General features: G+C 48.3%; 2 protein-coding genes across 2 annotated transcripts in view; both read left to right on the forward strand.

Moving 5' to 3' along the window:
* The window catches only part of DNAJC28 (DnaJ heat shock protein family (Hsp40) member C28), a 19037-nt gene extending 10668 nt beyond the window's left edge, over window positions 1-8369 (forward strand). Inside the window, exon 2 of the mRNA XM_075332976.1 lies at window positions 7192-8369. Within this exon, the coding sequence (XP_075189091.1) occupies window positions 7227-8360 (1134 nt within the window). The 5' untranslated portion in view covers window positions 7192-7226 and the 3' untranslated portion in view covers window positions 8361-8369. The remainder of the gene's footprint in view (window positions 1-7191) is intronic.
* Window positions 8370-14470: 6101 nt separating this feature from the next.
* On the forward strand, window positions 14471-55847 carry TMEM50B (transmembrane protein 50B). The gene is made up of 7 exons (XM_075335014.1): window positions 14471-14627; window positions 27710-27843; window positions 38321-38433; window positions 45302-45369; window positions 46723-46815; window positions 47174-47231; window positions 49514-55847. The coding sequence occupies exons 2-7, from the start codon at window positions 27745-27747 to the stop codon at window positions 49557-49559; spliced, it is 477 nt and encodes a 158-aa protein (XP_075191129.1). The 5' UTR covers window positions 14471-14627; window positions 27710-27744; the 3' UTR covers window positions 49560-55847.
* Window positions 55848-60948: the final 5101 nt, after the last annotated feature.

Raw genomic sequence — 60948 nt, forward strand, 5'->3', positions numbered from 1 at the left:
TATCGTTACCGATGTCGCAACGTGTAAAGACCGCTTTAGTGTCTGTAGAAGCCAGAACTCTAAGGCCCTGTGCGCACTTACCGTTTTTTCCCGTGGATTTTCTGCGGATTTGCTGCATGTTTCGCTGCAGAAAATGTTCATAACATCTCTGCAGTGAATCACCAGCAAAACCTATGGGAAAAAAAAATCCTGTGCGCACTATGCAGAATTTGACAGCTGCATGTTTTCCTGCGGGATTCCCGCAGCAAAAACAATTGCATGTCAATTCTTTTCCGCACGTCGCTGCGGGATTTCACTCCATTGACTGCAATGTAATCGTGAAATCCCACAGGGAATAACGCAGGCAGCAAATTCTGTGTGGTTCACTGCGTTTTCCTGCGTTATTCCCTGCGGTATTTCGCGGTTTACCTGCGGTAATGTACATCGCTGCCTGCGGTTTGCAGGGAAGTGATGTCATTATGAGAGGAAGAGGAAGCGGAGCAGAGAGTAAACACACACAGATCACAGACACACAGACAGAACACAGACCCAGACATATAGAACACACATAGAAATCAAACGGAAATATAGAAAACAAAGCACGTGGGCTCCGCTGTATATTTACCTTCCAGCCGAGGTAAGCAGACAGCGGCGGCCCGGTATTCTCAGGCTGGGGAGGGCGAGGGGCAGGGTTAATATCCCCCGCCTCCCTCCCACCTCCCGCAGTCGAGAATATCAGCCGCAGCTGCCCTGGGGACTGTCGCATGCATTATGCAGCAGTACCGGAGTGTCCTCAGCTCTTCTAGATGCCGTGATGCAGTGGCGATCCAGGTAATAAGGAGTTAATGGCGGCGGATCGCCGCCACTAAGTCCAGGCTTGATCATGGCAGTGTCTATGAGACAGCTGACATGATCAACCCGTAAGTAAAGTGAAAAAACACACACACACCGAAAAATCCTTTATTTTAAATAAAATACAAACAAGCCTCGTTCACCATTTTATTAACCCCTCCCGAAACAAAGCTCCGACGTAATCCACAGCTCCGGCGTAATCCACAGGTCCTGCGCTGCTTACATCCAGCCGCGACTGACACACAGCGCTGAATGAATGCAGCCTCGCAGCGAGACAGCAGAGGTAATTACTGGTCATTTCCCATGGCCGGTAATGTGAACTCACTACCGACCGTGAGAAATGCAGCGATCTGTCCTCTATCTATTCTTCTATCTGTCTATTTATTTATCTGTCTACTATCTATCTCAGAAGGAAATGATTTTTGTTTTCAATGTGCTTTATTGCATTCAATGCAATAAAGCACATGTACCAACCCGCACGCGGCAATACCGTGAACAATACCGTGGTAAAACCGCAGCAAACCGCATGCGGTTTTCGGGTGTGGTTTGCCGCGGTTTTTTACTGCGGGTGCGGTAATCTTTCAATGCCTGCGGAATTTTCTTGAGAAAATTCAATTTTCCATTGCGCACAGGGCCTTAATGGTTGGTAGGGGATCAAATACTTATTACTCTGTGGCAAATGCAAATTTCTATAATTTATACAATGTGATTTTCTGGATTTTATTTTGGATATTCTCTCACTGTTAAAATTAACCTACCCTTAAAATTATAGACTGTTCATGTCTTTGCCTGTGGGCAAACTTATAAAAACAGCAAGGGATCAAATACCTATTTCCCCCATTGTATATGACTTGTACTCTGCATTATTCACCGGTTTTCCCCTTTGCAGGCTCGATTTCTTATTTTCAGTTGTTTCCGAGCTAGTGGTTGAAGCCTAGGTGCCATGATGTCTCCCATACACAGCACACACAGACATGAGGTGTGACGGGGGTGTACAATAGAGCAAAGGATGGACGAGGCCGAGGGACGATCCAACAGGTTTATTAACAGGAATACAAGAACAGCACACGATAAGTCCACGTAAAACAGATTCGGGGGCCCTTCCCGACAATCCTCGGACCGGATAACAAAGCAATCGTCCTTACAGTAGTCCAAAGAGTTCCACACAATCCCACGGGCCGCCACACAGGCCTAGCTCCGTCCGTGTCCACAGCCACCCAGGCTGGGGGCTCCTGCTCTCTTCAAGTTTCAGCTCACTCTGAAGTTACAAAAAGGGAAATGCATTGTCTGTGCTCCTTGACCAGCCCACCATGTTTGTTCAGGGGGTAGGGGTCACACATCCTATCATCAATGGTTTGATCCATCACAGGGCTCTGATATGTCTGCCAGCCACAGTAGATGAAGGGATCCCCTGCTGTGCAGAACAATGACTATTCCTTCACTGGCCAATGCAATTACAGACTAGATACACAACTCTGGAAAGAAGAGGACAGGCTATTTACATAATCACATTAGATGCCAAGACTACAATTGTATGAGAGAGACACATTGAGACCAGTAGCTCCCCCAAGGAAATACATGAATTACAACTAATACAACCAGGGAAATATACATATCATGACATAGTATCACAGCATATACAGTGAGAGGGTAAATTACATCTTCACAATCCCTCCCCCTCCCAACTTGTGTACGTACTAGGGACCTCTACAGGTCACTGGTTAAGTACACACAGGCAGAGCGTTACTTACATGTGGCTTCATGCAGCCACGAATTGGCATCGTAGCTCTCCCACATCATTGCCCAGGAGAACAGCTGCAGGCAGACCACCCATCACCCCAACCACACATCGCCTGACCCCAAAACCAAAGTTCAGATCCACAGTGGCTGTGGGAATAGTCCTCCATTGTCCACCAGCCAGTTCAATAACAATCCCAGGTCCTCTATGGATTGCCTCAGGCCGAACCACTCGGGGATCAGCCAGTGTGAGGAAAGCACCCGAGTCACAAAATCCAACAAGTCTCTGTCCATCCAGCACAACCTCCTGCAAGTGCTTACCTCGATGAGCAGAAGTCGTCATAACTGCGGGTCGCACCCCGTAAACTCCTGGTGGTGCAACATGGGGGGCTGAGTCACTAGGCCAGTCCTCACATAGCGGTGCCACATCTTCCTCCATGGCACTGGGCTGTAAATAATTAACAATCCGATTGGGTGCAGGATCAGTCCTCATTTGAACAGCTGGGCAGGAGACTTGCCGATGCCCTGGCTGTCCACATTGATAGCATCTGAGCTGGGTCTCCCTCCATCCAAGGCGTCCTCTTGGGTAAGGGGTAGGGGAACTTGGAGGCCGGCTCCCACCTGAAGGTGCTGTAGGGGTTTGAGGATGATTCCTCCATGGCCTGGCTGGGCATGAGGCCTGCAAATGCCCGGGATGCCTACAAACATAACACCTGCGCTCTGTTACTTCCTCTCCCCGGCGTATTCCAGAAAGTGCAGTAGAAGCAACTGGAGGCACATTAACACGGGTATCAACATGTGGTGGCTTAGAGGAACGGGGAACAATGGGGACAGAATAACTGGGGGCATCCGGTGTTGTGGAGCTGTTAGGCGTCTCTCCATCCTCCAACAGAACCCTCCACTGAAGCTTGATGGTGAGAGCCTCATCAGCGAGAGCAGCAGCTTCCTCCACTGTCGCTGGTTTTCTCTCACGCACCCATTCCCGGATCTCAGCGGGGCACTGGGCAAAGAATTGTTCTTTTAGGATGACCTGCAGGAAGGTCTCCCAAGATAAGGCCTCCTCTGCCTCCAGCCAGCGATTACATATTTGTTTGAGTCTATGAGCATATATCTTAAAAGACACTTCCCCATCACAGGCTAAAGCACGGAACTGAGTCCTGTAAGTGTCTGGGGTCACAGCATAATGTTTTAGAATAGTCTGTTTAATCTCCGCATACTCACAGTTCCACCGAGGATCCATAGCTCTATAGGCTTCAGCAGCTCCCCCCTCTAGGAGCCCAACCAGATGCCGAACACGCTCCCTGTCCGGGACTTCCATTAATCGACACTGATGCTCAAAGTCCTGGAAGAAGCCCTCCATGTCGCCTGCAGCCTCATTAAACGGCTTAAAGTCTTTGCGGGACACCCTGGGAAGTTCCCTCATGATGGGTGCTGGGGTTACAGTCTGTCTGGAACCTCTCGCGGCTTCCACAGCGAGCTCCTTATCCAGCAGTGCCATCTCCTCCATCCTGCGCTCCTTCTCTTTAGCTCCACGCATGGCCTCCCTCTTATCTTCTATGGTGGTCTCCTCTCCCAGCAAGGCCATCTCCTCCTCGTACCACACAACCCACTGACTTTTTTGGGTATTTACCTCCGGCTGCCGTCTTTCTTCCGTTTGCTGTGAGGATCCTTCCTCCACGTCATTTTGCGAGCAGACTCCTTCTAGCGCCTCAATCAGCTGCTCCTTGGAGAGTCCTTTGAAACGAACTCCTACTTCACGGGCCTTTGATTGCAGGCTCCCCAAAGTCCAGGTCTTGTACTCTGCAGTGCTGGTTCCTGATGTTGAGCCATTGTCCTCCATTCCTTCTGCTCTGATCCCACCGCTGCCAACCAGTTTGTGACGGGGGTGTACAATAGAGCAAAGGATGGACGAGGCCGAGGGACGATCCAACAGGTTTATTAACAGGAATACAAGAACAGCACACGATAAGTCCACGTAAAACAGATTCGGGGGCCCTTCCCGACAATCCTCGGACCGGATAACAAAGCAATCGTCCTTACAGTAGTCCAAAGAGTTCCACACAATCCCACGGGCCGCCACACAGGCCTAGCTCCGTCCGTGTCCACAGCCACCCAGGCTGGGGGCTCCTGCTCTCTTCAAGTTTCAGCTCACTCTGAAGTTACAAAAAGGGAAATGCATTGTCTGTGCTCCTTGACCAGCCCACCATGTTTGTTCAGGGGGTAGGGGTCACACATCCTATCATCAATGGTTTGATCCATCACAGGGCTCTGATATGTCTGCCAGCCACAGTAGATGAAGGGATCCCCTGCTGTGCAAAACAATGACTATTCCTTCACTGGCCAATGCAATTACAGATTAGATACACAACTCTGGAAAGAAGAGGACAGGCTATTTACATAATCACATTAGATGCCAAGACTACAATTGTATGAGAGAGACACATTGAGACCAGTAGCTCCCCCAAGGAAATACATGAATTACAACTAATACAACCAGGGAAATATACATATCATGACATAGTATCACAGCATATACAGTGAGAGGGTAAATTACATCTTCACATGAGGTATTCCCTCTCTCCTATCTCAATGTAGCACTTCTTCAGAAGCAGCAGCATGGAGGACATTATACCCAAGTATTGAGCAGTATAGCTGTGATATCATCACTGGAGTGAGATAAAACACTTAATAGAAAGTGCCTTAAGGTGGCTTTACACACTGCAACATCGCAAACGACATCGCTGTAACGTCACAAAACCGGTGACCTCCCCAGCGACATTGCAGTGTGTGAAACACATCAGTGACCTGGCCCCCGCTGTGAAGGTGTGATCGCTACAAATCGTTCAGGACCATTCCTAGGTCCTTTGTTTCCCGCTGTGCAGCATGCATCGCTAGAAAGTTTCAGTGTGTAAAGGGGACTTTAAAAAAAGCAGCTTCATTAGCTGCGTGGAGGTGACAGGAGCGGCTGCGTCTTCTGCTGCTCCTGTCACCTGCATGCAGCAGAGCTGGATGCGACGCTGGAGGACCGTGGATTACGCCGGACATGGAGGGCTTTGTTGTGGGTAATAAATTGGTAATGAGGGAATTTGTTAGTGTTTTTTATTTCTAATAAAGGATTTTTCGGGTGTGTGTGTTTATTTACTGTAATTTACAGATTAATCATGGAAGGAATCTCGGGGAGACGCCTGACATGATTAATCTAGGACTTATTGGCAGCTATGGGCTGCCAATAACTCCTTATTACCCCGATTTGCCAACGCACCAGGGCAAATCGGGAAGAGCCGGGTAGAGTCCCAGAACTGTCGCATATAATGTATGCGGCAATTCTGGGCGGCTGCTGACTGATATTGTTAGGCTGGGGGGCTCCCCATAACGTGGGGCTCCCCATCCTGAGAATACCAGCCTGCAGCCGTATGGCTTTATCTGGCTGGTATTAAAATAGGGGGGGACCGCACGCCGGATTTTTTAATTATTTATTTATTTACACGGCACACAGACAGAGCCGCGCGGCATTAAATGAAGTCGGGTGAAGTTCACTTGCTTTTTTTTACACGTCCCCAACGACCAGCTAGTCGCTCTGCAGGTCCGGATCGCTGTTTGGTCGTTGGCCAGGTCTGCCTGTTTGACAGCTCACCAGAGACTTTGTAGCGATCCCGGCTAGGTTGAGATCGCAGGTTGGATCGCTAGAAAGTCTCAGTGTGTAAACCCAGCTTTAGAGTTCCCTGTAATCTAATCCTTCAGTGAGTTGCAAATCTGTCGTGGGACTTTAGTTGTTTTTTGGAGTGAATGATTAATCCAGGAGGCAGAGAAGGAGAAGAGAATAAAGTGATTGCAACTAGAAAGAGATATATTAAAAAATGTCATATTTGTCACAATATGACTGCAGAATAGTGTGGGACAGGAGCTCCTAGACTGTCCCTCACGCTAGGGAACTCTAGGCTTTGTCTAACAGCTAAATTACCCCTGATGGTGGAGATGCCTGAGTCCCATGTCTGGCTATTCCCCTGACGAGAACTAAACTGTAGCCCACCCCAGGGATGGAAGTAGGATGAAAGGCAACAGAGATAAAGACAGACAGGTAAAAAAACAAAACTCAGACACACTGCAAACTCACAGGAACAAACAGAGACTAAGGAGAAAAGCAAGAGAAGGAAGACAACAACAAAAGAACAACAAGGGTTAACACTGCAACTGCTCACAGCAACAAACTACTACAACCACCAGTAAGTCTGAATCACAACACCTCACCAGACCAGTATAGAGAAGCTATAGCTGTCATTAAAGAACATGTCTAGCCAGCATATATAGGAGGTGAGTGAATGTGACTGGCTCCTCCACAGCATGTGATCAAAGGAGACTAACAAGCAAACCAGCAGGGATTAAATCTTGCTAGCCCATCTGTGAATCGCGGCCCGAGTTTGCCTGTGTTAATCACAGACATCAGAGACGTTAGCAGGCAGAGTGCCAGAATCTGTAGTCTTAACAGATCCTGATGCCGCCATGACAGTAGGTGATGTTTGTAAAAACCTCTTTGTGATGATATTCTCTTGTACTATAAATGACAGTGACTGTGTAATCAATATACTACTTTATGCCTTTTTGTTGTTTTTTCCCCCCTCCCAGGTTTCTTTTATGTTCACTTTCATCAGTATATCAAAATGAAATTTATTAGTGTACTCCTAACTCAGAATACAAGAAATCCCCTGTGTATTTTGGCCACTGCAAGTAAATTTCCCAGCTGTGAAGTCTTGAACTTCTGCGGTTTTTCCACCTACAAGCATAAAAGAAACATCAAGGATTGTTACCGGATTCTAAATGTGCCCGATGGATGTTCTGCTGATGAAGTGAGAGATTCCTATAAAACCTTAGCCAAAAAATACCATCCAGATAGTGGCACAACCACTGCAAATGCCACCACGTTCATGCAGATAGATGAAGCCTATAGGGAATTATTGACCCACTTGTCCAACGAGTCGAAAAAAGCACAAATTCTGGAAGAGGACGAAGAAAAGATGTCAGAATATAAAATACCACAGCATAGACAATACTTGAATTACGAAGGTGTTGGTTTCGGAACGCCAAGTCAAAGACAGCGGCAGTATGTGCAGTTTCGTGTTGACCGCGCTACTGATCAGGTTCTAGATTTTCGGAAGCAGAAGCTAGAACGACAGTATGCTGAAAACTCAATGATAGCCAAAGACGTAAAACACAGCAAAAAGGTAAAAATCACTCAAGCCATTGAGCGTCTAGTAGAAGACCTCATCCAGGAGTCCATGGCAAAAGGGGATTTTGATAATCTTAGTGGAAAAGGAAAGCCCATCACCAAGTTCTCCTCATGCCCACATATTGACCCCATGACCCATAATCTCAACAGAATATTGATAGAGAACGGTTATCAACCCGAGTGGATCGTGTTGCAAAAAGAAATCCGGGAGACAATAGATAAACTGAGACAAGATTTGGTGGCTTCTCGGAAAAAACTTGGAGATCCAATGACCTCTAGGCAGGAAACCCAGTGGACGGAGATTCGGGAGACGTTCAGGGAAGACATAACCAAACTGAACAAGAGAATCAATGACTTTAATCTGGTTGTTCCTCTCATGAGCAGACAGATGGTCCATTTCAAGGTGGAAAAAGAAATATCGCGAGCGGAGCAGGCCTTTCTCACCTTCAAGGAGGAAATGAAGGCAGCAAATAACTCTAAAGTTGCCGAAAAAATGGACAGTGATCGGGCCAACCCCACCGAGATCTTCTTAAATTGGATAAACCGGTTAAAGAATTTCAGAAATTAAAAAATAAAAACTAATGTAATATTTAATATATAAAGCTTAGTGTATGTATGTATGTATGTATGTATGTGTGTGTGTGTGTGTGTGTGTGTGTGTGTGTGTGTGTGTGTGTGTGTGTGTCCGCTAAAGGAATCCACACCGTCGCATTTACAATCACGAAATTTTGCACAGACACTCCATGTGACTCAGGGAACGTCATAAGACTATGTTTGGGCGGGAAAATTTAACCCCGCGCTTTCCAGTTACTCTACAAAAATCCTGCAGCCATTAAACTGAATGGAGCTTGGAGCTGCAGGCTATAAATAGCAACTGTCAGTGGTTGCTATAGGAACAAAATAAACTGTTAGTATAACAAGTTTATGTGTGAGGTAAAAAGATGTCGGTGGTGAGACGGATAAAGACAGACACGGGGAAAGAGACAGATGCCCAAATAGACAGACCTGGAAAGAGACAGACGGGCAAAGAGACAGACGGGCAAAGAGACAGACCTGGAAATAGACAGACCTGGAAATAGACAGACCTGGAAAGAGACAGACGGGCAAAGAGACAGACGGGCAAAGAGACAGCCCTGGAAAGAGACAAACCAGGAAAGAGACAGCCCTGGAGAGAGACAGCCCTGGAGAGAGACAGCCCTGGAGAGAGACAGCCCTGGAGAGAGACAGCCCTGGAAAGAGAAAGCCCTGGAAAGAGACAGAGGGGGAAAGAGACAGCCCTGGAGAGAGACAGACGGGCAAAGAGACAGACCTGAAATGAGACAGTCCAGGAAAGAGACAGACCGGGAAAGAGACGGACCGGGCAAAGAGACAGACCGGGCAAAGAAACAGACCGGGCAAAGAAACAGACCGGGCAAAAAGACAGCCCTGGAAAGAGACAGCCCTGGAAAGAGGCAGCCGGGCAAAGAGACAGCCGGGCAAAGAGACAGCCGGGCAAAGAGACAAATGACCAAAGAGACAGACCTGGAAAGAGACAGAGAAAAAAAAAAAAAAAAAAGAGTTTTTTTTATTGTAGTACAGTTGGAATAAATCTGTGAATTTTCACTTTTTATATGATGCATGCCAATTTCAGATCGTGCTGGCTCCCCTCTCTCTCTGTTTGGTCGTAGTTATGCTACAAATTTTGGTGGCCGGTCACCACCATGCCATGCACGCCTGATTTTGGTTTGCTTTGTATTCCTCCTGTTGGTAGCTGTTCAGATTCAGTTACCTCACCCCTTTCCACAGGCAATGCTAATTAAGCACCATCTTGGATCTGGTCCGCCTTTATCAATGGTTGCTGTTTGGCACTGGGAGGATCAGTTCTGATATAGTCCTGGTATGGTGCAGAGCTTGCTCCACATGCTGGGACCTGGGCTGGTCTCTATCCACAAGTGCCTTTTTTGCAACATAGAAGCGGTTATATACAGGTTACAGGTATGTGTGCTGTATTATGGTTCTGCTTTTAACTTTATCTAGGAGGCCGCATGGCACATGAAATACAGAATGTAGAGTAGGACCCCCCTATTGAGATTTGCCGTGACGTTGGCAGGGGTGGCTCAAAAAATTGATCAATTATTTGCTAAAAATCTCATTTTTTTTATTGTAGTACAGTTGGAATAAATCTGTGAATTTTCACTTTTTATATGATGCATGCCAATTTCAGATCGTGCTGGCTCCCCTCTCTCTCTGGAAAGAGACAGACCTGGAAAGAGACAGAGAGGGAAAGAGACAGAGAGGGAAAGAGACAGCCCTGCAAAGAGACAGCCCTAGAAAGAGACAGCCCTAGAAAGAGACAGCCCTAGAAAGAGACAGCCCTAGAAAGAGACAGACCGGGAAAGAGACAGACCGGGAAAGAGACAGACCGGGAAAGAGACAGACCGGGAAAGAGACAGACCAGGAAAGAGACAGACCAGGAAAGAGACAGCCGGGCAAAGAGACAGCCGGGCAAAGAGACAGCCGGACAAAGAGACAGCCGGGCAAAAAGAGACAGCCGGGCAAAAAGAGACAGCCGGGCAAAAAGAGACAGCCGGGCAAAAAGAGACAGCCGGGCAAAAAGAGACAGCCGGGCAAAAAGACAGCCGGGCAAAAAGACAGCCGGAAAAAGAGACAGACGGGCAAAGAGACAGAGAGAGACAAACCAGATACAGAGATTGAGACAGACTGATGCAAATACAGACCGAGAGATAGAAACAGACAGACAAGGAAAGAGACAGACAGCGAGACACACACATAGACTGGGAAAGAGACAGAGAGACAGTTACTATCCCGGGCAACACCGGGTACTACAGCTAGTTATATAATAAATCTATTGTTTCAGTTGATGAATTATACAGGGCTGAGCACAGGGATGTAGTTGAATAGTGATATTGTCTTACATTACTGAGGCCGTGGGTTTGAATCCAATTTGGGCAATTGTGTAATTTTTCCCCTATTCTTTGTTTGCGTTCCTTAAATGGAACCTGGTTTTGTCCCCAAACGCTATTAACGTGCAGATGTAGAGTAAGTCTGCAGGTTAATATCGTTACAATGCTGTCGGGCGGCCAACTTACTGAAAACGCGGCTACTGGAAAAAATTTAACTTAATTCTTCCCTGGAGCCGCCGGCTCAGCTGGAGCAGGTACTGTCATTGTGAGCTGCGGTAGTATGTCCCAGCACTTTGATAGCTCCCTCTGCACAGATGCGCTGCATTGCAAGCTGTCAATCAAAGTGCCAGGATGTGATAACAAACGCCGCTCACTGTGTACTGAGCAGTGATTGAAGCTGTACTGGAATACCTCTGTGACTAAAAGGAGGAATAAAATTAATTTACTCCCAGTAGCTGTGCTTACAGTAAGTTGGCTGGAGAGCATTAACCTGCAGATTACTCCTATATCTGCAGGTTAAGAGTGTTTGGGAACCTGACAGATTGCCTTTAAATCTCATCACCAGATCAAAAATAGCCATTTTTGCTTTTATTTTATTCCGTCTTTTCCCCTGAGTGTTCTGGTTTTTGTATTTTTCAAATCTGCCATACGGTTCAAGAGATATGGCCTTTTTTTATGTAGAGCTAATTTTTATGATCTATACGAGGGGGCGGTGCTCACAGGTTAATTATGCAGAGCTGCCTAAACACACGCCCCCAAGGATCCTATGAGACACGCCCCCGAGGAAATACCATAAGATTAGCATTAAATAAAAAACAAAACAAATCATCTGTAACTTTGCAATTAAAAAACAAAGCAAAATCTGTAAATTAGAAATAAAAAAACACCAAAAACAACATCTGTAATAATAATAATAATAATAATCTTTATTTCTATAGCGCCAACATATTCCGCAGCGCTTTACAATTCAGGAGGATCATATACAAACAAGTAACAGTTATAGAAAATACAATATTTAGAGGGAAAAAAGACAACCCTGCTCGTGAGAGCTTACAATCTACAATGAGATGGAGGAGGGGGGAGGGGGGGGGGGCGCAATGTACAAGTGCTTATTTACAATGACAACACAGCCATCTCAAGGAAATGGGGGATAGATAATGGCTTCCTGGACCAATTGGCCTGAACCTTGAGATGCATTTGGGTGCCATGGCGTTTGACGTAGGGTTATGTTGTGAGAAGTTGTAGAGAGACTGTGTGAATTGGATTTGATTAGGGAGTGTGATAGGCCAACCTAAAAAGATGCGTTTTTAGGGTGCGTCTGAAATTGAGTAAGTTGTGATTCATCCTAACTTCTTGGAGTAGAGCGTTCCAGAGGGTTGGTGCAGCTCGGACGAAGTCTTGGATCCAGGAGTGGGAAATAAAAATAAACAAAATGAAATAAAGAAAAAAAATCATCTGTACCTTTTGAAATAAAAAAACAAAACAAAAAATCATCTGTACCTTTTGAAATAAAAAACAAACAAACAAAAAATCATCTGTACCTTTTGAAATAAAAATCATCTGTACCTTTTGAAATAAAAAAAATTATCTGTATCTTTGAAATTAAAAAAAGTAAAATAATCATCTGTACCCTTGAAATAAAAAAAACAAAAAAGCATTATCTCAAAGTACCTTTGAAATAAAAAAAACAAAAAAAATCATCTGTACCATTGAAATAACAAAAAAACAAAAAAAAAATCATCTGTATCATTGAAATAACAAAAAAACAAAACAAAAAAATCATCTGTACCTTTTGAAATAAAAAAGAAAAAGACATCTTCTGTAACTTTTCAACTAAAAAAACCATCATCTGTACCTTTGAAATGAAAAAAATATATCATCTGTACCATACCTCCCAACCGTCCCGGATACAGCGGGACAGTCCCTCTTTTGAGCCTTTGATCCCGAGTCCCGCCCGTGGGCCTGAGTGTCCCGTGGCTCCACCCACCCACTGTAGCCCCGCCTCGCTGTTTCTCCCTTCTATTCATTACAGAGTCGAGCGCGCACCTTGAAACTCCTGTGACTGCTGCTGAGGTATGAATCACCCCCTGCAGCAGAGCGACCCCCCCCCTGCAGCAGAGCCGAGCCCCCCCCTCCCCCAGAGCGGACATCCCCAGCCCTGGAGTGGATCCCCTGCACCAGAGCGGACATCCGCAGCCCCGGAGTGGATCCCCTGCACCAGAGCCGACCCCCCCTCCCCCAGAGCCGACATCCCCCTCCCCCAGAGCCGACATCCCCAGCCCCGGAGCTTCCCTGCAGCTGTTTTCTCTGATTCCCCGTGTGCGGCTTCTCACTGCTGCAGACACACGGGGAATCAGGAAGCTGAGGAGAAAGTGCAATCAGCACTTATCTCTCCTGCAGATAGCACTGGCCAGTAATAACCTATGCAGAGTGACATCTGCAGACTTCTATTAGCTTACCGATCAGTGGTCTCCTGCCTGTGGAGCTGCTGGGTCCTAGCTGCCCAACAGCTTCAGCTCTGCTTTATCCTGGCTCCCCTACCAGTTAAAGGGAACATGTCAGCAGAAATTTCACAATAAAAGTAAAAGATTCCCCTCTGCAGCTCCTGGGCTGCTTCTAGAAAGGTTCCTGTTGTTATTGTGCCCCCTTTGAGACCTACAAAAATACTTTATGAAGTCTTACCTTTTTGTATGCAAATGTTTTTTATGGTCACGGGGGCGGGCTGTCTGGCGTCCGTTATTCCCCCTCCTGCCGCTTTACGCAGTCCCCCATTGCTCATTTACATACACAAGGACGCCTTCCTCATGTAACTGTCCTCTCGAAGTTTTGCGCATGTGAACGCTTTTTCAGGTGATTGCGCAGGCGCGAGATTATGGGCGGCGCTGTGATTGTCATCAGCAGCGTTATCCAAGTACCCGCCCATAATCTCGTGCCCGCACTTTTCCCTCTGACTCCACTGTTATGCGCAAGTGCTGGCCATATGAACCATGTTACCTATTACCGCTTGCACGAGATTATGGGTGGGTATTTGGATGACTTTGCTGATGACAATCACAGCGCCGCCCATAATCTCGCGCCCGCCGGCTGCCTGCGTGTCCGTGCTGGAGGCCCGCCGGCTGCCTGCGTGTCCGTGCTGGAGGCCCGCCGGCTGCCTGCGTGTCCGTGCTGGAGGCCCGCCGGCTGCCTGCGTGTCCGTGCTGGAGGCCCGCCGGCTGCCTGCGTGTCCGTGCTGGAGGCCCGCCGGCTGCCTGCGTGTCCATGCTGAATGGGTGTGGATGGGGAGTGGATATGGGCGTGACTGTGAAATGGGTGTGGTTAGGGGGCGTGGCCTAAAAATTTGCGGACCGCAAACTTTGTCCCTCTTTTCCTTCTTTAAAAGTTGGGAGGTATGTCTGTACCTTTGATAAAAACTACAGCTCGTCACCCAAAACAGTCAAATAAAAAAGTTACAGGTCTTACAAAATGGCAATACAAATCAATTTTTTTTTTTTTTTATAACCACTAAAATATCTAAAAAAAACAAAAAAAAAAACTAAAAACCCAGAAGTTTGTGGCAGAATATTTTTTTTAACCATTGCACCACACTATTGAATTTTCTTTAATAAATTAATAAGGGAAAATTAATTAATTACTAATACTGATCAAAGAAAGCCATTTAGAACCTTGCGTATTGTGCGTTTCCGTTTGTTGTCCATAACAAATAAAGTTTGAAGATTTAAAAAAAAAAAAAAAAAAAAAAGTGTTCTTCCTGTTAGTGTTGAGTGAGCGTGTGCCAATCACAAGATGGCCGCCGCTCGCTGCCGTATTACGCAGGTAATGATTGATCGGGCGTGAGGCACGCCCCCCCTTGACGTTGTGACGTATAGGAGCAGAATCTATCCTTGCCCCTGATGGAAGTAGTGTAGTGTGAGCCGAGCGGCCGGACTGCGGAGGTAAGTGTCACACCCCTTCACTGCCGGCCGTGACCGCTGCGCCCGTCCTCACTGCTGGAGGACCATAGTGGAAGTATTTTGGTGCCAGTTGCTGGCTCTGTGCCTAGCAGTGCCCTGTCATTGCGGGGGTTGTTATACCGTGACCTCTTCTCATGATATGGATGCACTTTACTAAGTCTGGGCACAGATGCGCAATAGGAAACCGTCAGCAGGTTGCTCAGCTGCATTCTGACTGTGCAGAGGTCAGGCTGCAAAACCTTACCCCACTGTAATCTGATTCCCCTCAGAAGTGAATGGGGAGAGCCATATCAGAGGGACCGGTTACCTCCATGAATGTGGGCCCCAAAGGTGCAACGTTTCGGGGGCCTTTTGTAACGTTGAGATGAGGTGGATCAGCCGTGTGGTGATGCCGTGTCAGATCTGATGTGATGGCGCCCCCCGCAGTGTGTGGAGTCCCCATGTAGTGGCTGCTCCCTGGTACTGCAGCTCGGCTCCTACTCACTACAATAAGAGCTGAGAATGTGTCCACTACACAGGGCTCTGCTCCAAACACTCTGCACTCCGGCCCCTAAGAACTGCTGATCAGCGGGGGCTGGATCCCCACGCATCCGATATTGATGACCTATCCTAAAGACAGAGCATCAATATCATTACACTCACCCTTTAAAAGGAACCTGTCAGCTATAAAAAAGAAAGTCTATACCTGCAGCCAAAACATTAAATCATGTCTGACTTCCTTACTGGGTCTGCGGCCACAGGGAGAAGATGAATTATGTCCTCCCTGCAGCTGCTTGCTTCCGGTCATCAAGTCTGTGCAGGGAACTGTTATAGTCACTACTACTGATGAGCGGGCACTACCATGCTCGGGTGCTCAGTACTGGTAACTATTGATGAGCAGGCACTACCATGCTCGGGTGCTCTGTACTCGTAACTAGTGATGAGCGGGCACTACCATGCTCGGGTGCTCTGTACTCGTAACTAGTGATGAGCGGGCACTACCGTGCTCAATACTCGTAACTAGTGATGAGCGGGCACTACCATGCTCGGGTGCTCAATACTCGTAACTAGTGATGAGCGGGCACTACCATGCTCGGGTGCTCAGTACTCGTAACTAGTGATGAGCGAGCACTATCATGCTCGGATGCTCAGTACTGGTAACTAGTGATGAGCGGGCACTACTGTCACAAACCACCGGGGGGTCACTCAAAAATCCCCCGCGCTGGCTACCAGTACGTCACAATCGGGGGGTAGCAAGGGGGGGTCACCCCTCCTTTATACCTCCCGACCGACAGACAGAGCACGTGACGCGCTCTCTAGCGCCCCTCTTATAGTCAGGCCAATTATGGAATTGCCCGACAATAAGCAAGGAGGCCGCTATACTACTTATGCCGATTATGGAAGGGTCCCCGGTGAGAGGAGGGTATATATTCCCCCGACCTCCGCGGGCGGAATATATAATATCTTCCCGAATCTCACTGGCCTCCCCACAATAATCCTTGGCACAACTCGCTGCCACCAACCGCTTCACGGTAACTATTAGCCGAACACACAGACGTGGGATTCAAGATCGAGATAACAGAACAGCCCAAGATTAATTATATAATTTAATCGCCTAAAGCACACTAGAACTACAATATATACAATAGGGAATCTACAGAATATACATATGTCAGAGTACAGTTACAGATAAAGCATGGGTTACAAACAGGTATACAATTACATCAGTTACCTTGTGCGTCTGGCCACAGGGGGGCGCTGTAGACCAGGTTTCCAGGAACTCCCTCTCCAGGTCTTTCCCAACCAGGCCCCCGAGCAGAAGAACACTGGAAAATGGCCGAAGTAGGGTTATCAACCTGGGCAGATCCAGGTCCCCTCCTACCTTAGTGACCTCACAGGGAAGCACTGCCACTCCCCCTGCATGGATCAGAATTATCCAGCAAAGGGGATTTTGGCTATAACTTTGCCTGGGAGCGTCGTAGGCGGACGCCAATGCTCTCATTGTGACAGTTATGAATTTAGCTACAGAACGAGGGGACTCATGACCTGTCTGCCAGTTCCCCATTGGCTGATATCACGCCTGGGGCATTTCCCAATGTCCTGCTCCCATAAAAAGGGGGTGCCGGCATCGTCCACATGCGGAGACACCATTTTTATGGTTGCCATATTTATCGGAAATATGGCTTGCGAGATATGAACCATTTTTTACTGGAGTCGTTCTGTCTGGCTATTTCCATAGCCTTGCTAACTAGCTAGCAGCTCCTACTACAGGGTGACGGCAGGGAGTCATCCTGTGTCCATTGTCCTGAAGCCACCTAATTTCCATATCACAGGACATGGCCATGGAGTTTGTTGCTAAACCAGTTGTGTGAAGGAAAGGGGGGTTGACACCAGGAGAGGGCTTCCTGACATACTTGAATATCATGATTTATCGTCATCTCTCCGGATTTACCTCACACCTCCCCCCTTTTGAGGGCGCTAGGGGGCAGCACACTCCGGTGTTCCCCCGTGCGCCCGTCCGCGACCTCTCCTTGTCGGGACAGCCCGTCTGCGTTACCGTGGTCACGGCCCCTTTTGTGGCGAATGGTGAAGTTGTATTGCTGGAGCGCAAGGCTCCATCGCAACAATCGCCCATTCGTCCCAGAGACGGTGTGCAACCAGCTGAGGGGATTGTGGTCCGTCTCCACGATGAAGTGGCGCCCGTATAGATAGGGTTGCAGACGCTGCAGGGCCCACACTATGGCCAGGCACTCCTTCTCCATCGTGGAATAGGCAACTTCCCTTGGTAACAGCTTCCTGCTCAGGTACAAGACCGGGTGCTCTTGGCTCGCAGAGTCCACCTGGCTGAGCACCGCACCGAGGCCGAAGTCACTGGCGTCGGTCTGTACTACAAACGGACGCGTGAAGTCGGCTGCCTGTAGCACGGGCGGGCTGGACAGGGCGTCCTTTAGGGCCCGGAAGGCTGTCTCGCAGTCCATTGTCCAATCGACTGCAGAGGGCAGCTTCTTCTTGGTGAGGTCCGTCAAGGGCTTTGCCAGGCTACTATAGCATGGAACAAACCTCCTATAGTACCCAGCGGTCCCCAAGAAGGACATCACCTGCTTCTTGGTCCTGGGGGTGGGCCAGGATGCGATGGCTTCCACCTTCTCAGGCTCGGGCTTCAGTGTTCTCCCACCTACCCGGTGACCGAGGTACTGGACCTCGCTCATGGCCAGCTGACACTTTCCCGGCTTGATGGTCAAACCTGCCCGGTGGATCCGCCTGAGCACCTGTGCTAGATGCTCTAGGTGATCTTCCCAGGTGGGACTGAAGACGGCAATGTCATCCAGGTACGCGGCCGCGTACCCTTCAAGTCCCTTGAGCAGGGTGTTGACCATCCGCTGGAAAGTGGCAGGGGCATTCCTCATCCCGAATGGCATCACCGTGGACTCGTACAGTCCAAATGGGGTAATAAAGGCAGAGCGTTCCCTGGCCTTGCGAGTCAGGGGGATCTGCCAATATCCCCGGCTCAGATCCATGATGGTCAGGTACTGAGCCCCGGCCAACTGATCGAGCAGGTCATCGATGCGTGGCATTGGGTACGCATCGGCGACCGTGACAGCATTGAGCCCCCTGTAGTCCACGCAGAACCGAGTGGTTCGGTCCTTCTTAGGGACGAGGACTACAGGCGAGGCCCAAGCGCTGTTGGATGCCTGGATCACCCCCAGCTTCAGCATCTCGTCAATCTCCTGGCGCATGTGTTGCTGCACCTCCAGGGAGACCCGATATGCTGAACGCCGGATCGGGGGATGATCCCCAGTGTCCACGTGATGGACAGCCAAGTCAGTCCTTCCGGGCTGGTTGCACACGGGGAGCGCACATGCCTCCCGCTCATGATGTGCTTTCATCATGTTCACATGGAAGGGCTTCCGCCTTCCACGGGCAGGGTCCAGGGTGACCAGGTACGTCACAGGGTTGAGCTGCTGGTACACGAGGTATGGGCCTTCCCAGGCTGCCTGAAGCTTGTCCTGTGGTACGGGGACCAGTACCCACACCTCTTGACCCACTTGGTAGGTCCTCTCACAAGCGTTCTGGTCGTACCAACGCTTCTGATCAGCCTGGGCTTGAGCCATATTGTCGTGTACCAGTTGCGTCAAGGCCTGCATTTTGTCCCGGAAGCGCATGACATACTCGATAACCGACACTCCAGGGGTGGCCAAATCCCCTTCCCAAGCCTCTTTCACCAGAGCCAGGGGGCCCCGCACACGTCGCCCGTACAGGAGCTCAAACGGTGAGAATCCTGTTGAGGCCTGTGGAACCTCCCGGTAAGCAAATAACAGGTGTGGGAGATACCGCTCCCAGTCACGCCCATGGGAGTCGACCAACATCTTAAGCATCTGCTTTAAGGTGCCATTGAACCGCTCGCACAGGCCATTAGTCTGTGGATGGTACGGGCTGGCCACCAGATGTCGCACCTGGACTTGCTTACAGAGGGTCTCCATCAGCTGGGACATGAATTGGGTCCCCCGGTCGGTGAGCATTTCCTGGGGAAAACCCACTCGGGAGAAAATCTCCAGCAATGCGGTGGCCACCTTGTCAGCCCGAATGGACGACAAGGCCACTGCTTCTGGGTACCGGGTGGCATAGTCAACTACCGTCAGTATGAAGCGTTTCCCGGAGCTGCTGGGGATGGCCAGCGGGCCGACCAGATCCACAGCCACCCTCCTGAAAGGCTCATCGATGATTGGCAGAGATACTAGTGGGGCTTTGGGGCGTGGCCCCGCCTTCCCCACTCTCTGACAGGTTTCACACGAACGGCAGTAGGCAGCCACATCGGCCCCCATTTTTGGCCAGTAGAAATGCTGGTTTAACCTGGCCTTGGTCTTAGCGATCCCTAGGTGTCCGGCCATCGGAATCTCATGTGCGATCCGCAACAACTCCGTCCGGAACGGATAGGGTACCACCAACTGTCGGTCCCTGGGCCACGCCTCCGGTGAACCCTGCTGGACCGTGGCCCGGTACAGCCGTCCTTGGTCCCAGACCACTCGCTCCGGGTCCGAGTCCGAGGGAGGCTGTGCCGCCTGCTCCTTAAGAGCTTTCAGGCTGTCGTCAGCTTCTAACGCTGCCTGAAACCCCTGACTAGATGTGGCCAGAATCGACGAGACTGTCACATCTTCAGTCAGTACCCCGGGACCTGTGTCCTGGCCTCCACCTGACTCGGCTGCCACTTGGTCAGAAGGGGAAGAGCTATCGGACCTCCGGGAGGCCCCTTGGCTTCCAGCACTCCCACTGCGGGTGACAGCGGCCACAGCCGCTGCGACCGTGGGTCGTGCCTGCTCCTCCTCCGTTCCTGACCAAGTCGCCGGTTCAGGCAGACCTACCTGGCTTCCTGACACCCCGGTTGTGGGGGAACCATGCACCGAGATCTTACCTGGGAGCACTTCCGCTCCTGGACCGGCCCCAATCTCACCTGCCTGTTCCCCTCCTGCAGCAACAGAACCCCGCTGTGAAATCTCTGGGGACCCCACATTTGCTGTGGTAGCCCCCACCCCACACACTGGTCCTCCCCCTGCAGCACCCTGCTCTCTGCTTATCCCTGCAGAGGGCAACAGATCCCAGCTCACAGGCTGATTACTTGTAGAGGCATGGTCACACCTTTCTCTGACCCCCTCCCCTGTCACAGCTGCAGCTGTGTGTGTGTCTATGGTGTCTGTGCAAGCAGAAATATCAGAGTTCACTCCCTCCTCCCTTACATCATTCATAGATAACACATTAACATTGTCAGGAGTCATGTCAGCACTGGCTGAAGGTTCAGCCTTTGGGGCGGGGCCAAACTGGGAGGTTATTTGCCCCAAATCTGTCCCAAGTAGCACGTTTGCAGGGATCCGATCAGTTACCCCCACCTCCCTCACCCCTCGCCCTGCGCCCCAGTCCACATAAATGTCAGCAACAGGCAGCGCCGGGTCAATGCCTCCAATCCCGGAGACAGCGAGGGTTTTTCCAGGGATCAAGTCTTGGGGGGACACCATCTCAGGCCGCACCAGAGTCACCTCCGAGGCGCTGTCTCGCAGTCCTATGGTCACAGACTGGCCGACGGTGACAGGTTGGAAGCTGTCCAGGGACCTACCACCACCCCCACCCACACAATACACCTTGGGCGGCCCTTGGGACGGGGACGGAGCCGGGGCCTTGGGACGCTGAGGGCACATGGCCTTGAAGTGTCCAGGTAGGTTGCACTGGTGGCACCGTCTTGGCTCTGCCACGGGCCTGGAGAGGGGAGTTGAGGGGGACACCCCCTGCAGTCTAGGGGCAGGTGGGGCAGTCGCAGAGTTCATCTTACCCCCTCTCCAGGTGCTGCTGGTGGCTGCTCTCCTGGCTTCAGGAGCCCGATTGTTGGTGTAGTCATCTGCCAGGGCAGCTGTAGCCGTGGATCCCTTTGGCTTCTGGTCTCGGATGAACTGGCGGAGATCCTCAGGGCAGTTCCACAAGAGTTGCTCCGTGATGAACAAGTCCAGGATCTCCGGTCCGGTGGAAAGCTGCAGGCCTTGGGTCCAGTGGTCGGCAGCTCGGGCAAGTGCCCGCCGGTGGTCAGCCCAGGAGTCCTTTGGTCCCTTCTGTAGGCTCCGGAACTTCTTGCGGTAGGACTCTGGAGTGAGGTTGTACTGTTGGATCAGGGCCCGCTTGATGGTGTCGTAGCCCTGATCTGCCTCAGCAGGCAAGTCCCCAAGGACATCCAGGGCCTTACCCCTTAAACGGGGGGTCAGGTATTTGGCCCACTGGTCCTTGTTCAGATGATGCTGCAAGCAAGTCCGTTCAAAAGCAGTCAAGAAAGAGTCCAAGTCTCCATCCTTCTCCAGCACTGGGAAGTCCTCAACACGGACCTTTGGAAGTTTGGTGTCTGGAAGGTCACGGGTGGCTGATGAGGGCCGGAGCTGAGCTAGCTGCAGCTGGTAGTTACGCTCTGCCTGGCGCTCTTCACGCGCTGCTTGCCGCTCACGCTCGGCCATGAGTTCCTTGTAGCCCTCCCGGTCTCCAGCCTGGCGTAGGGCCATAGCCATTTGAAGAAGGCTATCCGAGCCTCCCAGGCTCGGTGGAATGGCACGTGGTGATCTGCGGCCCGCTGCGGAGCCTGGTGCTTCACTGTCCATTGCAGAGCGGAGGGCTGGCGTCTGGCTCGTTGAGGACCCTTGGGCGAGCTGCTCCTCATCTTGTCCAGCAGTGCCCGGTTGTGCAATGTCCTCTGCAGAGCTGTTTTCTGGCGTCGAGCTCCTGGAGGACTCGTGGACAACCTCCTCATCGTCTCTGGCCTGAGCATCGGCCATTCCTTTGGCTTTGCTCCTGGTGCTCTCAGCCATTCTTGCAGACTTTTGGTCACTGACACAGAACTGACACCTGATGCCTCCACACACCTTACAGTATCTGCACTCTGACACTCTAGTGTTGAGCTAGTCTGAAGACCCCAGCAGCCACAGCTGCTGCAGGCAGTCTTTAGTGTCTGGGAGTATGGGTCTCACACTCACACACACTATTATCTCGATCCCACCGCTTGCCACCAATATGTCACAAACCACCGGGGGGGTCACTCAAAAATCCCCCGCGCTGGCTACCAGTACGTCACAATCGGGGGGTAGCAAGGGGGGGTCACCCCTCCTTTATACCTCCCGACCGACAGACAGAGCACGTGACGCGCTCTCTAGCGCCCCTCTTATAGTCAGGCCAATTATGGAATTGCCCGACAATAAGCAAGGAGGCCGCTATACTACTTATGCCGATTATGGAAGGGTCCCCGGTGAGAGGAGGGTATATATTCCCCCGACCTCCGCGGGCGGAATATATAATATCTTCCCGAATCTCACTGGCCTCCCCACAATAATCCTTGGCACAACTCGCTGCCACCAACCGCTTCACGGTAACTATTAGCCGAACACACAGACGTGGGATTCAAGATCGAGATAACAGAACAGCCCAAGATTAATTATATAATTTAATCGCCTAAAGCACACTAGAAACTACAATATATACAATAGGGAATCTACAGAATATACATATGTCAGAGTACAGTTACAGATAAAGCATGGGTTACAAACAGGTATACAATTACATCAGTTACCTTGTGTGTCTGGCCACAGGGGGGCGCTGTAGACCAGGTTTCCAGGAACTCCCTCTCCAGGTCTTTCCCAACCAGGCCCCCGAGCAGAAGAACACTGGAAAATGGCCGAAGTAGGGTTATCAACCTGGGCAGATCCAGGTCCCCTCCTACCTTAGTGACCTCACAGGGAAGCACTGCCACTCCCCCTGCATGGATCAGAATTATCCAGCAAAGGGGATTTTGGCTATAACTTTGCCTGGGAGCGTCGTAGGCGGACGCCAATGCTCTCATTGTGACAGTTATGAATTTAGCTACAGAACGAGGGGACTCATGACCTGTCTGCCAGTTCCCCATTGGCTGATATCACGCCTGGGGCATTTCCCAATGTCCTGCTCCCATAAAAAGGGGGTGCCGGCATCGTCCACATGCGGAGACACCATTTTTATGGTTGCCATATTTATCGGAAATATGGCTTGCGAGATATGAACCATTTTTTACTGGAGTCGTTCTGTCTGGCTATTTCCATAGCCTTGCTAACTAGCTAGCAGCTCCTACTACAGGGTGACGGCAGGGAGTCATCCTGTGTCCATTGTCCTGAAGCCACCTAATTTCCATATCACAGGACATGGCCATGGAGTTTGTTGCTAAACCAGTTGTGTGAAGGAAAGGGGGGGTGACACCAGGAGAGGGCTTCCTGACATACTTGAGTATCATGATTTATCGTCATCTCTCCGGATTTACCTCACAACTACCATGCTCGGGTGCTCTGTACTGGTAACTAGTGATGAGCGGGCACTACCATGCTCAGGTGCTCTGTACTCGTAACTAGTGATGAACGAGCACTACCATGCTCGGGTGCTCTGTACTGGTAACTAGTGATGAGCGGGCACTACCATGCTCGGGTGCTCAGTACTCATAACTAGTGATGAGTGGGCACTACCATGCTCGGGTGCTCAGTACTGGTAACTAGTGATGAGCGGGCACTACCATGCTCTGGTGCTTAGTACTCGTAACTAGTGATGAGCGGGCACTACCATGCTCAGGTGCTCTGTACTCGTAACTAGTGATGAACGAGCACTACCATGCTCGGGTGCTCAGTACTCGTAACTAGTGATGAGCGGGCACTACCATGCTCGGGTGCTCAGTACTCGTAACTAGTGATGAGCGGGCACTACCATGCTCCGGTGCTCAGTACTCGTAACTAGTGATGAGCGGGCACTACCATGCTCAGGTGCTCTGTACTCGTAACTAGTGATGAGTGAGCACTACCATGCTCGGGTGCTCTGTACTCGTAACTAGTGATGAGCGAGCACTATCATGCTCGGATGCTCAGTACTGGTAACTAGTGATGAGCGGGCACTACCATGCTCGGGTGCTCAGTACTCGTAACTAGTGATGAGCGGGCACAACCGTGCTCAGTACTCGTAACTAGTGATGAGTGGGCACTACCATGCTCCGGTGCTCAGTACTCGTAACTAGTGATGAGCGGGCACTACCATGCTCGGGTGCTCAGTACTCATAACTAGTGATGAGCGGGCACTACCATGCTCGGGTGCTCTGTACTCGTAACTAGTGATGAGCGGGCACTATCATGCTCGGATGCTCAGTACTGGTAACTAGTGATGAGCGGGCACTACCATGCTCGGGTGCTCAGTACTGGTAACTAGTGATGAGTGGGCACTACCATGCTCAGGTGCTTAGTACTCGTAACTAGTGATGAGCGAGCACTATCATGCTCGGATGCTCAGTACTGGTAACTAGTGATGAGTGAGCACTACCATGCTCGGGTGCTCAGTACTCGTAACTAGTGATGAGCGAGCACTATCATGCTCGGGTGCTCAATACTCGTAACTAGTGATGAGCGGGCACTACCATGCTCGGGTGCTCAATACTCGTAACTAGTGATGAGCAGGCACTACCATGCTCAGGTGCTCAGTACTCGTAACTAGTGATGAGCGAGCACTATCATGCTCGGATGCTCAGTACTGGTAACTAGTGATGAGCGGGCACTACCATGCTCAGGTGCTCTGTACTCGTAACTAGTGATGAACGAGCACTACCATGCTCGGATGCTCAGTACTGATAACTAGTGATGAGAGGGCACTACCATGCTCGGGTGCTCAGTACTCGTAACTAGTGATGAGCGGGCACTACCATGCTCAGGTGCTCAGTACTCGTAACTAGTGATGAGTGGGCACTACCATGCTCCGGTGCTCAGTACTCGTAACTAGTGATGAGCGGGCACTACCATGCTCGGGTGCTCAGTACTCATAACTAGTGATGAGCGGGCACTACCATGCTCGGGTGCTCGAAATGAACAGTTGTACAGACGTGACTTGTGTACCAAGTATAATAGAAGGCAATAGGGAACTTTTGCATTTTTCCCGATGATCTTATCAATTGACTTCCATTATACTCAGGTATTCGATTCACGCCCATCCGAGAGTTCAACCTCTCATTTCGAGTACTGAGCACCCGAGCATGATAGTGCCCGCTCATCACTAGTTACGAGTACTGAGCACCCGAGCATGGTAGTGCCCGCTCATCACTAGTTAAGAGTACAGAGCACCCGAGCATGGTAGTGCCCGCTCATCACTAGTTACTAGTACTGAGCACCCGAGCATGGTAGTGCCCGCTCATCACTAGTTATGAGTACTGAGCACCTGAGCATGGTAGTGCCCGCTCATCACTAGTTACCAGTACTGAGCACCCGAGCATGGTAGTGCCTGCTCATCACTAGTTACCAGTACTGAGCACCTGAGCATGGTAGTGCCCGCTCATCACTAGTTACCAGTACTGAGCACCTGAGCATGGTAGTGCCCGCTCATCACTAGTTACCAGTACTGAGCACCTGAGCATGGTAGTGCCTGCTCATCACTAGTTACCAGTACCGAGCATGGTAGTGCCCGCTTATCACTATTCAGTGAGCACGCTGTAAGGCCCTGTGCCCACGCTGCATATTTTGACGCAGATTTTCAGAAATCTACAGCAAAATCTGCATGTCCATTGTGAAGCCAGCAAAGTCTATGAGAATTCAGAAGTGCTGTGCCCACGTTGAGTATTTTTCTCTTGTGTATTTGGTGCAGAGTTCTTTTGTTCTGCACCAAATACGCAAGGGAAAAATAAGCAACGTGGGCACAGCACTTCTGAATTCTCATAAACTTTGCTGGCTTCACAATGGACATGCAGATTTTGCTGCAGATTTCTGAAAATACGCATCAAAACTACACCGCGTGGGCACCGGGCCTATTTACTCCCCAGCACATTGATTGTGTGAGCAGCGCCGGCTGTTAATCACAGAGCCAGCTGTCAATGTGCCAGGGAGAAATTACCCTGTATAGTAAGTGGTGATTGTAACTGTTCCGATGACTGGGAACGAGCAGCTGCAGGGAGGATATAAATTCATTTTCTGCAGTAGCCGCTGCCCAAGATAGACATTTCCCTGCAGATTACCACTACGGCTGCAGGTATGAGCGGTGGTGGTGGCGGTGGTTAACTATGATATATGATTGTTATGTGCCTAAATATGAACAGGCAAGTAGCTGCTAACAAAGGCAATCACTTGCGGATTCAGCTGATCCATGTTGACACCGCTCCTCTTCCGCTCTGCCGACAGGGTGTGATTGCTGGAGCCATCTTGATTGACAGCTGGATCCCTGCAGTTAAGCAGTGTGGAGCCGGGTGTCAATCAGGCGCCGTCAAATCGGACAGAACACGCAGGTAGTTTGCTGATATTTGCCTGTTAGTTCTTAGGCACATAGTAAAAAAAAAAAAAAGTAAAATTCCAAGACAACCCCTTTAATGGGAAGGCGCCTGCACATTCACCTGTAGCCGAGCCCTGGCCTCAGGCATCACTCAGTCTGTGGATCACGTATGTGGTGTGCAGCCCACAATGATCGTTATTATGGAGAGGAGAAGCTTTACTAGTTTTTTTTTGTTTTTTTTTTTCTCCTATGAGAAAAACTGATCTAATGCTGATGGTAAAATTCGACACCCAGACCAAACACTGATGAAACCCGTACATTTAGAAATCCTTGAGGTCTGAATGAAGCCTTATAATACTGACGTCTGTGCACGGACTGCAGCATAGGAGGAGCGGAGCCGGCTGTCACATTGCTCTCCCCTTTTTAGCCTTCGCCATTTCTCTATGACATCTGCAGATGTCAGATTTTCTGCCATTCAAAAAGTGAATGGAGACATTAAGGGGTTGGAAAGTGCTAAGTGTCTAATCGGTGGGGTCTGACCACAAGACCCACTTATTTGGAGAAACGGGCTGGGAGCTATGGCTGCTCACGTACAACTTTATTCCGCGTAGTCTTTGGGTATATGCATACGTTTAGGATTTGGTGCAGAAATATCTCCACCATTTCTGCATCTCTTTGGCAGGCTGCGCTTTTTTGGTGCAGATTTTTCCCAATTATTAAAAGCGTGAAATCTGCAGCAAAAACGCTGAAAGAATTGATGCACCAGATTATTTCTGCACCAAATCTGCAAGGAGAAAATGCTCAACATGAGCACAAAACGGCAGGATGACTTTGCTGGCATCAATATACTTTTCAGGTTTTGTGACAAATCTGCATTCAAAAATGCATCAAAAAACGCAGTGTGCGCAAACACGGCGTTTTTGGTGCTTTTTTTTTGGTGCAGATTTGTCACATATCTCTGGTGTCTCCTCCCAGCAAAGCTAGGAGAGTTCTGCAGTTTTCTGCACGTTGCTTTTTTCCTTGCAGATTTGGTGCAGAAAATATTCTGCAGCATGTCAATTCTTTCAGCGCTTTTGCAGCATTTCAGCTTTTCCACCCAGTGACTTCAATATGAAAAACGCATGCAAAAAACGTACCAAAGAAGCACTGCGGTTTTCAGCCAGAAGATGCAGATTTGGTGCAGAAAATTCTGCAGACACAGCCTTAATTTAGATTTTATGCATAATTTTTTTTTTTTTTTTTACTGCGTGTGAACATACCCCATTAGTAACAGATATAAGCCTCATCCATTACTGTCGCTCTTCTCTTTACAGTGGATGACGCAGCCTCTCACGGACAGCTGGTGAACATGGCCGGGTTTCTGGACAATTTCCGATGGCCGCAGTGTGAGTGCATCGACTGGGGCGAGAAGAGGAACACAATCGCGTCCGTGGTGGCCGGCGTTCTGGTAGGTGATGTGTTATCTCTCGAGATTGCAGACGAGTCACGTTTCATCACAGGCCGCTTTCACACTGCGTTCCTCTTCCCCCATTAGAGGATTCTGAGCTATAGAGGAGGCTCCAGCAGCTTCATGTCTTGATCACAGGGTAAAGATGGTCCCTCACTTTGGAGGACCTGCCCTGTCCTGCACTATACAGATGGGCCATTGATATGAATGACCATTATGTAATACTTAATTTCACCAGTGGTGGTGCTATAAAGAAACTGAACACTTCTTTCCAGGCTGATCGCTGAGACACAGCCAGACTCCACACTGAATTGCAATAAGGCCGCTTTTGCACTGCATTCCTTTCCCCGTTTCGTGGTCCCATCGGGATGTTCATCTGAACCCACACTGAATTGCAATAAGACTCCATAAGGCAGTTTTACACTGCGTTCCTCTTCCCCATTAGAGGATTCTGAGTTATAGAGGAGGCTCCTCTGTTCAGCAGCCTCATGTCTTGATCACTGGGTAAAGATTGTCCCTCCCTCGCTCTGGAGGACCCGCCCTGTCCTGCACTACACAGATGGGTCATTAATATGAATAGACATTGTATAATACTACTTTTCACCAGTGCTGGTGCTATAAGGAAACTGAACACTTCATTCCAGGGGGATTGTTGAGACACAGCCAGACTCCACACTGAATTGCAATAAGGCCGCTTTCGCACTGCATTCCTCTCCCCGTTCAGTGGTCACATTGGGACTTTCGTATAAACCCAAGGCAAAACGGGATTCAGATGTATGTGCTGACGGGGCCACTGACTATAATGGGGCAGACAGTCACTGTGTGCTCTGTTGTGCCCCATTTTCGGGGGTATATGCCTATTGGAGGCAGACACAGTAGACTGAGTCTGGGAGTCTGCCTCCACTTAGCATATACCCCTGAAAATGGTGCATGACAGAGCACACAGTGACACAGTCTTTACCATTAGTCAGTGGCCCCATCGGCACATACTTCCAAATCCCGTTTTGCCTTGGGATCACTGAACGGGGAAAGGAACGCAGTGCGAAAGCGGCCTAATTGCGATTCAGTGTGGAGTCTGGCTGTGTCTCAGCGATCAGCCTGGAAAGAAGTGTTCAGTTTCCTTATAGCACCACCACTGGTGAAATGAAGTATTACACAATGTCCATTCAGATCAATAAGCCCGTCTCTGTAGTGCAGGACAGGGCAGGTCCTCCAGAGCGAGGCACCATCGTTACACTGTGATCAATACATGAGGCTGCTGAACAGAGGAGCCCCCTCTATAACTGAGAATCCTCTAATGGGGTATATGAAAGTGGATTCCCAGAACTGCAGACATCTTCAAATAGTCCTATTATTTGATATTGGAGATGCCAGAAGGTTCTTCCATTATGAATAATGAGACTTCAGTTTCTCAGTCTTGAGGACAGATCTTATGTCTTGGCTGCACTGACTTTACGGTTTCGGAAAATCCATGTCCCAGGCCACGTTTTTGTTTTTTTAACACCCCCCCCCCCCCCCCCCCCCCCAACCTGTGCTCTACCCCTTCTTTCCCAGGTGTGGGATAGGCTGTGGTCTGCACAAGGACCGGAAGCGAAGACGTCACATGCTGTGACCGGTCAGGGGACTGAATAGCCATCATTGGATGTTATTCGAATACGCGCTGCTGATATTCACCTGACCGCTGCAGCCAATCATAGGCCACAGTGGTCCGGTAGCTGGTTGATCAGTGACGTCTCTGCTTCTTGTCCCTGCGCTCAGGATCTAGGTGGCTGTCAGTTGATTATTGCTGAGTTTATTTTTTACACGGTTTCCTTGTGCGAGGTTCACTTTACCCAGACGAGTCCCTTTAGTCAGTGTATAATGTAAAGTTCTGCGTCTTTCTGATTTACTTTTAAGGGAAAGTTTTAAGGGTTGTCCATCAGAATCGTGGAAATAAAAAAAAAAGTTGCAAATGTGCACAAATTGTCTTTTTCTAAAAAGTGGGTGGGGATTAATATAAGGGGCGGGGCCTCTTCAGATATACAATTTTACAAAAATTGGATTATTAAATCTGCGCCCGCTCATAACGGCCAGTCGTATTTTTACTTTTTGGTGCACGGACGGATTTTGTGAAATCTGCTTGCTGTCACTGAACGAGAACATACCTCTTTATATACGTATAGTATTTGTGTGAAATATGAAAAACCTTTTAAATCCCTTCACATGTCCTGCTGTACATGTACATCAGACTAGCACTGACAGGCTGGGGTGATGAACTGTACAACAGAGGTAGTGGAGTGTAAGATCTGAGCAATCAAATGTTTACATGTTCAAGTCTCCTGCTGGGACTAAGTAGTTTTAAAGAAAATAATAAAAAAAAAAAATGTTAAAGATGTCCCAGCTTGGGGTCAAAGTCTGCAGTCACGCTCTGCTTGTTGTGAGGATTCTCCATCTCGGGGAAAGGGCAGTCACGTAACCTCAAGCATGCGATTTGCATACATGCGGTCACATGCAGACTAGACTTGAGCAGCCTCCCTCAATACAAGTGAATTAAGCAAGGTTGGACACGACTAGTTGGAATGTGGCCGGAAGTATGCAGATTCCATTGCAGTTATGCGTTAAAAAAAAAAAAAAAATGCTACATCCATTAGGTCTAAAATTAATCACTTCTGAAATATAACTTCAATGTAAATAATACATTTCTTTTTCGCTCCAATTGGGAGACCCAGCCAATTGGGTGTATAGCTACTGCCTCCGGAGGCCACACAAAGTATTACACTTAAAAGTGTAAGGCCCCTCCCCTTCTGGCTATACACCCTCCCGTGGGATCACTGGCTCCTCAGTTTTCATGCTTTGTGCGAAGGAGGCACACATACACGCATAGCTCCACTGTTTAGTCAGCAGCAGCTGCTGACTATGTCGGATGGAAGAAAAGAGGGCCCATATGGGGCCCCCAGCATGCTCCCTTCTCACCCCACTTTTGTCGGCGGTGTTTGTTAAGGTTGAGGTACCCATTGCGGGTACAGAGGCTGGAGCCCACATGCTGCATCCTTCCCCATCCCCCTTAGGGCTCTGGGTGAAGTGGGATTTACCGGTCTCCAGGCACAGAGACCGTGCTCCGTCCACAGCCCCTGGGGAATCTGCTGGATATGGAGCGGAGTATCGTCAGGGACAGGGCCCTGCTACGACAAGGTACTCTGTGTCCCCGTACAGTCCGCGCACACACTGCAGCATTGCTGGGTGTGTTAGTGCGCCGGGGACAACAGCGCTGCGCGCTGGTGCCATTCCTATCTACAGCTTTGCTGAGAGGGGACATGTATTTGAAACTGCCGCGCGGCCACTGTTGTCAGCGCTGCGGCGCGGCTGGGACTTGTGGTGCGCCGGGGACTTCCGCGCTGGCCGTGCATATATCACGGCCGCGCTTATTACTCGAGTCCCCGGCTTTCTGCGGCCTAGTTTCGTTTCGTTCCCGCCCCCAGGCCTGCCAGTCAGGGGGAAGGGCGGGACGCTGTATAGCATGTCAGCGCAGAGGGCTGGAGTCTGCTTTGCAGACTCCAGCCCTCACACTGGGCACAGTGGGACGCCAGTTTCCCGCACTTTGTTTGAGGCACGCCCACGATCCCTCTCTTCACAGGACGTCGGCAGCCATTCCTGTGTGCAGTCTGAGCTGGAGAGAGGAGACTGGGAGACCCAGACACGGGATTCTGGTGCCCACACACCCGCTTTTCAGCGGGCGGTAAGCTGCCCTCAAGGGCTGACCCCACTGGTGCTGAAGTGTATATTGGCTTGCAGCTTTACATTGCACTGTACGGTCGCTGGGGATCCTCTGCTATATACTCTCCTAGATTACTCAGAGGACACAACAGCATGTCGACCGCAAAAAGCAAAGGTGCCAAGGCACAGGCTTTCTATGCTGCTTGTACCGCTTGTGGGGCTGTTCTACCGGCAGGTTCCACTGACCCCCACTGTGTGCAGTGCTCGGCCCCTGTGGCACTTGCTCGGCCGGGGCCTCTGCTGGAGGTGACCCAGGCAGAACCTCCTGTAAATACTGTCCAGGTGACAGGGACGGAGTTTGCAGTCTTTGCTGACAGATTGTCTGTGACTATGACTAAAATTCTTGAAACATTGCAGTCTAGACCAGTACCTCAGGCCATGGACACTGTTAACTCATTGCTCCCTGGTCCCCCTCAGTCGGAACAGCTCCGGGATCCGGGGGTGTCTCTTGCATCCCAGGGTGATGGCTCTGACACGGACGACAGTCCCAGACAGCCTAAACGAGCTCGCTATGAGCGGCCCTCGACTTCGTCACACTGGTCAGGGTCCCAGCAGGACTCTCTGTATGATGAGGCGGAGATAGCTGATCAGGATTCTGATCCTGACACCGCTCTCAATTTGGATACACCAGATGGTGACGTCATAGTGAATGATCTTATAGCGTCCATCAATAAAATGTTGGACATTTCTCCCCCTGCTCCTCCTGTGGAGGAGTCAGCTTCACAGCAGGAGAAATTCCATTTCAGGTATCCCAAGCGTAAATTAAGTGTATTTCTGGACCACTCTGACTTTAGAGAAGCAATCCAGAAACACCACGCTTATCCGGATAAGCGTTTTTCCAAGCGGCTTAAGGATACACGTTATCCTTTTCCCCCAGACGTGGTCAAGGGCTGGACCCAGTGTCCCAAGGTGGATCCTCCAATCTCCAGGCTTGCAGCTAGATCCTTAGTTGCAGTGGAAGATGGGGCGGCACTTAAAGATGCCACTGACAGGCAGATGGAGCTCTGGTTGAAATCCATCTATGAAGCTATCGGCGCGTCGTTTGCTCCAGCATTCGCAGCCGTATGGGCACTCCAAGCTATTTCAGCTGGTCTTACACAGATGGACACGGTCACACGTACATCTGCTCCGCAGGTGGCACCCTTAACCTCTCAAATGTCTGCATTTGCGTCTTACGCGATCAATGCTGTCCTAGACTCTACGAGCCATACGGCAGTGGCGTCCGCCAACTCCGTAGTTTTACGCAGAGCCTTGTGGTTAAGAGAATGGAAGGCAGATTCTGCTTCCAAAAAGTGTTTAACCAGTTTGCCATTTTCTCGTGACCGACTGTTTGGGGAGCGCTTAGATGAAATCATTAAACACTCCAAGGGTAAAGATTCATCTTTACCTCAGCCCAGACAAAATAAACCCCAACAGAGGAGAGGACAGTCGGGGTTTCGGTCCTTTCGAGGCTCAGGCAGGTCCCAATTCTCCTCGTCCAAAAGGACTCAAAAGGATCAGAGGAGCTCAGATTCTTGGCGAACTCAGTCACGGCCAAAAAAGACAGCCGGAAGACCCGCTACCAAGGCGGCTTCCACATGACTTTCGGCCTCCTCTCTCCGCATCCTCTGTCGGTGGCAGGCTCTCCCGCTTTGGCGACATTTGGCTGCCACAGGTCACAGACCGTTGGGTGAGAGACATTCTGTCTCACGGGTACAGGATAGAGTTCAGCTCTCGTCCTCCAACTCGCTTCTTCAGAACTTCTCCACCTCCCGACCGAGCCGATGCTCTGCGGCTAGCTGTGTCCACTCTAAAAGCGGAAGGAGTGGTGACCCCCGTTCCTCTTCTGGAACAAGGTCACGGTTTTTACTCCAATTTGTTTGTGGTGCCAAAAAAGGACGGGTCTTTCCGTCCTGTTCTGGACCTAAAACTGCTCAACAAGCATGTGAACACCAGGCGGTTCCGGATGGAATCCCTCCGTTCCGTCATCGCCTCAATGTCTCAAGGAGATTTCCTAGCATCAATAGACATCAAAGATGCTTATCTCCACGTGCCGATTGCTCCAGAGCACCAGCGTTTTCTACGCTTCGTTATAGGAGACGAACACCTTCAGTTCGTAGCCCTGCCTTTCGGTTTGGCGACAGCTCCAAGGGTCTTCACCAAGGTCATGGCAGCAGTAGTAGCAGTCCTGCACTCTCAGGGTCACTCGGTGATCCCTTATTTGGACGATCTACTTGTCAAGGCACCCTCTCAAGAGGCATGCCAAAACAGCCTGAACGTTGCGCTGGAGACTCTCCAGAGTTTCGGGTGGATCATCAACTTTTCAAAGTCAAATCTCACCCCGACCCAATCGATAACATACCTTGGCATGGAGTTTCATACTCTCTCAGCGACAGTGATGCTTCCGCTGGACAAACAGCGTTCACTACAGACAGGGGTGCAATCTCTCCTTCAAGGCCAGTCACACCCCTTGAGACGCCTCATGCACTTCCTAGGGAAGATGGTTGCAGCAATGGAGGCAGTCCCTTTCGCGCAGTTTCATCTGCGTCCACTACAATGGGACATTCTCCGTCAATGGGACGGGAAGTCGACGTCCCTCGACAGGAACGTCTCCCTTTCTCAGGCGGCCAAGGAATCTCTTCAGTGGTGGCTTCTTCCCACCTCATTGTCAAAGGGAAAGTCCTTCCTACCCCCATCCTGGGCGGTGGTCACGACGGACGCGAGCCTGTCGGGGTGGGGAGCGGTTTTTCTCCACCACAGGGCTCAGGGTACGTGGACTCAGCAAGAGTCCACCCTTCAGATCAATGTTCCAGAAATCAGAGCAGTGTATCTTGCCCTACAAGCCTTCCAGCAGTGGCTGGAAGGCAAGCAGATCCGAATTCAGTCGAACAACTCCACAGCGGTAGCATACATCAACCACCAAGGTGGCACACGCAGTCGGCAAGCCTTCCAGGAAGTCCGACGGATTCTAACGTGGGTGGAAGACACGGCTTCCACCATTTCCGCAGTTCACATCCCAGGCGTGGAAAACTGGGAAGCAGACTTCCTCAGTCGCCAGGGTATGGACGCAGGGGAATGGTCCCTTCACCCGGACGTGTTTCAGGAGATCTGTCGCCGCTGGGGGATGCCGGACGTCGACCTGATGGCGTCACGGTACAACAACAAGGTCCCGGTTTTCATGGCACGGTCTCACGATCACCGAGCTCTGGCGGCAGACGCCTTAGTTCAAGATTGGTCGCAATTCCGACTACCTTATGTGTTCCCACCTCTGGCCTTGTTACCCAGAGTGCTGCGCAAGATCAGGGCCGACTGCCGTCGCGCCATCCTCGTCGCTCCAGACTGGCCGAGGAGATCGTGGTACCCAGATCTGTGGCACCTCACGGTAGGCCAACCATGGGCACTACCAGAACGACCAGACTTGCTATCTCAAGGGCCGTTTTTCCACCTGAATTCTGCGGCCCTGAACCTGACTGTGTGGCCATTGAGTCCTGGATCCTAGCGTCTTCAGGATTATCTGGAAATGTTATTACCACCATGAGGCAGGCTAGAAAACCATCCTCCGCCAAGATCTACCACAGGACGTGGAAGATATTCTTATCTTGGTGCGCGGCTCAGGGAGTTCCTCCCTGGCCTTTTGCATTGCCTACTTTTCTTTCCTTCCTGCAATCCGGGTTGGAAAAAGGTTTGTCGCTCAGCTCCCTTAAAGGACAAGTCTCAGCGCTGTCTGTATTTTTTCAGAAACGCCTAGCACGACTTACTCAGGTGCGCACGTTCCTGCAAGGAGTTGGTCATATCGTCCCTCCTTACAAGCGGCCGTTAGAGCCCTGGGACCTGAACAAGGTTCTAATTGCTCTCCAGAAGCCGCCTTTCGAGCCTATGAAGGATGTTTCCCTTTCTCGTCTTTCACAGAAAGTGGCTTTTCTAGTGGCGGTCACGTCTCTTCGGAGAGTGTCCGAGCTAGCGGCGCTCTCATGCAAATCTCCCTTCCTGGTGTTTCACCAGGACAAGGTGGTTCTACGTCCGGTTCCTGAGTTTCTCCCTAAGGTGGTATCCCCCTTTCATCTCAATCAGGATGTCACATTACCTTCCTTGTGTCCTCATCCAGTTCATCAATTTGAGAAAGGTTTGCATTTGTTGGATCTGGTCAGAGCACTCAGGATCTACATTTCCCGCACGGCGCCCTTACGCCGCTCGGATGCACTCTTTGTCCTTGTCGCTGGTCAGCGTAAAGGGTCGCAAGCTTCCAAATCCACCCTGGCTCGGTGGATCAAGGAACCAATTCTTGAAACCCACCGTTCTGCGGGGCTTCCGGTTCCTTCAGGGCTGAAGGCCCATTCTACCAGAGCCGTGGGTGCGTCCTGGGCATTACGGCACCAGGCTACGGCTCAGCAGGTGTGCCAGGCGGCTACCTGGTCGAGTCTGCACACCTTTACCAAGCATTATCAGGTGCATACCTACGCTTCGGCGGACGCCAGCCTAGGTAGACAAGTCCTTCAGGCGGCGGTTGCCCACCTGTAGGACAGGGCTGTTTGACGGCCCTATCACGAGGTATTCTTTTACCCACCCAGGGACTGCTTTTGGACGTCCCAATTGTCTGGGTCTCCCAATTAGGAGCGAAAAAGAAGAAGGGAATTTTGTTTACTTACCGTAAATTCCTTTTCTTCTAGCTCCAATTGGGAGACCCAGCCCCCGCCCTGTTTTCTTAGGGATTTTTGTTTTTTTCGAGTACACATGTTGTTCATGTTGAATGGTTTCAGTTCTCCGATGTTTCTTGGGATTGAATTTGTCTTTAAACCTGTTATTGGCTTTCCTCCTTCTTGCTTTTGCACTAAAACTGAGGAGCCCGTGATCCCACAGGAGGGTGTATAGCCAGAAGGGGAGGGGCCTTACACTTTTTAGTGTAATACTTTGTGTGGCCTCCGGAGGCAGTAGCTATACACCCAATTGGCTGGGTCTCCCAATTGGAGCTAGAAGAAAAGGAATTTACGGTAAGTAAACAAAATTCCCTTCTTAATAAAACATTGTGTGAGTAGTCTTAGTCACAATTAACAGATGACGACCGCTAAACCAAGATGTCACCCAGCGTTTCAACACAACTTGCTATGGAAAAAAAAGTACATCTTATGTTGCTGAATTCCAAGTGCCATTATTATTTATTTATTTATTTATTTTTTTATTTTTTTCCTTTTGTTTTGTTTTTTGTATCTGGAATAGATTGAAATTTTTATCGGTACAATTTTGAGGAATATCTAATTTATTATTGATTTTAAATTTAATTTATTTGTATACATTTTAATTTTTTTTATCGGTGGAAGGAGTAATTAAAACGAAAAAATATACAGCAATTCTGACTTTTTTTTTCTCCACTGTGCACAAGCCTTTATTCTATGGTTGCAATCATACTGCATATTTTTTGTGATGAACTACTAAAATAATAATTATTTTTTTTTTTTTTTTTTTTTCCTTCTCTACTCTTAAGTGGACATTTTTTGTCCTTCTAGGGGACATGATTGAGCATGGACCACACCAGGAATTCATTGTTAAGTTCATATCTCTTATTGGACCCCTTGGTATAGTGTAGCAGTATGGTTCAGATGCGGCAATTACTATTGACCGCAGCATCTAAAGTGGTTGGGTTTTTTTCATAGCTGATCACTTGCTACATCTTCTAATGCCCAAGGGATTTAAAGGGGGTGTCCATTTTGGGCATGTGTGGTAATTGGGTGTGTCGTCCCCCCCTCACCCCCCTCCCCATGGTGGAATTTGTACCCAGCACTGAGCGACGGTGCTGCCCATTCTCTATGGGATTGCGGAGTACAGAGCTGCCTTATCTCCAGCAGTCACTGACCACCAAAGAAGCGGTGGTGCTCGTGCTCAGACCCTGCCCATTTTCACCATCAATGGGACCCCCTGCCGAGGTAAAAACCCATTCTTTTAAACTCACTACAATGTAAATCCTTAGGCCACATGCACCCGTTCAGCCAAAACCAGAAGCGGAACAATAAGGCTGGGGCCACACGGGCACTACTGCGATCCCCTTGCATGACACTCTGCTCATGCTGGCAGTACAGCAGAGCCGAGTCTCATGCTTGTGTCCTTGCAACTGAGGTCCGTTCGTGCGAGCAGACCTCAGCTGCGGGGGGCGGGCCGGCACTCAGGAGGGGAGGGAGGGATTTCTCTCCCTCTCTCCTGCGTAGTCAGCTATAGCCATTCTCGCATTGCACTGGCAGTACACCGGTGTACCGCGAGTGCAGTGCGATTTTTCTCTCGCCCCATTCACTTGAATGGGTGCGAGAGAAAGAGTCTCGGATTACAATCGCAGCATGCTGCGATTGTTTTCTCAGTCCGATTAGGGCTGAGAAAATAATCGCCCATGTGTGCTGACACACAGGCTAGAATTGGTCCGAGGGGAATGAGATGTTTTATCGCACTCCACTCGCACCGATTTTCTCGCCGTGTGGCTTAGCCCTAAGAGGAAAAGTATACTACAAACACGGGCACCACTTCTGCATTGATCGCCCACTTTTGGTTTTGGTCTTAATAATACTGGGTTAAAAAACCTCACCAAATACTCAACCTGTGAACCTGGAAAGTCTTATTGTTTTACTTGTGTAGTGCTAACCTATGCTGTACCGTTTGCAGATATTATCACTGTCCCCATTGGACCCAGGACTCTCCAGCGCTGTAAAGCAACACTGCTGACCCCCGTGCCGGTTGTTCTCTGATCACTTTGCTTCTTGTTTAGTTTTTTTCAGGGTGGTGGATTATGATCGATGCCGCTGTGGTGTATCCTAATCAAGAGGAGCTGAATCACGCTTTCCACACTTGTGGGGTCTTCTCTACGGTGGCCTTCTTCATGTAAGTTGGAGGTCGAATCGTTTTCATAGGGTAGTGGACAACTTGCTGATCTGGACGTCTGACCGAAGGACATTGCGTCTCTAGAACTCCAAAGATGGGGCTCTGCAGGCCTGTCTTGTATGGAGTGGAGGTGCGCGGGGCTCGGCCCCCGAGGTGCGCGGGGCTCGGCCCCCGAGGTGCGCGGGGCTCGGCCCCCGAGGTGCGCGGGGATCGGCTTCCTTTGGATTCATTGTCTAAAGATAACGGTGTTTGGCTATTTCCCTCAGTCCCATAGACAACAAATGGAGTGAAGGCCGCGCCTCCACTACATCTAGGAAGGGGCTCCGGAGCCCCCTTTTTGGGACCACTGGAGGTCCTAGACCCCCAATGACTAACAAGTTATCCCTGGAGTTATTGGGCAATGGGAAGCCAGTGAAGGGATTGGCAGAGAGGAGAGGTCGGGGAGTAGCGGGGGGGAGGTGGATTAGTTAGGCAGCAGAGTTTAGAATAGATTGTAGAAGTGCAACAGTGTTAGAAGACAGGCCACAGAGCAGGGGTTGCAATAGTCCAGGTGGGAGATAAGGGCATGCACTAGGCTTTTTGTAGCTTCTTTTGAAGGAAGGTACAGATTCGGGAAATATTTTTGAATTTGAGGCGGCAGGAGGTGAAGAGGGTTTGGATATGTGGCTTGAAGAGAGCAAAGTCCAGAGTTAAGGGGGCTTTACACGGTAGCGATATCGGTAACGATATCGCTATCGTGCGTACCCGTCCCCCCATTATTTGTGCGACACGGGCATATCGCTGCCCGTCGCACACAAAATTGCGCTTACCCGTCGCACGGCTTACCTGCCCTGCGACGTCGCTATGGCCGGCGATCCGCCTCCTTTCTAAGGGGGCGGGTCGTGCGGTGTCACAGTGACATCACACGTCAGCCGTCCGATAGAAGCGTAACATCCCGCCCACCTTCTTCCTTCCGCATTGCTGGTGGAGGCAGGTAAGGAGATGCTTCTCGCTCCTGCGGTGTCACACACAGCGATGTGTGCTGCCGCAGGAACGAGGAACAACATCGCTAATGAGAGGTGAACGATTTTTGGTTTTAGGACGACCTCTCCACGGCAAACGATTTTTGCCACTTTTGCGATCGTTTTAGGTTGCACATAAGTGTCACATGCTGCGATAATGTTAATGACGCCGGATGTGCGTCGCTAACGACGTTACCCCAACGATAAAACATTAACGATATCATAGCGTGTAAAGCCCCCTTTAACCCCAGACAGCGAGCATACGGAGAGTGAGCAGCCATTGACTCTGATGGATAGGACAGGTGGAGTTTTGTCCATGTTCAGTTTTAGAAATCGAGCAGAGACAAATGATGAAATAGTGGTCGGATATTGTGGGATTCTGGTTAGTAAGTCATTAAAATCCTTCAGTGGTCAGCATAATGGAGGTAAAGGCTGGGGTTGTTTTTGTAGCTAATTTCTACTCCGGCTAATTAATAAAGATCCTGAATGAGGGATTATTAGGTTATGTGTCCACGAGAGAATGTAGCTGCGGATTTTTCTGCATCAAAATCCGCAGCTTTCCCCCGGAATCCGCACCTTTTCAAAGGTGCTTATTTGCCGCGGATTTTGGTGCAGATTTTTTTTTAATTTTTTTTCCCCAATTTTAAAGCCAAAATCCGGATCAAAATCCGCAACAATAATTGACATGTTGCAGATTTTTCCGGATCAAAATCCGCTGCGGAAAAATCCGCAGCGTGGGCAAAGCATTTCCAAAATGCCATAGAAATGGCTGGGAAGTGCCTGAGCTGCAGATTTTCGGGAAATCCGCGGCTTATCCGCGAGAAATCCGCGGCAAAATCCGCACATTTTCCGCAGCGTGGACACATAGCCTTAGGCCCTGTGCGCACACTGTTTTTTGTCGCGGATTTGCTGCGGTTTTTGCTGCAGAAAAAGGTGCGGTTTTTGCTGATAACCTTCCTGCAGTCCTTCCCCAGCAAAGTCTATGAGAAATCCAAAATGCGGTGTGCACAAGTTTTTTTTTTGCCCTATAGGTTTTTGCTGCAGAATTTCTGCAGCAAAAAGAAGTAGCATGTTGCTGCTTTTCCGCAGGTACCTGTGGTTTTGCCATTAAATAATGGTTAAAACTGCATGGACCAACGCACGGAAAATCTGCAACAAACAGCGGTAAAACAGCATGCGGATTTTGGGCGCGTTTTTTTGCCGCAGGTGCGGGAATTCAGCCAGCGGGTGCGTATTTTACTTAAGAAACACATCTTCCCAATGCGCGCACAGTCCCTTTTAAAGGGAATACATAGTGTTACCCATGTCTGTAAGAGTCGCTACTGAGGGACACCTTTTATTGGGTCTCATGCATGGCAGGGAGGTATCATAAACCAGCGCTAATTAGAGTAGGAGGTGTGCACAGTGCCTGAGGTCAGTATCACCTCTTACCTTGTGACGTAAAAAGTGCGAGATATTGGATTACCCTTTTTATTCACTGCTGGCGTATTTCTTTATGATTTCCGTTTTGGGTTTAATATTACCAGTTAATGTGCACATTAAACCATGCTGTCACTAGGAAGACATAAAGGGGCAACATTGGGGTGTATTGGTAGGATATCCTACAAGTGTCTAATAATGGCCCATCCGGCCGATTGGACGTGCAAGTAATCTCAAGACTGGGACCTGGGAAAATTTGTGACCATCACTCTTGATTTTTTTTTTTTTTTTTTTTTTTTCTTTTCTATGGGAGCTTTGGATTAGTTGAACATTGATGTTTAGAATTGTGCCACATGATGTGCAGAACCCTTTTTCACCCGCTACGTCAGTGGTCCATGACCAACAGACCACAGCCCTGCGCACCGCCTCCTACTTGTGGCACCAGCGAATGTCTCTTTTGCGACGCACCCAGTGACAATGGTAGTCGGTGGCCACTGAACCAGAGTTGTGCAGATATTTTTGTTTTACATTAGTTGTGAAGATCTGAGGTCATGAGTTGTAGTAATCACCTAGGCAGGTTAAGGATGCAACAGTTTTTTATTTACAATAGGCCTTGTGCTCCTCCAGACAACGGGTATCAACAATAGTCCTTAGGATAGCTCCTCAAATCCAGACAACTGATATCAACAATAGTCCTTAGGATAGCTCCTCAAATCCAGACGACTGATATCAACAATAGTCCTTAGGATAGTTCCTCAAATCCAGACAACTGATATCAACAATAGTCCTTAGGATAGTTCCTCAAATCCAGACAACTGATATCAACAATAGTCCTTAGGATAGTTCCTCAAATCCAGACGACGAATATCAACAATAGTCCTTAGGATAGTTCCTCAAATCCAGACGAGGAATATCAACAATAGTCCTTAGGATAGTTCCTCAAATCCAGACGACGAATATCAACAATAGTCCTTAGGATAGTTCCTCAAATCCAGACGACGAATATCAACAATAGTCCTTAGGATAGTTCCTCAAATCCAGACGACGAATATCAACAATAGTCCTTAGGATAGTTCCTCAAATCCAGACGACGAATATCAACAATAGTCCTTAGGATAGTTCCTCAAATCCAGACGACGAATATCAACAATAGTCCTTAGGATAGTTCCTCAAATCCAGACGACGAATATCAACAATAGTCCTTAGGATAGTTCCTCAAATCCAGACGACGAATATCAACAATAGTCCTTAGGATAGTTCCTCAAATCCAGACGACGAATATCAACAATAGTCCTTAGGATAGTTCCTCAAATCCAGACGACGAATATCAACAATAGTCCTTAGGATAGTTCCTCAAATCCAGACGACGAATATCAACAATGGTAGCACGTTTATCAAGTTCCAATATCTATAGTCGATTCATGGACATCAGTACCTGGTCTCGCCATTGTTCCCCCCCCCCACCCCATGTTAAAGCATCACTTCACTGACCAAACATGTGGCTTATTATGCTCCCTCTCCTGGGATTAGCCCCCTGGATGGACATAAGTGCTCATCACACCTACCCCCTTAGACATTTTTTTCATGTAACTCCCAAGTATGAAGGAGGGCAGTCTCCGCTTAGTCTGCAGAATTGTGTATCAGGGGGACTCCCTGCAGAGGGAAACAATAGACTCCCACCCCCCACTAAGTGCAGAACAATAATGTAGAGTCCATGGAGGCCAAATCTGACTACGCATTTACAACCCCTCCCCCTTCAAATTGTGCACCTTAAACTGGCGAGCAAGCAATCTCCAATAAAACACAACAATAAGACTGACATAACTGGCGCTCTGTTCTGTAAACACCCCAAATCCTTTAGAGGTTTGGGCTCCACTCTACGTCCATTGGTCCAGTAGTCTTTAGTCCGCAGCCAGCACCTCACACTTGTTATGCCCTATCCTTCAGATGTGCCATCATTGTTTAAGATGGGCATATCCCTTTTTAAGTTATAACATCGGTTTGGAATAATCAGTTCCGTCATGCCGGTAGGTGGTCTGGAAGCTGTGATATTACTTTTGTCCTCTGATGATAGTCACAACTAACTTTATCGAGCGCTGCTTGTTCTCAGTTCTCCATAAAATAATTGGCAAACAGATCCCCATATCTCAGCTGAATGGAGTCAGAGATGAGGCTTTATGGTTATTAAAGCGCCTTGAACTGTGAGTTATTACATGCAATTATCAGAAAGGCTTGATGTCGCTGGATTAGTTAGTGGCCATAAATACCGTCATTACGTGCAACCATAACACAGGACTTGTACTTTCAGGATCTCCGATGTGAAATGTTTTTTTACACTTTCTTTCTAGTCGTAAAGTAAACATTTCTATACGGTGATGACCTTGCTTTTCCCTGCACCACTTCTCCAGGTGGACTTTACCAGAAGGGCCCTGATATCCGGCTATTGACAGAGCGGATTATTCAGTAACCATTCCTGGAATGTGGATATGCTGCTCCTGCCAGATAAAGGGACTGTACTGCCTGATATTTAGAGGGGCTGTCCACTTTACCTCTCTTCCATGAAGTGTTGGAGGACATGATTTTGTGTCACTGTTATGTTCACATCCATCCATCATGTTTTTCACACACATCAATGGCACCATCGGGGCTTCCATCTGAGGATAGGAAAAGCAAGATTCGGGCATATCCACCGATGGTGCCATTTGTTTTAATGAAGCAGATGGAGCCAGTTTGTTCTCGGTTGGACTTTTCAGGTGGGAATAAAAACGATCGACTGCGTTTTTGGAAGAGACTAAAAGACAAGTTTGGTCACGTGCTCCTCCATCAGGGGCCTTTTTTGTGGACCATATAGAGTTGTGCAGCCTGTGAGGGAAGGTGGAGGAGAACCTGTAATACTTACACCTAAACAGCGATTTTAGACTTGTGACACCAAATAACAGACCACTTCCCCAAAAAAATAACTGTGCTCAATTGGGATATAATAATAATTAAAAAAAAAAAAAAAATAAAATGGTGCACATATTGCATCAATGCTTACATTGAGTTCTCACAGATGGTCGCATGAGACCTGCCACCAAAATATCCAGAAGCTTTAGCTGTTTTTATCCATGTAATCGTCTTGTTGTTTTGCGTGCCGGCGCACAGACCCTAGCCCTCGTGTTGACCATAATCACTGGTGATGTCGCACACTGACATTGCAGGCCTCATGTTGGGCAAACAAAATTGCTGGGTGGTAGTCCAAAAAAAAAAAAAAAAAAGTCATATTTTTCGTTTAATAAGTCACACCAATTAAAAGGCCGAGGGAGCTGCACTGCGGCCGCAGGCCGAGGGAGCTGTACGTAGGCTGTGGGCTTCAAATAATGGCATCCGGAGTCGGCACGTGCGCAGATGGAGCTCTCTGCACAAGATCTCATTTGTGCACATGCCACCTCCAGCCCGTTGATCTCCCAGCGGCGGAGTTAAGGACAATAGCGCCCGGAGGTGGCGCATCCGCAGATGAGATCTAGAGCACCATCAGCGCATGCGCAGTTTCCGCTGAAGTCCGCATCGCTGACCTATTCAGGATGGCGCCCCAGCACAATGGAGCTCCAGCACATTGCCCGCAGCTCCAGCACAGCAAAGTACCTGAAGCCCCAGCACAGCACAGCGCAGCTCCAGCCAACGCCCGCAGCATTGCTCCTGCAACCCCTCTCCATCATTCCTGGCAAGCAACGTTCAAATTATTAGATGCACCCCTCGTTTTCCTCTCAAATTTTTGGGAGGAAAAAATACAATACTTGTGGGGGTTGTACCGATTCAGCAAGTTATCACTAGTGATAACTTGCTGAAGGGTCCCCTGTGAATGACTCGCTGTTCATGCACACCACCGCTTCGTTTATTGTCTTTAGGACAACCTGATGGCTCCAAACGTTGTACTCTGCTACCTCCACAGTCCCATAGAAAGTGCATGGAAGAATGGCGGGCGTGCACAGGCTATTGCTTCATTAAGAGGGGTCATTCAGTGTCCCAAATTCGTGAAAAGCAGCTATAACATCCTCAATTCTTCTGCTTTTCTACAAGATTTTTGGAGGCGCCTGTGGGAGTTTTTGCCCTTTCATCCAGAAGCACATTTGTGATGCCAGACACCAATGTTGGTGGAGAGGCCGGGCTCACAACCTCTACTGGTTGGAAGGTCCCGAGGTCCGGTGCTCATGTTCTTCCACCAAGCTCCCTCAATCATGTCTTTATGGACCTTGTGCACTGGGCACAGTCTTGGGGAACAGAAGAGTCTTCCCAAAACTTAAGAGCTCATGCGCTAAGATTTTACATTTCACCTTTACCTTTCGTTATCGCAGTCGCTCGGCTCTTAGTGATTCATGGGTGAAGGCAACAATCAGGTTTAGTAAGTTTTTTCCGCACCTGCTTCTATGAGTGATTTTTCTGTAACTGACTCGTCTTTGTCCCCACAGGATAAATGCTGTATCCAACGCCCAGGTACGAGGGGACGGCTACAGCGATGGCTGCCTGGGCCGCACAGGTCAGTAATGTTTTTTGCTTTTGTAAACAATTCATCCTTCTCTTCCCCATGTATAGACCCCGAAATGGGGGAGGGCGTCATCCCTATCCCATGACATAACCTGAAACTTATAAACCCCGATGCAGAATTCCCAAAGAGCCCCAACTATCATCGTCTATAATAGTATTGGTCTTCAAATATGGGCCTTTTGGGCACTCCTAGCCTCCAGGGGCTCGATACGTCCATATGAATCCACTATGAGGACCCCTGTCCTTATCATTACAGGGTTTCTAGTATTGGAAATCATTGCTACTTTTTTCCAAAAACGTTGCAACTCCTGTCTTGTTCTATGTCATATTGCTACTTAGCCTCCATATACTTCAGTGGAGCCAAGCTACAATACCAGACACATCCAGATGTGGCGCTGCGTCCGGAATAAAGCAGCCGTGTCTTTTATGCTGAACAACCCTTTTAAGACTGTCCATGGGAGATCGTACCTGTGGACTTTTCTGCAGGTATTTCCACAGGTTCACACAGCAACTCCCTGGAATCCGCAGCTATCCATTGCTGCGGAATTGTTGCGGTAAACCTGCGGAAACAGTGCGAAATTCTTGCGGAATTCCCGCCCTTTATCTCTATAGTGGAAAGGCAGGAATTCCGCAGGTAATTCCGCATGACTAATTGACATGCAGTTACATGCGGCTGCAGGAAATCCGCAGCATTTTCCGCAGAGGCAAATACCGCAGCATTGATACAGCACGCGCCCAAATTCCATAGGGTAACATGGGCAGTGCCTGTACTTGCGCAAACCCGCGGATTTATCTGGAAAATCTAGAACATCCGCGGGTTTTCCGCAGCAAAATCCAGTTACTTTCTCCCGTGGGCACATGGCCTAAGGGTGCGTGCAGAAATGCATTGTGTAATAAAGAACAAGCTAAGTAGAGGAGATTTTCTGCACATAAATTGACCTGCGGTGCAGATTTTGAACCCTGTCTGCTCATTGTTAAAGTACAGATTTTGTGATCTACCCTCCCTGAAGACTTGGATGCTTTCTCTGATCTGCACTACATATATTTTTCTATGCTGGTAGCTCTAAAACAGAGAATAGCAAAAATCTGAAATAGCCGTAAATCTGGCTGATGCAGCAGTACAGGCTGCTATGCACAGGAGTTACACAGGCTATGCAGCATGAAAACTGAAGGAAACTTTTTTTACTGAAGACTATAAAACCAGGTTTCTTATTTAGCATTTAAGAAGCAAAGAAATAATAATAATAAAGGGTATAGATGTCAGTAGCCTTTAGAAGAAGAATGTTTTTGGCTACTGAATGACTGGTACTATCTACACCTACACCAATTCTACTCTGTTGTGCAGGTGCCCGGATCTGGCTCTTCATTGGCTTTATGATGATGTTTGGATCACTCATTGCCTCCATGTGGATCCTTTTCGGAGCTTTTGTCACGCAAAGTAAGTATCCAGAAATGACATTTATCAAATCTAGTGCATGGGGGGGAAAAGTGGAGGATAAGCCCACTGTAGCCAAAGGGGCTTCAGATTTTATTTTTAGGGGTTTTTGAAAAAAAAAAAAGTAATAATAATAATTGCACCAATGCTTTTTGGTGGAGTAGAGGACTGGAACTCCCCCCTTTTGATGTGAGCAGTTTTGTCTGACAGCGTCACCATCCGCTTCTCCCATTTGTGCAGTGTGATTGCTTATTTTGTGCCCGTTCCCAAGCCCTTGCGGTGCCATCAGTATCTCTAGAACTCGTCTTTACCTGAAAACATGGTCCATAATCATCCGTATTTGCTCCTGTCCCTTTTCTAGATGTCAATGTCTACCCTGGGCTGGCTGTATTTTTCCAGAATGCTCTGATATTTTTTAGGTAAGTAATCAGTTATCATACAGTTCACATTACTCATTTAATTACAGCTGATAAGGTTGTTTTGTTTTTTTTGTTTTTTTTCTCTTCCCGGTTTTGATACTCTCCTTATTGACCCCTGATTATTTTAATATTTATTTTTTTTAATAAAAAATTTATATTGGATTTTTGGCTGATTTTTGGGATTCCGTTTTTGCCCCTTTTTGTGCTTTCAGCTTAAAAGGCATGTCCACTTTTGCAACCATTTTATTGCTCCATCGCAGAAAGTGGTAATTTTGCAAATAATCTTGATTTAAAGGAAGTCTGTCAGCACAAAAGGAATATTTATAACAAGTCCTTATCCTTATTGTGACTGTGCTGCTTTTACCTGATGTTCTGATCACAGAGATCCCCTTTTTACAATGAGAATCACAATGGCAATCACTAGGGATGAGTGAGTGTGCTCGTTACTTGAGTATTGGGGTGCTCGGGCGTCACTCGAGTGATGAGTATAATGGAAGTCCATGGGAAACTCGAGCATTTTTCCCTAAGATCTTCCAGAAAAATGCTCAAGTTCACCACTGACGGGTAGTCACTAGGAGTGCCCGCTCATCACTAGTTACTACTACTGAGCACCTGAGCATGGTAGTGCCCGCTCATCACTAGTTACTACTACTGAGCACCTGAGCATGGTAGTGCCCGCTCATCACTAGTTACCAGTACTGAGCTCCCGAGCATGGTAGTGCCCGCTCATCACTAGTTACTACTACTGAGCACCTGAGCATGGTAGTGCCCGCTCATCACTAGTTACCAGCACCCGAACATGGTAGTGCCCGCTCATCACTAGTTACGAGTACTGAGCCCCCGAGCATGGTAGTGCCCGCTCATCACTAGTTACCAGTACTGAGCACCCGAACATGGTAGTGCCCGCTCATCACTAGTTACCAGTACTGAGCTCCCGAGCATGGTAGTGCCCGCTCATCACTAGTTACTACTACTGAGCACCTGAGCATGGTAGTGCCCGCTCATCACTAGTTACTACTACTGAGCACCTGAGCATGGTAGTGCCCGCTCATCACTAGTTACCAGCACCCGAACATGGTAGTGCCTGCTCATCACTAGTTACGAGTACTGAGCCCCCGAGCATGGTAGTGCCCGCTCATCACTAGTTACCAGTACTGAGCACCCGAACATGGTAGTGCCCGCTCATCACTAGTTACCAGTACTGAGCACCCGAACATGGTAGTGCCCGCTCATCACTAGTTACCAGTACTGAGCACCCGAACATGGTAGTGCCCGCTCATCACTAGTTACCAGTACTGAGCTCCCGAGCATGGTAGTGCCCGCTCATCACTAGTTACTACTACTGAGCACCCGAGCATGGTAGTGCCCGCTCATCACTAGTTACTACTACTGAGCACCCGAGCATGGTAGTGCCCACTCATCACTAGTTACTACTACTGAGCACCTGAGCATGGTAGTGCCCGCTCATCACTAGTTACCAGCACCCGAACATGGTAGTGCCTGCTCATCACTAGTTACAAGTACTGAGCCCCCGAGCATGGTAGTGCCCGCTCATCACTAGTTACCAGTACTGAGCACCCGAACATGGTAGTGCCCGCTCATCACTAGTTACCAGTACTGAGCCCCCGAGCATGGCTGTGCCCGCTCATCACTAGTTACTACTACTGAGCACCTGAGCATGGTAGTGCCCGCTCATCACTAGTTACTACTACTGAGCACCTGAGCATGGTAGTGCCCGCTCATCACCAGTTACTACTACTGAGCACCCGAGCATGGTAGTGCCCGCTCATCACTAGTTGCGAGTACTGCACACCCGAGCATGGTAGTGCTCATTCATCACTAGTTACGAGTACCGAGCAGCCGAGCATGGTAGTGCCCGCTCATCACTAGTTACGAGTACTGCACACCCGAGCATGGTAGTGCCCGCTCATCACTAGTTATGAGTACTGATCACCTGAGCACAGTAGTGCTCGCTCTTCACTAGTTAAAAGTACAGAGCACGCGAGCATGGTAGTACTCACTCATCACTAGTTATGACTCACGAGCATGGTAGTGCCCGCTCATAACTAGTTACGAGTACTGAGCACCCGAGCATGATAGTGCTCACTCATCACTACTTGCCAAGTCTGCCGGAGCAAGAAATGCAACTTGCTGACTGTTTCCACTGTCTGTTACATTAGCATATCATATTAGGACATGTAGGACTAAGCTGCTAAAATAATACAATACTTTTCGACATTTCTCCCTGCAATTAATGCTCTTCTCTTGTCTATGGTCTGCAGCACGCTCATCTACAAGTTTGGAAGAACTGAAGAACTCTGGTCCTGAAGTCCTCATTCGCAACGTGTTCTTCTATTTTGCCATCTTTCATCTCGGGTTATGTTTTATGGAAGCTCATTTCTACATTGAAACTCCAGCAGTGAGAAGATATTGGTTTCACAGCATCGGCTGATCTGTTCACATTGAAGTCTATTCCAGGGTCTCTCCAATCAATAGGGTCACCTACATGAGGCATGGAGGGTCACCCTTAAGTTTTAAATGAAAAGTCCACAACATTTTACTTTTGGCATGAACAATGAAGCAACGATAGTCTGCAAAATCTCTAGTTTTGTCAACAGTTTCCATAGCAACAGACTACAAACAAACCTTGTGTAGCCAGATCCTGCAGTCATATCGCCAGCTCTCCTATTTTTTTGCTAACCTGCCGAATCTATGTTGGTATGACGTATAGATGGAAGATTGAGTGTAGTAGGATCAGATTACGCAGGGTCTGCTTGTCTGTATGTATTTTACTATGGAAACACATAGGTCTGCATAGGAGCTGTAAACACAACGCAATTTTTCGATTAGGACAGTTTGCACAGTTGCTTTGTTTATTTTGTTTTATTAATTTGGGTTTATTTTTAGATGCACTAAAATACAAAGTTTGTTAAATTGAACCTTTTCTTTAATTTCCGAAAGGATGCCTTAAGTATTCCCAGTTGGTGGCTCTCTCCAGATGTTGGGAAAAATCTGGCTGCGCAGCCCCATCACATAACTGCAGTTATTGGGTATGCTTTGCCCATATTAAAGGGAATCTGTCACCAGATTTTTGCTACCTCATCTGAAAGCCGAATGATGTAGGGACAGAGACCCTGATTCCAACGATATGCCCCTTAGTTTACTGAGTGCAGTAGTTATGACACTATCAGATTTTTTTTTTTTTTAGATGTGGCATAGCTCAGAAAGCTAACCTCATCTACTCCCTGATGATCAGCTTTCTGTGTACATTGGCAGCTTTCTGTCAATAAACAATCAGTGCTAGGGGTGTGGTTGGACTAGGATGCACGTGAGCACCTAGTCCGGCAGGGATAATCTCCCTTTAAACAATTATATATTTTAGTTTACGAGCCTCTAACTAAGCCGATTTGCTGTGAAAAAGCCCCCATAGTAGCCACCTGTCATGTTGCTTTGTAATTCATGAGCATGGGGGGCATGCAGTTCTCATAAGATAAGAGCAAAGCCTCCATAATACAGTCATCCAAGAAATAATTATAGTACTGCAATTCACCATTTATTTCTGTAGCCAAGAAAGCTACACTTGCATTATATGTTGTAGCCCAAGAGGGGTTGTTCGGAATTAGGAAAAAAAAAATTTCGACAACCCCCTTTAATAGCCGTTCAAGTGACCTCATGTTTTATAGGAAAATGTTGCACTTCAATGCTAGAAGTCCAATAAATGCTGCATAGCGTCAATCACAATAGCCATATAGTGTAATGCCTAGGACGGGGACGATTCTCTGCGTATTTACTGTCCGCGCGGGTGTGAACGGCTGCTTTTCATGTCTCCTACTTGACTGCTGCTATGAAGTCACCGTGACGCACGTCTTATATTATCATTTGTCTTGCCTGAAATGAACTTAAATGTCGCCCTGTCATCCTGCTGATTAGATAATTGCATGTTGTATTTGTAGCATAGCCATGGGGATGGCACCCGTGAGCGGGGCGCTGTGCGGCTGGCACCCGTGAGCGGGGCGCTGTGCGGCTGGCACCCGTGCGGCTGGCACCCGTGAGCGGGGCGCTGTGCGGCTGGCACCCGTGAGCGGGGCACTGTGCGGCTGGCACCCGTGAGCGGGGCGCTGTGCGGCTGGCACCCGTGAGCGGGGCGCTGTGCGGCTGCACCCGTGAGCGGGGCGCTGTGCGGCTGGCACCCGTGAGCGGGGCCAGTGTAGGGCTGGCACCCGTGAGCGAGGCCAGTGTAGGGGTGGCACCCGTGAGCGGGGGCCCTGTGCGGCTGGCACCCGTGAGCGGGGCCAGTGTAGGGCTGGCACCCGTGAGCGAGGCCAGTGTAGGGCTGGCACCCGTGAGCGGGGGCCCTGTGCGGCTGGCACCCGTGAGCGGGGCCAGTGTAGGGCTGGCACCCGTGAGCGAGGCCAGTGTAGGGGTGGCACCCGTGAGCGGGGGCCCTGTGCGGCTGGCTCCCGTGAGCGGGGGCCGTGTAGGAGTGACACCCGTGAGAGGGGCCCTGTGCGGCCGGCACCCCCATGTGTAAGGGTAGCTTTACACTGACACATTTTTAGTACGTTTTTCATCCTTATTCTGTTTGGCAGAGCCGATAATGGATTCCATCCCTAGAAAAAAAAATATTAAAGAGTAGCAGCCGCTCGTGAATTAAGGGGTATGCACAACTCATTTGCCCCATTCATATATCCAGAGATCTCCTTTAAGCAGTATTCGCAGCCATATCTTCAGCTCATGAATTAAAGGGGTCGTTCACTACTTGGACAACGTCTTTTTAAATACTATATATTCCGTCAAATAAAATACAAATAACTAGGTCCTCACCTTCCTATTCCAGAGATCTCGGCACCAGGTATTCTGGGGTTCGCAGGACAATGGCTGCAGTGCTCACGTGGCATTACAATCGGTGGTCCCTAATTGGGGTGCTGCGCTCACACTTTCATCAGACGTCCGAAGAATGTAAGCGCTGCAGCCAATTAGCGACCACTGATTGGCTGCAGCGCTTACGTGGCATGACAATGTCGTGCTAGCCCCGGAAGACCTGGCGACGACATCACACCAACGGGTGGTGAGTTCTATTATTTTTATTTTACCCACGAATATAGTATTTAAGAAGGACTTATCCACATAGTGACAATCCCTTTAATACATTGGTTGAAACTATTGCTGCAAAAATACTGTATAAAGGGAGTCTCTGGCCATATTAATGGTGCAAGTGAGGTATGCATGCCCCCTTACGTGTGGTCAGCCCCCTTGACGTGCGGTCAGCCCCCTTGATGTCATATAACATGACCATGGCAGACAGTATGGAGTCTGCACGGTATGACGTGACTACTGTCATGCCATATTGACCACCATAGTTATGTGATGGCCGAAAATTTTCTAAAGAAATGGAAATAACTTAACAATGGCCATATTTTTAGGGTACTGCACACAGGACGGAGCTCCTGTATGTGTGTGTCTGTTGTGTATTATCCAAAAACATCTTGATGGGGTTGTATGACATTAGAAAACATGGCGAGCGCCACTCTTGCCCATGGATTGTGCCTGGTATTGCATTTTTATGTGAATGGAGCTTAGGCTGCTTTCACACTACGTCTTTTTAACATGCGTCCTGAACGTTTTTTGCTGCAAAAGCGGATCCTGCTTTTACAGCAAAAAACGCATGCAAACGCATGTGTTACTTTGCAGGATCCTGTCACTGGATGTTTAGGGGTGGGCATTGGAGTCATGTGATCGGGAGTGATGGGAACTAAACGTGCCAGACTGGGAGCCGGCATCTGACAGCTGCGAGGCTCGTAACCAAGGTAAACATCGGGTATACTTGCTTGGATACCCGATATTTACTTTGGTTACAAGCGTCTGCAGCTGCTTGGAGCCGGGCTCCCTGCACACGTAAACATCGGGTAACTAAGAGAAGTGGTTACCCGATATTTACCTTGGTTACGAGGGTCCGCAGCTCTCAGGTGGAGGAGAGGGAGGGGGAGAGACAGAGAGGTAGGAGAGAGACTGATCACGGGGCTGGTTTCTGGGCATGCTCAGTAGAGCAAGCAGGATCCTGTCTATCAGCATGCCAGCGTTCACCTGCGTTTGCGTGCTGTTTAGTCAGGATCCAGCAATTTGCAGGATTTGGACGCAGCTCAAAAACGCTACATGTAGCGTTTTTGAAAGATATTAAAAAACTGCAAGTCGCTGGATCCTCACTATAACGCACGCAAACGCAGGTGAACGCATGTTAACCCGAGTCCATTGCAAATGCATTGAAATGAAAACGCATTTGCACTGGATCCGTTTTTGCGTTAAAAAAAACGTTCAGGACGCATGTTAAAAAGACGTAGTGTGAAAGCAGCCTTAGCTGCAGTACCACACACCACCCATGGACAAGAGTGGCGCTGTTTCTGGGAGAAAGCTATGTTTTCTAATATCAAGCAACCCCTTTAACAGGGTTGTCTAATATTAATATATATATATATATATATATGCTGTGTTGCAGCATTTTCACGGTTTGGCTTTTACAGGCTCTTAGGTTTCCCTGCACATTCAACTTTGATGTGGTCTGTGGTCATAAATCAGCAGAGAGGAGCTCAGAAAAACACAGATAAAACAATCCTGTCAGAACGATCTCACTGACAAATTCTCAGTTACCTCATTCTGCAGCCAGCAATACATGATGTAGCACAGAGGTTATAAAAGGCAATGGTGCAAAAGGTTTAATGAAACACAATTACAAAAATGATTGTTATCCTCAATTACAGGCACTTAGTAAAAAATAAAAAAAGTGTCCCCAGAGATGCACAACCACTTTTATTATGGTAGGTGGCTGTCAAAGACTGTCATTGAGTGTTATATGATTTTTTTTTTTTCTACGTGAACACACTGGATTTTGCACAAGGTAGGGAGTAGTGTGCATTTTGTATTCCGGGTTTATTGCCTGCTGTATAAGAAAGTAAAAAGTTCCAAAAGACATTAGGGGAGATTTATCAAAACTGCTGCAGAGGAGTTGCCCCAGAGTGACCAATCAGATTGCATCTTAGATCATCAAGCAGGCATTTGAAAAATGAGTGGTGGAATCTGATTGGTTGCTATGGGCATCCTGTCCCACTGTTCCTATGCACCAGTTGTAAACACTGTCCTCCATTTTATGTTTTTCAGTTTTCCCTCCTGAATTCAGGGATTTGTATAGATTAAATTGTTGTATATATGTTCAGTAATAAATTGAGAGACTACTCCTAAAGTTATAAAATATAATCTGTAATTGGCAATATGGCCGTGTTTCAGGGCCCACAGTGGCCGTGTTTCAGGGCCCACAGTGGCCGTGTTTCAGGGCCCACAGTGGCCGTGTTTCAGGGCCCACAGTGGCCGTGTTTCAGGGCCCACAGTGGCCGTGTTTCAGGGCCCACAGTGGCCGTGTTTCAGGGCCCACAGTGGCCGTGTTTCAGGGCCCACAGTGGCCGTGTTTCAGGGCCCACAGTGGCCGTGTTTCAGGGCCCACAGTGGCCGTGTTTCAGGGCCCACAGTGGCCGTGTTTCAGGGCCCACAGTGGCCGTGTTTCAGGGCCCACAGTGGCCGTGTTTCAGGGCCCACAGTGGCCGTGTTTCAGGGCCCACAGTGGCCGTGTTTCAGGGCCCACAGTGGCCGTGTTTCAGGGCCCACAGTGGCCGTGTTTCAGGGCCCACAGTGGCCGTGTTTCAGGGCCCACAGTGGCCGTGTTTCAGGGTTCACAGTGGCCGTGTTTCAGGGCCCACAGTGGCCGTGTTTCAGGGCCCAAAACACTCATAGGAAGCCTGGAGTTTTAGTGAACCAAACTGAGCTTAGAACTAAGATGTCTGTAATTCACACCCAAAATTAAAGCACTGTAAAGATGTCAACCTGACTGTATATGAATATATCGGACCTCCCCTGATATGCAGGCACCTCACACCCCCCAAAAAATATGGCTGAGGGGCCGACCTTTTATAGCTTTTAAATTAGGGGATTGTCTGTGCGGAAATTATCCCTTTTAATGACACAACATGACTTCTTCTGCCAGGCAGTTTTTCCACTTGTCAAACCTCTGAATTGTCAGACTGGTTGCCATGCATTTAGATCCCTAGATACCAGGCCTAATCCATAGCAACCAGCCTGTCTCAGTCACTAAGCTGAAGGTAGAGCCTCAGGGGGCTTGGTGGTTATATGGCTTTAAAGTGAGGTATATAAATCCCCTGCATCCAGTCACTTCTATTTATTTCTTGTAGATATTATGATATAATGGATATTTCAGGTTGTTGACTATTCTAGAGTTAGCTGCCCACGGCCTTGTTGTTGCACTGCATTACTCCTCTATGTGTGCTCCAGTATGGAGCTGACCATACAGACTACTGATTTAGTGCAGACAAGTGTGGCTCTGGTCTAGGTACAGTATTTTCTATGCACTTATGGAGTCGGAGACACAGGATATGAAGCTGTGGCGCGGATACCTGTGATCTGGAAAGCTCTGGGACTATCTTTGTACCCCCCCACCTTTAAATCTATTGTAAATGAATGAATGCGCTGGCTTTGTTACAGTAGCATCCTGCATTCTAGAAAAATGTCCTTGTATCTTGATGCTTGAACTGTAATAAAAACCACCTGTCAAAATGAATATAAAAATGTCTTGTTTTTTTTTTATTATTATCCAGTATGGTGACTTTATCTGCAATCTGCTGTCATGGTGTGAAAGCGTGCACCATTGCATGCCAGATCTGCAAAGCTGTGCAATAATTATCTTGATGCTTGGAGATAAGAATTGTAGGGCTGTGCACCAAATACAGACACATCCTGGTTTAGTCTTCAGAGTAGATGCGGCTCATTCCCAATGGTCATGAACAGAACCATCATTTATATGGGAGCTGGAAAAATTGCAGAGTGAGTGCGCTTAGTAATTTTTGAAGGTTCGATAAAAATTCTCAAACACCTCTCCATTTCTGTGAGCGTGAACAGGCTTCTATCAGTATGCTATACATGTTTACAGATGGGATAACCCCTTTAAAATTTCTGCTCTGGGTACAACAAACTGATTTTGAAGCTCCTGTAAACCATTGCAGGACTGTAGGTTTATTAGTTATTTATCAAATTAGGAGTGTGATCAGAGTGGTGTGATCAGAGTGGTGTGATCAGAGTGGTGTGATCAGAGTGGTGTGATCAGAGTGGTGTGATCAGAGTGGTGTGATCAGAGTGGTGTGATCAGAGTGGTGTGATCAGAGTGGTGTGATCAGAGTGGTGTGATCAGAGTGGTGTGATCAGAGTGGTGTGATCAGAGTGGTGTGATCATCCATTGACTTACATGGCCGAGTGCATTCTGATCTACAGAGGCAACTCAGGCATGCTGCGTTTTTTGTTTTTTTTTTTTCTTCATTCTTACAGACTGAGGTCAGTCACGCTAGCATATGATCCAATGCGGGAGCATCGGATTCGATATGCTAATGGCTCACGCTCGGAGCAGAGTCAAGTGTCATGTAACTGTGATCTGATCATGCGAGAGAAGAGGGAGAGAGTAATCACTCCCATCTTCTCCACTATCTGTCTGTGCATATATCACACTGCACTCTGATGACATCTGTCAGTCCGATGTTTCACACGCACTCATACACTAGTGTCTGTGAGTGAGCCGAGACTCACTGCAATTTTCCCCTCCACCCCACCCTTAGTCTGAATTAGTGCTGAGGAAAACATTGCAGATCTGAGCTGCCTCAGTACTTAAGATGGGGCTGAGTACAATGTAAGATTTTCTTGCATTGCACACGTGCAAGTTATATTCAGTGTGATTTTACCCTGAAGAAAAAAATCTGATTTATCCACGGCCCCATAGCATGACATTGCCCTGAGTGTGATCCGATGTTTTATTGGATGGCACTTGAACCGCAAATACAATCGTCTGCGCCAAGGCTTAGGGGTATTTTTGCACGCTGCGACATCGCTAGCGATATCGTTAGCGATGTGAAATGCTAGATCGCAAGTGTGATCTTTTGAGATCGCACATGCGTAAAATGACCTATGTGCGATCTCGAAAGTTCACACTTGCGATCTAGCATTTCACTTCGCTAACGAGATCGTTAGCGATGTCGCAGCGTGCAAAGTACCCCTTAGATGCCTCTACAGCTGCCAAATGGTGAAATGTTAGCATATACTCACACAGGACAGAAAAACTGCACCGTCTAATTCATTGATTTGCAGCAAATTGCACAGCGGTTTTTATTTTCACAATTTATGCTCCATGGGGACTTACTTTAATCTGTCCCTCCTAAGACTCTGTTCTGTAAGGGTGTATTAAGTGATTTTTGTGTTTTTAAATTTCTTGTGGCTTCTGAAGCCAATCGACTCTAAAGTCCACATCATAAATTGCTTCTAATAAGATTCCTACTAAATGTAAAATCCACATTACTGTTACAGTGAGGTTTTTCCAGACCAGGCTTTAAAAAAAATTAATTGTGAAAAAAGTTTTTTTTGTTTGATATTCAGAGCAAAACATGGATTTATCTTAAAGGGGTGGTTCACTATTCTGGAAGAGTGGCCACATCTCTGTAAAACTGATAAGGAAAGGATTTTTCTAAATACCTTGCTTTAGTCAATTGTGTCTCAGAGCGTCGCTATTGTGGTCTGCTCATGCCCATGAAGTACCCCCCCGGCACCTTGACCTTTTGAGATCTGGTGATGCCTGTTGACCCGACATCACAGAGCCCAGCCCCAGTCTTCCTTAGTCAGTGGGCTGCGGGCGGTGTTTTGTCGTGTGGCAAAGCCCAGCATCGCTTCTGTTTGCGGCGCTCTACAGCGAAAGAGAGAGCTCATGATGAGTTGGGCTGTGATGAGCGGTGAATCTCCCCCTACAGCCCTGTCGCTCAAGAATATTGAGGCCGGGCTCGGTGATGTCGGGTCAACTGGAACTTGACGTGACCTCACTGGATCTCAGATCTCGGAGTCCGGGGGGGGTCACTTCATGGAGATGAGCAGACAGCAAAAGCGCCGCTCTGAGGCAGAATTTGCTGAACAAGGTATTTAGAAAAAGCCTTCCCTATCAGTTTTACAGGGATGTGGCCACTATTGCAGAGTAGTGAACCACACCTTTAAGTCTCAGAACATATCCTAATGGTATGTTTTGAAGATCCATCTCAAATCCATTTGAAAGTCACATCACAAAGACTTTGAAGTGGATTTTGATTGCATCTTGAAGTGGATCTTGGCTTTCTGAGCAACCATTCAACTCTGAATATCCAACCGATGAATCTCCTGATGGAAAACCTTTTGGGCAGAAATTGTAACATGGAACTAAACAGTGAATGGACCATCAAAGGGCAGATGTGATTTAGGCACTGTAGTTGGTCCTCGATGTTTTACACACCACTCAAGCAATTCATTCGGCAGGACGGCTCTGGTCGGAGAGAAATTGGACAAGTGTCAGAAGATGGCGGAAATCTAAAAATCAAAGAACAACTCTGTACCATTCACTACAGGTAATGTTACTTTATGGCATTTGAATAATTAGATGATCTTATATCTATTGTTTTAATATTTATCTCACATCTACTGTATCTCTACATATATTTACTTTTTTCTGAAAGTTTTTGGATAAAATCTTTTAAAAAGGTTAAGTCTTCTGCCTGGTTGCGTGAGCTGAAAGCAGTTCTTGGTATAAAATCGTTTTGCAGGTGACCACCGTTTGTCATGTGTTACATGATTAATAAGGATGTGGTTCGCCCACGTGGTTTTGCTAAGAATTTTACAGAATATCACACATTGGAAATTGGTGATTAGAACATTCTTACACAGGTGTAATAATGTAATTGCATATTACATAAAGGTATATTTATACAGTCACCCACATTAGTGTCCCCGAGACGGGCATTGATAAAACCTATGTTGTATGTAATGTACTTTATGTTGTGAAACGTTACATGGACTTTGGTTTTGTGAGACGCAGCCGTGGAAGATTCTTTCAAGTCAAATGGGAAAGTTTTGTGGGTTTGCATCACGGCTGAAGTGAGTTGTATACAATCGGCGAGTTAATTCTTTGCACACAAGCTGTTAAAAGTCCTGTGCAAAACCTATATTCAGCATCTACACCAGAAAAAGTTCCTAATGTACATATCGTGTGTCCCCGAAAATAAGCCCTAGCGGGAATTTTAAGCATTTTCAGCGTAAGGCTTAAAAATAAGCCCTAGTTGCGGTTCAATAATTAAGTGTCCATGCAGCTAAAAAAAAAAAAGTTAAAGAATACTTCAGGACAATACATTATAGAAAGCAGACCATCCCCAAAAGAGAGACGAAAGAAGACCCCGCAATCATACCAGACACCGAATGGGAGGACCTGCGGTGGAACGCACACTCGCTCACATCAGATCATACACGCACACACACCCCATATCCGGCAATACCGATTGCTTCCAGCCAGCAGGGGAACCTGGGACGCAGTGCAGTGGAGCACGAGGACCTGCGGTGGATGTGTTCCACTGCAGGTCCTTACTCTCTACTGCACTGCATCCCATGTTGGCCTGCCGGCCGGGAGCAATGCTTGTCACCAGATGTTGTTAGAATATGAGTGCACGAACGGATGTATGCGAGTGTCGGGCAGAAGCAGGTGAGGAGTGCGTGGAGCATACTTGTTGGGAGCTCCCATTGAATATTGCATATACATGCACCGTACCTCTGCATATTTGCCTTTCCACCTGTACGTACATGCATTCATTTGTACAGGCGCTATTTTCACATACACCTCATCTTTGAATTCTTGTACATCTATTTATCAATTTGTAACTACTAGCATTAGCTCCTATAGGTGCTAACTTACAGTGCCTTGTGAAAGTATTCGGCCCCCTTGAATTTTTCAACCTTTCCCCACATTTCAGGCTTCAAACATAAAGATAACAATTTTAATGTTATGGTGAAGAATCAACAACAAGTGGACACAATTGTGAAGTTGAACGAAATTTATTGCTTATTTTAAACTTTTGTAAAAAAGAATAAACTGAAAATTGTGTCGTGCAATATTATTCATCCCCTTTACTTTCAGTGCAGCAAACTCACTCCAGAAGTTCATTGAGGATCTCTGAATGCTCCAATGTTGTCCTAAATGACTGATGATAAATATAATCCCCTGTGTGTAATCAAGCCTCCGTATAAATGCACCTGCTCTGTGATAGTCTCAGTGTTCTGTGTAAAGCGCAGAGAGCATCATGAAGACCAAGGAACACAACAGGCAGGTCCGTGATACTGTTGTGGAGAAGTTTAAAGCCGGATTTGGTTGAAAAAAGATTTCCACAACCTTAAACATCCCAAGGAGCACTGTGCAAGCGATCATATTGAAATGGAAGGAGCATCATACCACTGCAAATCTACCAAGACCCGGCCGTCCCTCACAAATTTCTTCTCAAACAAAGAGAAGACTGATCAAAGATGCAGCCAAGAGGCCCATGATCACTCTGGATGAACTGCAGAGATCTACAGCTGAGGTGGGAGAGTCTGTCCATAGGACAACAATCAGTCGTACACTGCACAAATCTGGTCTTTATGGAAGAGTGGCAAGGAGAAAGCCATTTCTCAAAGATATCCATAAAAAGTGTCGTTTAAAGTTTGCCACAAGCCTCCTGGGAGACACCAAATGTGGAAGAAGGTGCTCTGGTCAGATGAAATCAAAATCGAACTTTTTGGGCACAATGCCAAACTATGTTTAGCTTAAAAGCAACACAGCTCATCACCCTGAACACAC

This window comes from Anomaloglossus baeobatrachus, chromosome 2 (assembly GCF_048569485.1).
Source record: "Anomaloglossus baeobatrachus isolate aAnoBae1 chromosome 2, aAnoBae1.hap1, whole genome shotgun sequence".
In the NCBI taxonomy this organism is placed as follows: Eukaryota; Metazoa; Chordata; class Amphibia; order Anura; family Aromobatidae; genus Anomaloglossus; species Anomaloglossus baeobatrachus.

What these genes read in the sequence shown, in the direction of transcription:
- TMEM50B (XM_075335014.1), top strand. Translation starts at nt 27,745, where the DNA reads ATGGCCGGGTTTCTGGACAATTTCCGATGGCCGCAGTGTGAGTGCATC. An exon ending in TCTACGGTGGCCTTCTTCAT is followed by an intron (nt 38,434 to 45,301) that starts GTAAGTTGGAGG and finishes TTGTCCCCACAG; the next exon opens with GATAAATGCTGTATCCAACG. An exon ending in TGGCTGCCTGGGCCGCACAG is followed by an intron (nt 45,370 to 46,722) that starts GTCAGTAATGTT and finishes TCTGTTGTGCAG; the next exon opens with GTGCCCGGATCTGGCTCTTC.